This window comes from Arachis ipaensis, chromosome B1 (assembly GCF_059453495.1).
Source record: "Arachis ipaensis isolate K30076 ecotype BB chromosome B1, ASM5945349v1, whole genome shotgun sequence".
NCBI classification, from domain to species: domain Eukaryota; kingdom Viridiplantae; phylum Streptophyta; class Magnoliopsida; order Fabales; family Fabaceae; genus Arachis; species Arachis ipaensis.
In genome coordinates this window covers 42,629,308-42,701,396 of record NC_142436.1, presented here as the reverse complement: position 1 = coordinate 42,701,396, position 72,089 = coordinate 42,629,308, and the positions used below count along the sequence as shown (strand labels likewise).

At 35.5% G+C, this 72,089-nt stretch overlaps 1 protein-coding gene across 16 annotated transcripts; it reads right to left on the bottom strand.

Moving 5' to 3' along the window:
* Positions 1–28,810: 28,810 nt before the first annotated feature.
* Positions 28,811–40,134, bottom strand: LOC107629310 (Tetratricopeptide repeat (TPR)-like superfamily protein). Of its 16 annotated transcripts, XM_088501387.1 has the most exons (10): positions 39,643–40,132; positions 38,654–38,761; positions 38,446–38,541; positions 35,336–38,360; positions 34,901–35,099; positions 34,707–34,793; positions 33,899–33,960; positions 31,854–31,936; positions 29,399–29,715; positions 28,811–29,319 (listed from the first exon to the last, which is right to left on the bottom strand). In XM_088501387.1, the coding sequence occupies exons 4-5, from the start codon at positions 38,255–38,257 to the stop codon at positions 35,058–35,060; spliced, it is 2,964 nt and encodes a 987-aa protein (XP_088357513.1). In that variant the 5' UTR covers positions 38,258–38,360; positions 38,446–38,541; positions 38,654–38,761; positions 39,643–40,132; the 3' UTR covers positions 28,811–29,319; positions 29,399–29,715; positions 31,854–31,936; positions 33,899–33,960; positions 34,707–34,793; positions 34,901–35,057. The 16 variants fall into 16 exon arrangements, with proteins under 16 accessions (XP_088357513.1, XP_088357502.1, XP_088357504.1 ...); XM_088501376.1 differs by lacking the exons at positions 28,811–29,319; positions 29,399–29,715 and adding exons at positions 29,834–30,149; positions 30,498–30,560 and having other exon boundaries at positions 31,854–33,960; positions 39,643–40,134; XM_088501378.1 differs by lacking the exons at positions 28,811–29,319; positions 29,399–29,715 and adding exons at positions 29,834–30,149; positions 30,498–30,556 and having other exon boundaries at positions 31,854–33,960; positions 39,643–40,134.
* Positions 40,135–72,089: the final 31,955 nt, after the last annotated feature.

Sequence of the window (72,089 nt, the reverse complement as noted above, 5' to 3'; positions counted from 1 at the left end):
TGAAAAGATTTTAGAAAGAAAGACTCAAAGGAGCAACTATTCACAAGAACATAGACACATTCAACAAATGCAAGGATAAACAAAGAAAAACTATTTTTTTATGACACAAACACAAAGAACACCAAACTTAAAATATGAAACTAAACTCAAACAGAAGACTCAATCATGAAGTTATTGGTTTAAAAAACTTTTGAAACTAATTTAGAAAAATAAAATAAGGATTTTAAAATTTTAACCAAAAACAATAATAGAAGACTCTAAACCAAAAAGAAAATTTTTTCCTAATCTAAGCAACAAAATAAACCGTCAGTTGTCCAAACTCGAACAATCCCTGGCAACGGCGCCAAAAACTTGGTGCACGAATTGTGAATCACACTTTTCACAACTCGTACCACTAACCAGCAAGTGCATTGGGTCATCCAAGTAATACCTTACGTGAGTAAGGGTCGATCCCACGGAGATTGTCGGCTTGAAGCAAGCTATGGTTATTTTGTAATTCTTAGTCAGGAAATCAATGATAAGAGTGATTATATTTATGAAGAGTAAAAAGCATAAATTAAATAGTACTTGTTATGCAGTAATGGAGAACAGATTGAGATTTTGGAGATGCTCTGTCTTCTGAATCTCTGCTTTCCTACTGTCTTCTTCTTCATGCACGCAGGTCTCCTTCCATGGCAAGTTGTATGTAGGTGGATCACCGTTGTCAATGGCTACCATCCGTCCTCTTAGTGAAAATGGTCTAAATGCGCTGTCACCGCACGGCTAATCATCTGTCGGTTCTCACTCATGTTGGAATAGAATCCATTGATTCTTTTGCGTCTGTCACTACTTCCAACACTCGTGAGATTGAAGCTCGTCACAGTCATCCCTTCCCGGATCCTACTTGGAATACCACAGACAAGGTTTAGACTTTCTGGATCTCAGGAATGGCCGCCAATAATTCTAGCCTATACTACGAAGACTCTGATCATGAACCAGAAGGCTAAGAGATACACTCTCAATCTAAGGTAGAACGGAAGTGGTTGTCAGACATGCGTTCATAGGTTGAGAATGGTGATGAGTGTCACGGATCATCACATTCATCACGGTTAAGTACGAGCGGGTATCTTAGAACAGAAACAAGCGTGATTGAATAGAAAACAGAAGTAATTGCATTAATTCATCGAGACACAGCAGAGCTCCTCACCCCCAATCATGGAGTTTAGAGACTCATGCCGTAAAGATACAATATAAAATGTGAAAATGTCATGAGGTTCCAAAATAAAGCTCTAAAAGTTGTTTAAATACTAAACTAGTAACCTAGGTTTACAGAAAATGAGTAAACTATGATAGATAGTGTAGAAATCCACTTCCGGGGCCCACTTGGTGTGTGCTGGGGCTGAGACTTGAGCTTTACACGTGTCTAGGCTGTTTCTGGAGTTAAACGCCAAGTTGTAACCTGTTTTGGGCGTTTAACTCCAACTTGTAACCTGTTTCTGGCGTTTAACGCTAGAATAGGGCAGAAAACTGGCGTTCAACGCCAGTTTGTGTCATCTAAACCCAGACAAAGTATGGACTATTATATATTTCTGGAAAGCTCTGGATGTCTACTTTCCAACGCAATTGAGATCGTGCCAATTGGGCTTTTGTAGCTCCAGAAAATCCATTTCAAGTGCAGGGAGGTCAGAATCCAACAGCATCTGCAGTCTTTTTTCAACCTCTGAATCAGATTTTTGCTCAGGTCCCTCAATTTCAGTCAGAAATTACCTGAAATCATAGAAAAACACACAAACTCATAGTAAAGTCCAGAAATATGATTTTTATTTAAAAACTAATAAAAATATAATAAAAAGTGACTAAAACATGTTAAAAACTACCTAAAAACAATGCCAAAAAGCGTATAAATTATCCGCTCATCAACTCCCTATAGTTTTGAACGTTTCCGTAGACCAATCATGCAACGGAACTCCAAAACATTCTAGCCACACTCTTCTAGTTTCACTTCGCTTCGAGTCTTTCCATCTTCATACGTTATGGAAAACTTGTAGAAGACTATTCATCTTAAAAGTGTACGCCTCTTCAGTGCTGAGCACACTATCAAATGTTAGTAAGGCTTTGTATGCTCCTAGTTCTCGTATTTGAGTGACTTGGGGCAAATTTTTTGCAATATGTTCTTTCAAGGAATTGAAATTTATAGCAGTTGTTGTCCCTCCCACTAGGCTTCTCTGCAACCATTCCATATTTTCTTTTGCCACAGATACTTCTACCTTCTTTTTCCATCCATTTCCATGTGGACCGAGGCTTTTCTCCTCTTTTCTCGCTTCTTTGGTATTCGCCCTGGCCATTACCTTCTGATGTTGCGCCATGAGAGTAGCCGTGGTTTGGTCAATGTTTGTTCCCGTGGTTTTCTTGACTCCGTTTGTATCCGACTTCCTTCTGTATTTAGCTTCCCCTACAAAAATAACCTTACCCCTCAATCTCATGCGGTTCATTTCCCTTATATCCTTCAAAGCTCCTCCCTTCGTAGTGTACCGTATGAACGCAAATATATATATATATATATATATATATATATATATATATATATATATATATATATATATATATATATATATATTATCACTTCTTTATTTTCGTGATAAATATATATCGTTTATGCGTTCCGTCCAGTTAAACAATTAAAACAGCTCTCTCTTCATTCGGAAGGTTATCCACAAATATTGAGAAAGACTCGCTCTCAAGTCTCTGATGCTCTTCTCGGTTCCACACTCTTAGATCTTTGTCATGTTCCCTAAGTCTATCCCTCCCTGTGTTTCCCACCCACACTCTCTCACTCACTCTCTCTCTCTCTCTCATCACTCTCTCTCTCTCTCTCTCCGTCTCTCAAGTCTCCAATTATTTTGCTTTAGTTATTTTATATGTATCATTGCTCCTTTTATTTATATATTTTTTCTTAAGCAAAGAATTGTATAATTTACTTCCTAATGAATTTGGCATGCTTTAAAATTTGAATTAATTTTGGTGATTAAGGGTCATAATTTACTTTGACATAATACAGAGTTATTTATTCCGTGTCTATTTCAATTTCATGAAATAAGTTGGAATTATTTTGAAGCTGGAAACTTGCAGTTATTTTTTGTGCATCTAAGTGTTTTGTCGATTTTTAGCAAATCGATAGTGGTTCGATATCTAATGGTTTGTGAGCGAAACCTACTCCTCTTTACAGGTGTCAGTTTTCTAAAAGTGCATCAAAGCGTCTTCGATTAGACAGGTAATAGGATAAAAGATAAATTAAAACTTGTAAAGCTATAAAAGAAACAAATGAATAAAGTTTTCAAAAAGAAAATGTACTGAAATCGGAAAAGACTGCGTTGAAGTTAAAAGAAAATAGTAAAATGCCTTCAACTGGGTCAAAAGGCTTTGACATGAAAATTAAAAGTGTAGAAATATAAATTAGACATTGAAAGTAAAGAATACTTGAAAGATAAACTTGCTTGAAAAATAAAGTTTACAATAAGATAAATTGAAAAAGTAAAGACATGGAAGGAACCCTATAGAAAAGTAACTCGATTGCAGACTCAGCAATTCTCTGGGGATATGAGTGTGCTTGAGTGTTTTCTGAGTTAAAGTTCCAACCTTGATTTCCTAAGGCTTCCTAGTATTTATCGTCTACCTTTAGTAACTAGAAATTAATTATAATTAATTACAGTTAATTACAAATTTGAACTTTTCAAATACTTTCCCCTTGGTAACTGCTCCCGCCATTTGATTGGAGACATTTCCCATGATTTCTTCATGTGATAAAAGCCTTTAACTGTTCCACTACCGTGACTGTTCGACCTTCCATTCGAATGCTCAATTCGATTTCCCCTCTCGAGAAGGTCTAATCGAATAACAAGTCATTCGAAATCCAACTAGCGCTCATTATTCTCGATCCCTGCTTACGCATGCATCTTCTTCGAGAAACTGTCTCTGACTCATTTCGAATCGACTTGCTCTCATCGAATAATATATATATTTTTCGATCAACACTAAGTTTTTTATTTTTTTAAATGCATAAGCATTTGATAGTTAAATATAAAAGGTTTTAGCATATGAGCTTATCATCTTTAAAACATATTGCACTTAGAAGTCACGTAGATGTGAGGAAAAGGTTTTTCGAAATGAATATCATAATTTGTGATTGCATTCTTTGTGTATGCAAGTTCTAGAAATTTGTGCATTGTATCTAACTTCATTTTAATTTCATGAAAATTGTTTTTGAATACTAAATTAGTTTTGATGTAGATTTAATTAAATATTTATCCTTGTTTTGATTGAAATGAGTATTTTATTAGGAAGGAATGGAACATTCGAAAATTGTAAAATGATATGTTCATTTTGGGAAAGTTTCGGGCCAACAATTTTTTAAAAAGTTGGCCAGTATTTAACCATCAAAAGAAAATTGAATGATCCCACACCATTGGATTTAATCTCACACCATTAAAAATACTATTGATGACCAATTGATGGTTACAAAATACAAAAGTTGCTGGTCCCCTAGCACTCCTCATTGATTTTTATCAAATAATGAGATTAAGGCTTGATAATTTGATGTTGTTCTTTGTTCTTGTATTATTTACGTACTTTAGGAATAGAAGTATTGAGCAATTATCTTTAGGCACGAAAAGATGAATAGTAGAATTTGACGTGATATATTACAACGTATCGTTGGCGAGGGTGATAGGAATTGTATTTAGGAGTTAAGAATGAACACAAATACCTTTGTTAATTTATGCGAGTTGCTTTAAGTCCAAGAAGGACTTCGAGAAGATAGTAAAGTAAGTTTGTTTGAGCAAATTGCAACTTTTTTAATTATCATAGTACATCACAAGAAAAATTATAGTCTACAAGTTAGATTTTGTAGGTCTGAAAAATAGTTAGTAAGTATTTCAATAAGGTTTTAAAGAACGTTATACATAGCCAAAGCTTGTTATTCGCCAAAACCTCACCAGTTGAAGAGGATTGTATAGACCTAACATGGAGAAAGTTTAAGATAAACCTAAATGGATTATTTGTATAATTTGTTTTTTGGCTAGAAGGATTGTCTATCTTAAAGTCATAATTTTCTCTGGATTATAAGGTTGCTTGGAAATATTAGATGGCATTTATATAGAAGTGACAGTTCCCGATAAGTTAATATATCGAACAAGAAAGAGTAAAATCTGTAGTTTTGGATGCGTTGCAACAATGCATGGATAAGTTGCAACTTTGGCTGAGTGCGTTGCAATGGAGACTGGAAGTGTTGCAACATTGGCTAAAATTTTAAGTCAATAAAACTTTTAAGTTTTTGACAGTCCCCGAGTCTAATAATCAATAAATCCTTTTTGCTTGAGAATTAGCAAAGTTTTAAAGTTTGGTGTATTGATGCTTAGGCATCTTTAGTCGTTTTTAGATATCTTTTTCATTAGTTTTCTGAGATATAATTCAAAGTTCTTATGTTTCTAGTGAAGTTTTTATAACTAATGATATGCTTATAGTTATTTTAGAATGATTATGTTTTCTATAACACTCTACCATACTTAATCTTATGCTTAAGTCATGCAGAACAACGCAATACAAGCTCAATCGGATAGAATTAGAAAGGTGGATAAGATCAAACGAGAAAGATAATATATATATATATATATATATATATATATATATATATATATATATATATATATATATATATATATATAAGATCAGAGTTCCAAGTATGCAATTAACAAGCTCTAGACTCGGCCTGTGAAGCAAATACCGACCAGAGTATACATATACATATACATATATATACACCTCAAAGTAACTCAAAACAAAAAAACTGACAACCTGTTTCTCCGAGTTAACCTCTAAGAGGGACAAGATCAGAGTTCCAAGTATGCAATTAACAAGCTCTAGACTCGGCCTGTGAAGCAAATACCGACCAGAGTATACATATACATATACATATATATACACCTCAAAGTAACTCAAAACAAAAAAACTGACAACCTGTTTCTCCGAGTTAACCTCTAAGAGGGACAAACATAAAATATAAGGTGGAGAATTTATATACATATATAAATATAAACAAAATACAACCCTGAGTCCCAAGAGTTCTTCGCTTCCTTAGAGTCTCCAGAATACACAGTGTGGTGCTTCTCAACCTGCATCTGAAAAATAACAACACGTATGGAATGAGAACTGAAGGTTCTCAGTATGGTAGTGGTGCCTACATACATAATATATAAAGTCCCAAGAAAGCTAGAGGCAATCCTAGAACTCTGACACTCAGTGTTCAAAACTAAGATTTAAAATAGTAGCCATAAGTGGGGTATCTCTCTAATGTTCTTAATCTTAACTAAAGTTTAAGTTGAACCCACAACTATTCACCTTCCTCCACCATCCTCCAAAATCCCGGTAGAACCACACAGACAAACAAAACAGACAATGACAAACAGAAATAGGATACAGTTACAGCAGGTAGTGAATATAACAGGTAAGCATGATAATCACATAGGCAAGCCCAATTAAATGTACAATCAAATAAAACACGCATATGCACATGATGTATGCCTGTCCTATGGCTGATGATATCATCTGTCGGTTATATAACCAACCCGACAAGTTTTGGTAGCTAACCATGGACAGACACACCCATCGCAGAGCAAGTGGGTTTGAGCTACAATACCCTTGCTGCTACTCGCTTAACCCAGAGCGAGTGGAAGAACCACTACTACCGTTACTAGTCAGGCTGGTGTTTAAAAGCTCAACCTGGAGCAAGTGGAATAATCCACTACTGTTGCTACTACCCAGGCGTCGATCACTAACCTGAAGCAAGCGGGACAAACCACAATCCTTCCTACTGGCCAGGTATCTCAAACATACATTCATTCAATTAATAATCAATCATCATTATTATCAAATCTCAAACATTGACCCGGAGCAAGCGGGACGAACCACAATTCTTGCTACTGCCCAGGTTTTTTATTCAAAAATTCATTATAATATCAATTCTTTCATAATCATTCGAAATTCTATAATTAAACTCAGTTTTCATAATTCTCCTTCCTCATCTCATATCCGGAGCAAGTGAACGCGCCACTACCTACTATCCGGGAGTCACATATCACATTCACTTACTACTCATCCTTTTTTTTACTTTCTCAATCACAATTCATTACTCTAAACCTTTCTTCCATTTTAAGTTAACTCCCTTTCAAGGTTTAACACCCTCTCTATGTCTAAAACTAAGTTTTAGGGTCTTAGAAAGTAAAAATAGAAGTTTAGAGGTTTAAAATCATATTTAAAATCACAAAATACAATGTTGCTGAAAAACAGAGTCCCAGCCAAACCACTCAATCATCCACAAATACATACATATATATATTTAACAAATCTCCACAACCTATCCTCATCATCATTTACTATCAATATTATTTATCACATTCATTATTCATTTCAAAGCTCAACATTATAATTCAATATCATTTATCAGTCATCAATCATTCTCATCATCATTACTCACAATCATTAATAATCAATCATCATACATTTTAACCATCCACTCAATAATTTCCAACGAGTCACTAAACCTCAACCTTTCATATCATACAACTTATCATATGGTCATCTAGCCTATGTTTTCACAAAACATTATATATTATCTATGAGAAACCAAAACCATACCTTGGCTGATTCCTCGTTAAACCCAGAACACCTCAAGCATTTGCCATCAACAAAAATCCACAGCCCCAAAGTTCAAGCTCAAACTCCCAACTTTGCCAATTTGCCTCAAATATCACCAAATTGTTTCCAAGTACATAATTCAATCTAAATTTTCATACAACAACACTAGAATTACCTTAGGGTTCACAAATTCAGTAATTTGACAAGAGTTAGGATTTTTTTACTATTACCCACGAGTCAATTGGGCAAAGCCCAACACTATCCACGAGCTAATTCAACCTTAGAACATCAAAACCACATAATCTCTCAAAATTAAAACCTTAAATTTTGAAATTAGGGAAGAGTGGCTGAGTAAGAAATTGATAGATTCTTACCAAATTTATCTATGGGTTTTGTAGAGAATTCTGAGATAAACGCGTGGTCGTTAACGGCTCGTCAATCAAAGCCCCGGATCAAAAATTATGTGAGAGTGAAATCTAGCCAAGGATTTTGTGATTTTCTTTGTTCCTCCCCCCTTTCTGAAATTTCCAGCGTGTTTCCCTCAAGGTTTGAGGAAGGAAGAGCTAAAATCTTTATTAATATGAGGTTTGAATTGGGCCTTGGGCCCATTATGGATCCGGTTCTCTCAATTTGGCCCGTTTGGTCCAATCTTGAGCCAAATTTTATAACATTATTGTCAAAATTCTTATTTTAATTATCTCTATCTCATTAAACTATAAAATTCAATTTCTTAATTTCTTTTATTAATAATTAATTTATTAGCTAATTATCTACTAATTTTGTGAATTTTACATTTTCAGGATATAATTAAGCAAATAAGGATAAAATGAATAAAAAAACACAAGGCTAGTGGCGCCAAGTTTCAAAAGGCCAAGCCCAGCGCCCAAAATCCAAGCTAGGCGCCCAACCTCAAAGCCCAGCTCCAAGGAAGTGGCATCTAGTGCCCTTACTCCAATTCCAGTGCCCAATTTGGCATCCAACTCCACCATCATCAAGCCTAGCGCCTTCGTTCCTAGGAGGAGGCAAAGTGGGCTGGCGCCCAACTCCAAGTAGTGGCGCCACCAATTTCTCAAGTATAGGGCTCCCGGCGCCCAAATCCCAAGTCCAGCACCAAGTTCTTCCACCCCAGCACCCAACTAAAGATCCCAGTGCCAAGTACCAAATCAACTCTCATGAAGCTCTAAATTCAATTCAAAATTCAAGATTTAAATGATTAGTTAACACCAAACTCCTTCTAGAAAGATAAAATTTGGTTGTTAGGATTTAGATTAGATTAGATCATATTTGAATAGAATAAGTTGAAATATTTCTCTTTAGAAGATAAGATGAGTTTTTGAATTTGAATTAGTTAGAAAGTTAGGATATAAATAAGTTAACAAGGTTCATAAATTGGGGGATGGAATCATACAGGAGCCATCAAGAACCTCATTAGTCTTAGATTGGTTTCTTTTCTACCAACAGTAACTAAACCTCTTCTGTTAAAAATTAGGAACTCTATTTTATTTTTATAGATTAGTATGCAAGTGTTTTCTTTACTTTGATTCATGCTTTTCTACTTTTTCAAGATTGATGTTTCGTTCTTCATCTTTAATGGTTAGAAGTATTGGAAAATATTCTAATTCAGTTTTGGATTCTGCTATTACTTTAGAAAATTTAATATCAAAACTAGCTTGAAACTCATCTCGTAATCTTCAATTGTCTAGAACTAGTTTTTGAATATATGAAATTTAATTCAGCTAAGAATAGTTTTTGAATGTTATGTGACTTTAAATCAAAACCGTTGTTAGCCTCTTCTCCTAATTAGTTGACCAAGAAATTGGTGATTAATTAATTTAAGAGAAATTAGATTGTCAAAGAATTGGAATTTAATTATAAATGATTTGTTGTGAAAAAAATTTTCCATGAGTCAAAATACAAGTATTGCTTTTTCTAAGAATTTAACATCTTCGAAACCTTAAACATCCCTATTCTTGATTACTTCCTAATTCTCTAAGCCTTTTCTCGCCCAAAATCAATTCTCTCTTCACTGTTTTTACTTTTTTTTTCACGGTTCAAATTTCTCTTGCCAAGGTTTGATTGATCTACTTAGAGATTACTTTAGACATTGCTTACCTGAATCCATTAATACTCGTAGGAACGACATCCACTCACCTTGGTATTACTTGGAGCGATTTGGTACACTTGCCAATATACAAGCATATCAATTTTGCCTCATCAAGTTTTTTGCGCCATTGTTAAGGATTAATTGAGATTGACAACATACATCCGGTTGAATCATTAACTTAGATCTTTTTTTCTTTTCTTTTCTTTATTCAGTTTAATTCTTCTTTTCTTCTTTATTCGGCACAGTGCGTTTGATTTCCTTTCTTAATTTGTGTGTGCAAGGAACAATAGAATCAAATTTCATGGATACAATCTTAGCACTCAACAAACTCCTCTTTCAACAAATATCCTCATTCACAACACAAATAGAATAGCTACAAACTTCACAAATTACGTGTGATTTGTGTGGAGGAGCACATAAGAAAGAATGGTATAAATTATTCCATCCTACCACTGAACAAGTCAACTGGTGCGGAATTTATAACCACAAACTAACCGACAAGTGCACCGAGTCGTACCAAGTAATACCTCAGGTGAGTGAGGGTCGATCCCACGAGGATTGATGGATCAAGCAACAGTGGTTGAGTGATTGCTTAGTCAGACAAGCAGAAAATAGTGTTGAGAGTTCAAAAGCATTAAACAGTAAATTCAGAATATCGGAAGACAGGCAAGTAAATAAGGTGGGAATAAAATATGGAGAAGGCAGTTAAGGCTTCAGAGTTATCTATTTTCTGGATTGACTTTTCTTATTAATTTATTTTAATCATGCAAGATTTAATTCATGGCCAACTATATGTGACTAGACCCTAATTCCTTAGACCTTTCTATTCTCCAATAACTTTCATCAACCGCCAATTCCTTGGTCAATTAATTACAATTAGGGGGTGAAGTTTAATTCTAGTTATTATGCCACAAAAATCCTAATTATCCAAATATAAGAGGATTATATGTCACATATCCCGTTAAGTCCAGATAATTAGAATTTAGGAGAAATTATTTTCATGCTGTTGTTCAAGTAAAGAGTTTTTCCAAGTTATACAGGAACTCAATTAGAAAGAGGGTCATACTTCCGTTCCACCCAATTTCATAAAATAAAGAACGAAAACAATTCTTGAATTATAAATCAGTACATGAATTAAAATAGAAAAACAATAGAATCAATCCATACAATAGATAGAGCTCCTAACCTTAACATTGGAGGTTTAGTTACTCATGGTTCAGAGAGAAAACTAGGATTCAGGTAAAAACTGTAAATTGTGGAATGAATGGAATAAATCCTAGAAGATAAGTTTCTTTTCTCTTTTATATCTAATCCTAATTAATTTAAAATATAATTTCTAAAACTAAAATAATATCTTTTCCTATTTTAAAAATAAAATAAAGTTTAAATCAGAATTAATTATAGCAATCAGCAAGTCTTCAATTGATGGATGGGGACCACTTGCTTCGTAGGATCCATGCCTAACTTGGGAAATAACGAGAAGTGTTCCCCTGATTCCTCCATTCTGCAGCCTCTAATCTATTTTTTCTGGGCCGAAAACTCGGTCAAAAATAGCCCAGAAATCGCCCCCAGCGTTTTCTGCGTTTTCTGCGCGTGGCGCATATCACGCGTACGCGTAGATGGTCTTCTTCGTGTGTCACACATGTGCGTATCGATGGTCTTCTTCGCATGTCACGCGTACGCGTCAGGTACGCGCACGTGTCACCGTGCAATTCTCTAAATCACGCGCACGCGTCAGGTGCGCGTACACGTCGCTCTTCACTGGTTATCTCCTCTTCTGCAGAAACTCCATCAAATCCAGCTGAATGCTACCTAAAATAAACAGAGTTGCACAAGACTCAAAGTAGCATCCATAGTGGCTAAAAGATAATTAATTCTTGATTAAACTCAACAAATTAAATGCAAATTCACTAGGAAAAGATAGGAAAGATGCTCATGCATCACAACACCAAACTTGAATTATTGTTTGTCCTCAAGCAACCAAAACTAATATAGACTTAGGATGTGAATTTGCATGAGAATGAGAGTTTGATTAAGCTCATGTCTCTTCTTACAGTGGGGTTTACAACTGCAATCCTGAATAGTTTTGGCATCTCACTCGCCTTTGAATCAGAAGAATGTCAATGTCATGCGGAATTAGAATCCGGATCATATTATGAGTTCTATGATCTTTATACCTCAGTTAAATCCTTGAACACAGCAGATATCCCTTAATTCTCAATTAACCGGTGCTTTGCACCTTGAGCCTAGTCGTGACTTTAAATGTTCTGTCTCAAGGGTTAATTGACACAAGAACACCACAAGCACTTAACTGGGGAACTCTTTTGAAGTTCTGATTTTCCTTTTAGCTACTCCCAAACAGTGGTGCTCAAAGCCTTTGGCAACTCTACTAATTGTAGTTAATCTCGACTCTAAATGTTCTGTCTCAAGGATTACTTGACACAAGAACACCACAAGCATATGACTAAGGAAACAATTATTTGAGCTTTTAATCATGTTTGACCTCCCTAGTCATTGATGCTCAGAGCTTTGGACCTTGCTTTTATATCCTCTTTTTTTTTGTTTCTTTTGCTTCAAGGATTAACTGTCACAAATTTTCAAAAAATTCACAATACTTCTCTAAATTTCTTTTCCTTATACGTCAACATTCCTTGATTCAAATGCAAACATGCACGGTTTATGTCATGCATTCAGAATCAAAGAGAACACCACCACATTTGATTAAAAGAGACTACTCTTAAAAAAAATAAGCTCAATTTCTCATGCATTACATCCCCTTTTTCTTCTTTCTTTTTGATTTCAATCTCAGTGGGCAATACATGAGGCACATTTCAATATTAAAGCTAATAACAGAAAATTTCAAAATAGTAGAACTAAACTAGAACCTAGGAATTTATCTAATAAAGGATCATGCAATAAACGAGACAAAATAGCAGAAAACCGGAACATAACATAGTACGAGCGGGAAGGATTATAGAATGAAAGGAATTCGCCTCCCTTTGGTATCATAAAATTAAACAGAAAAACCATCAGCAAAGCGACAACACCAAACTTAAAGGTTTGCTTGTCTTCAAGCAAAGAAGAACTGAAAACAAAAATAAATAGTATGATGAAAGAAGAATAAAAGGATAAAAGAAAAAGAGAGAATTAGGATTTGGGAGGGAGAGAGAATGAAATCAAAACTGAGCGGCGCACTAGTGGAGTTGTGCGGAGCATGCGACGCGTACGCGTACAGCACGCGTACGCGTGGGTCACCTGATTTTGAAAGTGACGCGTAAGTGTCTGGCACGGGTACGCGTGCCCTTGGTTTGTGCGAATCGCATGAAGGCGGCCGCGTGCACGCATAACTCTCTGTTCGCATGGCATGGGAACCAAAATTCTCATATGACGCGTGCGCGTCATGAACGCGCACGCGTGGATGCCCATTTATGCAAAGTACGCGCACGCATCGGGGACGCGTACTCGTGATCAAGTTTGTGCCTCTAGCACAGTTCCAGCCCCAAGCCAGCACAACTCTCTGCCTAAACACTCATTGACGTCGATTTTCAGGGACACGCGTACGCGTCAGGTACGCGCATGCGTGGGTGGCTAAAAGCGCAAACGACGCGCACACGTGAGCTTGTTTGTGCTCAAAACATAGTTCCAGCGCCACCCTGCCCAAGTCTCGGGTCAATTCCTTTGTGGTGCAAACTCACACATGACGTGCACGCGTCAGAGACGCTTGCGCGTCGAACACCCCTTTTTTTGGCATAATCCTTCTCGAAGTGTTTGGTTCCTGTTCTAAAATAGCTGCATGATCAGAACACACGTAAAACGAAAGAAAAACAGTAAAAACTTGATAAAAATCAAATAAATAAGAAAATCACTACTACGAAAAATAACTAAGGATACGAAATTATCGGGTTGCCTCCTGACAAGCGCATCTTTATCGTCGCTAGCTTGACGGTCAGCTCCTCTAAGGAGGAGGATCATAGGGGCTCAGCTCTTCACCCCTTACTTTGAACTTCTTTCCTATGTCTCCATAAATTAGCTTAATATGCTCCAGAGAAAGGATTCTTTTTATTGTATAAATCCACACTGGATTTTTAGTCAACACCACCTTCATTCCTAGGGAAAAACCTTCAGTGGGGATCTTTTTGTTTCTCTATCCCCTGGGTACTTTCTTCTTTTTGAGGACCTCCTCCTTGGTGGATGATGCATTCCCGACACCAAACTTAGGTTTGATGTCAGGAGGAATGTTATTGGTTGTCACTAAAGGAGGTTTGAGCTGCAATTTGTGATGTGCATCATCAGGGGGTTCTTGAAGGTTTGGATCAATAAGCTCAGTATGCATGCACCTCTCTTCTTCACATGCTGAATGTGTATCTTTGAAGACGTGAAAGATTAATTGCTCATCATGTACTCTAAGCACTAATTCACCCACTTCTACATCAATTAGAGCTCTCCCAGTGGCTAGGAATGGTCTTCCTAAAATTATAGAGGCATTCTCATCCTCCCCCGCGTCAAGAATCACAAAATCTGCTGGGAAGAAGAGCTTACCCACTTTGACTAAGATATTCTCCACTAATCCGTATGCAAGCTTCATAGATTTGTCTGTCATCTGTAATGCTATCCTTGTGGGTTGTGCCTCTTGGATTTGCAGCTTCTTCATCACAGACAAGGGCATTAAATTGATTCTTGCTCCCAGATTACATAATGCTTTCTCCAAGGTTGTGCTCCCAATGGTGCATGGAATTTGAAAGCTCCCTGGATCTGGCATCTTCCTTGGCAAGTTACTCTGAATGATGGCACTACATTCCTTAGTCAGGACCACGGTCTCATCTCCGTTTAAAGGCTTCTTCTTTGACAACAATTCCTTCATGAATTTGACATAGAGAGACATTTGCTCTAAAACCTCAGCAAAATGAATATTGATTTGCAACTTTCTGAAGACTTCCAAGAACTTTGAAAACTGCTTGTCCTTGGTCTCCTTTTAAAGTCTCTGAGGATATGGCATTTTAGGCTTGTACTCAGGAGCCTTTGGCAATGTAGGATAAGTGTCAAGAGAGTCTGGGAATGGGTTGTCCGCACGCTTTGGAGGGACGTGCTCTACTTCTTCCTTCTTCTCCTCTGGAGCTTCTTTTTCAACTGGCTTCTCATTAACTTGTGCTTCTATACTTGCCACTTGTCCACTTATCAAGGTGATAGCCTTGCATTCCTCTCTTGGATTTGGATTTGTGTTACCAGGAAGGCTATTAATGGTCCTCTTATCAATTTCATTAACTTTTCTGGCTAATTGACCCATCTGAATCTCCAAGTTTTGAATTGTATTTGCAGACCTCTCAGGTATTTGCTTGCTCAGTTGGCCCATTTGCACCTCCAAATTTCTAATGGAGGCTCTGGTTTCCTGCATAAAACTCCTCATCATCTCCCAATTAGAATCTTGTTGGGATTGAGAGTTTGTCTGCTGAGGTGGTTGCTATTGATGAGACTGAAATTGGCGATTATTATGATTGTTCTATTGGAAATCGCCCTGAGAATTATTGTTAAAATTTTGAGATCTCTGAGGTTGGTCCATCCACCCAAGATTGTATGTCTTAGAGTATGAATCATTATTGGGGTTTCTAGGACCACTCCCCATGTAATTTACCTGTTCAGAAAAAAGATTGAGTATAATCATAATTCTCATTTTGTACAAAATTACCTGTCATGTCATAAGAGACCTCTTGAGGTGGATTTTGGGTGTTGATAGCTGAGACTTGCATGCCACCCATCTGCTGAGTAAGTAAATTTATTTGCTTTGACATAAGCTTGTTCTGAGCAAGAATAGCATTAACAGCTTCTATTTCCAACACACCTCTCTTCTGAGAAGTCTCTGAGTTCACAGTATTCCTATTAGATGAGTATAAATATTGGTTGCTAGCAACCAACTCAATAAGCTCAATAGTCTCCTCCGGTGTCTTCTTCTTGTGCAGTGAACCACCTGCAGAATTATCTAAGCACATCTTGGACATTTCATCCCAATCTTCATAAAAGATATCTAGTTGGGTCCATTTGGAGAACATGTTCGGAGGGCATTGCCTAGTCAGTAGCTTGTACCTCTCCCAAGCTTCATAAAGAGTTTTACCATCCTTCTACCTGAAGGTCTGAACCTCCACCCTAAGCTTAGTCAGCTTCTTTGGTGGGAAAAATTTAGTAAGAAACTCAGTAACAACCTTGTCCCAAGTATCCAAACTCTCCTTGGGTTGGGAATCTAGCCATAGCTTTGCTCCATCCCTCAGAGCAAACGGGAAGAGCATGAGTTTGTTCACCTCTAGGTTCACTCTATTTGTCTTCACAATATCACAAATCTGCAGAAAGTTAGAAATAAATTGATTTGGGTCTTCTTGGGGAAGACCATGATACTGGCAGTTTTGTTGCAGCAGGGTGACCAATTGTGGCTTCAACTCAAAGTTGTTTACAGCTATAGGAGGCACCACAATGCTTTTCCCATAAAGATCTGCAGTAGGAGCAGAGTAAGAGCCAAGCACTCTCCTTTGTTGCTCATTCCCATTCGGATTTGTCACATTGGCATTAGCAGCATCATTAGGATCCATAGTAAATTCTGCAGCCTTGTAAAGTCTTGTTTGTTGCAAACGTCGCCTGAAAGTTCTTTCAGGTTCAGGATCAAAGTCTAAGAGATGTTCTTCATCTCTGTTCCTGCACATAAACAAATAGAAGACAAGAAAAGATGGAACTCTCTACGTCAGAGTGCAGAGAATTTCCAGTGAGGAAACCTGTGTAAACAATTAAAATAAAAATACCAAATAGAATAAATAAATAAATTTCGAAATTTGTAGGCAAAATTAGGACAGAAAAATTCGAAATTCACAAGAAAAATAAATAGGAAAAATTGAAATAAAAATAACTAGGGGACACCAAACTTAATTTCAGAAATTAAGAAAAAATATTAGTGCTATTTATTTATATTTTTTTCGAAAATACTAAAGCAAAATTTAAATAAAATTAAAACTAAAATGCCTAATCTAAGCAATCAAACAACGAATAGCTGTTAATCACTATCAATCCCCGGCAACGGCGCCAAAAACTTGGTGCGAAATTTACAACCACAAACTAATCGGCAAGTGCACTGGGTCGTACCAAGTAATACCTCAGGTGAGTGAAGGTCGATCCCACGAGGATTGATGGATCAAGCCACAATGGTTGAGTGATTGGCTTAGTCAGACAAGCAGAAAATAGTGTTGAGAGTTCAAAAGCATTAAACAGTAAATTCAGAATATCAGAAGACAGGCAAGTAGATAAGTTAGGAATAAAATATGGAGAAGACAGTTAAGGCTTCAGAGTTGTCTATTTTCCGAATTGACTTTTCTTATTAATTTATTTTAATCATGCAAGATTTAATTCATGGCCAACTATATGTGAGTAGACCCTAATTCCTTAGACCTTTCTAGTCTTCTCTAACTTTCATCAACCGCCAATTCCTTGGTCAATTAATTCCAATTAGGGGGTGAAGTTTAATTCTAGTTATTATGCCACAAAAATCCTAATTATCCAAATATAAGAGGATTATATGTCACGTATCCCGTTAAGTCCAGATAATTAGAATTTAGGAGAAATTGTTTCCAAGCTGTTGTTCAAGTAAAGAGTTTTTCCAAGTTATACAGTAACTCAATTAGAAAGAGGGTCATACTTCCGTTCCACCCAATTTCATAAAATAAAGGACGAAAATAATTCTTGAATTATAAATCAGTACATGAATTAAAATAGAAAAATAATAGAATCAATCCATACAATAAACAGAGCTCCTAACCTTAACAGTGGAGGTTTAGTTGCTCATGGTTCAGAGAGAAAACTAGGATTCAGGTAAAAACTGTAAATTGTGGAATGAATGGAATAAATCCTAGAAGAGAAGTTTCTTTTCTCTTTTATATCTAATCCTAATTAATTTAAAATCTAATTTCTAAAATTAAAATAATATCATTCCTATTTTAAAAATAAAAATAATGTTTAAATCAGAATTAATTATAGCAATCAGCAAGTCTTCAATTGATGGATGGGGACCACTTGCTTCGTAGGATCCATGCCTAACTTGGGAAATAACGAGAAGTGGTCCCCTGATTCCTCCATTCTGCAGCCTCTAATCTGTATTTTCTGGGCCAAAAACTGGGTCAAAAACAACCCAGAAATTGCCCCCAACATTTTTTGCGTTTTCTGCACGTGGCGCATGTCACGCATACGCGTTAGTCACGCGTACGCGTCGATGGTCTTCTTCGCGTGTCACGCGTACGCGTCAGGGATGCGCACGCGCCGCCGTGCAATTCTCCAAATCACACGCACGCGTCAGGTGCGCGTACGCGTCGCTCTTCGCTGGTTATCTCCTCTTCTGCAGAAACTCCATCAAATCCAGCCGAATGCTACCTAAAATAAACAGAGTTGCACAAGACTCAAAGTAGCATCCATAGTGGCTAAAAGATAATTAATTCTTGATTAAACTCAACAAATTAAATGCAAATTCACTAGGAAAAGATAGGAAAGATGCTCATGCATCATCAACTACATGGAATATTTCTCAAGGCTAGGGAATAATCTATACTTTCCTAGACAGAGAAACTATCCTAATGTTAGTTGGGACAGTCAAGGACAAGGTTACTCCAACATCTCATGCCAATAGCAAGCCAATTTGATATAATTCCAAAATCCTCTTGAGCTTGCTATGGAGTGATTGTCCTAATTCACTATTGAATTTGTTCAGCAAACTCAAAATTTTATGGAAGAGACAAGAATAAATTTCAAAAACCATGAAAGTTCCATCAAGAATTTAGAGGTGCAAGTGGAGCACATTGCCAAGCATTTGGCAGAAAAGCAAAAACACTCCCTCCTAAGTAAAACAATGTCAAATCTTACGGAGAAATACGAGACAATGAATATAAGGAATTCATATCTCAATGAGGTAGAAGGAAGCATGAAAAGTGACTTGATTGATTTATTAAGTCAAGAAGTTCTTAGTAAAGAGACCCTAAAGAATGCTCCACAACACTCCAACGGTTAAAAGGAAGAAAAGCTAACCGACACTTGTCCAACGAAGAAAAAAAATCTAAAATGACACCAAGGAGAAAAAGGGACCACCAAGACTATAATTAAAACCTTTACCAACCACGTTCAAATACGCATTCTTCGATGACAAGGAGACCTATCCGGTAATTATAAACGCCTCATTGAATAAAGAAGAAGAAGATAGATTGCTGCAAGTATTAAGAAAACATAAGACTGTTATTGGGTGGACAATTAGCGATCTGAAGAGAATAAACCCCACCATGTGCATGCACAAGATTTTACTTGAAGAAAATTTCAAACCGATGGTGCATGCACAAAGAAGACTCAATCAAACAATGAAGAAGGTTGTTCACAAAAAAGTAATAAAGCTGTGGGATGCGAGAATCATATACCCCATCTCCGATAGCCATTGGGTAAGTCCGGTATAAGTGATGCCAAAGAAGGGAGGGATCACGGTAATCTTTAATAAAAAAAAATGAATTGATCCCTACAAGAACAGTCACCGACTGGAGAATGTGCATTGACTGTCGGAGGCTCAACTTGGCAATAAGGAAGGACCACTTTTCTCTGCCATTCATTGATCAAATGTTAGAGAGACTTGCTGACCATGCATTCTTGATGGATATTCTGGGTACAACCAAATTACGGTTGACCCCATTCATCAAGAAAAGACCGCATTCACATGCCCTTATGGAATTTTTGCTTATCAGAGAATGCCCATCGGGATGTGTAATGCACCCGCCACTTTTTAAAGGTGTATGCTTTTCATTTTTCTAGTATAGTAGAAAATTTTTTAGAAATGTTTATGGATGATTTTTCTGTATTTGATGACACATTTAATACTTGTTTATACCACTTGTCATTAGTTTTGAAAAGGTGCCAAGAAACAAACCGAGTTTTGAACTGGAAAAAGTGTCATTTTATGGTCACAAAAGAAATTGTTCTTGGACACCGGATCAAAATTAAGGGCATAAAGGTTGATAAGGCTAAAAGTGAAGATAATTGAAAAATTACCACCATCAGTGAATGTAAAGGCAATTCGAAGTTTCTTGGGACATGTAAATTTTTATACGAGATTTATAAAAGATTTTTCAAGAATTACGAAACCACTGAGTAGTTTATTAATCAAAGAAGCTCCATTTATTTTTAGTAGAGAATGCCTACATGATTTTGAAACTTTGAAAGCTAAGCTTATACGTGCACCAATAATTCCCCCCCCCCCAACTTAATTGGTCCGCGCCATTTGAATTAATGTGTGATGTTAGTGATTATGCTCTAGGCGCAGTTTTAGTGGAAAAAAAAAGACAAGTTGTTACATGTCATTTATTATGCAAGTCGTGTTTCAAAACGATGTGCAAAAAATTACACAACAACTGAGAAAGAGTTGTTATTCGTAGTATTTGCTTTTTGATAAATTTAGATATTATTTAATTAGTTCAAAACTAATTGTCTATACTGATTGTAAGATCCCGAATTTTTTAAAAATTAAATAATAAGTTATTTACGATTTATTATATTTAATCAAGATTATATTTTTAGATATTTCACATATAAATTTGGTATTTTCCCAATTATAATTTGAAATTCTAGTAATTGAAAAAAATAAATAAATAATGAGAATTTTATGTACTATATTTTGAATATTTAGATGTTGAATCTTATTTTATAAATAAAGATAAATAAATTTAATTATTTCTTATTTTATTTAATTAGTAGTTATTTGAATATAATTCATATATTGATGAACAAATAATACTTTCTTTGAAGATGATTTTATTGGATTAAACTTAATTTTTAATACCATTTTAAACCTTAATTGTATTATTAATTGTCCCCAAAATGAAACCCTAATTTGCTAAGTATTTCCCAAAACCCTAACTCTAATTTTCCTATTCCCTTCAGCCGCCAAACCCCTGTCCTTTTCTTCCAAAATCAAACACACAAACACAACACATAGCAGCAACAAAAATCTAAAGAAAGAAAGAAAGAAAAGAGAGGAGAGGGTGTGAATCAAGAAAAGAGAGGAGAAAGAGGGAGAGTGCACCGGTAGGAGTCGCTTGGCTCGCCGCCGCCGTCGCGTCCTTACCGAGCCTTGGAGGGAGACCCCGCTGTTAAGCTGCGCCACCGCCAAACTCGTCCAACCGCGTCACCGCCATTCGTTTTCATCACTACTAGCTGTGCCGTCGCGGAAGAGAAACAACGCGTGAGAGGGAGCTCGTCGCCGCCAGCTTCGTCAGATCTCCGGCACCAAACTCGTCTCTGCCGCCGCCGTCAAATTGCGAACCGAGGACCGCCGTCAGATCTGTCATCACCGCCATGCACGCCGTTGCTGGGAGATGACCAGAACGCGATGGAAAGGATGGAAGCCGTGCCGTCGTTGTTGTTGGGTTCACCGTTACCGTTGTTGTGTTCTGTCACTGTTGCTGCTGAGATGCCCACTGCCGCCATAGCCCCGCCGTTGGAAAACCGCGGCTGCAGCCGCCAGAGGACGCCCCTGCAGATGCCAAACCCATCCCACTCCAATTTGGGTTCCAGCTCTAGTTCGTTTATACCGGGTTTTGTTCTTCTAAGTGTCGAAGCTGCTGTCGTGGCTTCATCTCTATGTTTCTCCTTTGTTACAGTAAGTATATCTTTTCCGAAACTTTCATTGTTAGTGTATATGTGCTATGTTATGAGTTTGATAAGGATTATGAGATGTTGGTAACATAGGGTCGCGTTTCGGTTAGTGCATGTTTTTATAAGTCGATAAGAGTATGAATTCGAGGTAGGGCATTTTCTTAAATTCATTTTACTTTCAAGAGTTGTTATAAGTCGATAAGAGTATGAAAAATGTTTTTTTATAATTACGGGAGTCTTATGAATTGAATTGAACTATTTGAATGGTTGTGATTATTTATTTGATTTATTTATTGAATTATTGAGGAAGCTGGTTATTCTGATTTGCTGTTTTGGTTTGTTAAGTTGGTCATTGTTGAATTGATTTTTCTTGAATTACTAGAAGAGGTTTAATGTTGGAATTTAGTTTAATTTTGGAAATGTTTGATTTTAGAAAAGATTCAAAACCAAAAATTTGTTTGATTTTGGAAAGGATTGATAATTGAAGTTAGTTGGAAACGGGTTGGAAAATGTGACTTTGATGGGACCCGTAAAGGTGGCATAATCCGAATTTTAGAGGAGATGTTGCCTAAATTTTTATAAAAATGGAAGATTTCATTTGAAATGGTTATTTAAAAAGATTTAGATTTTTTAAAGATTTTATAAGTTGATTTTTGCTGTTGTTAAGAAAAGGGTTACATTTTGGAGTTTGATTTATTTAGAAACGAATGAGTTATATTTTGAATCTGAATTATTAAAGAAAGTAATTAGTGGTATGATGAGAATGAGTATGAGAATGAAGATTGAGTTTTGAGTATGATTTTTGAATAATTGAATGACAATGAGAATGAATGTGAAAATGAGATTTGTATTTGATTGAGATACCTGGGTAGTAGCAAGGATGGTGGTTCGTTCCGCTTGCTCCAGGTCTATGTTTGAGATTTGATAATAATGATGATTGACTTAAACTGAATGAATGTATGTTTGAAATCCTGGGCAGTAGCAAGGATTGTGGCTCGTCCCACTTGCTCCAGGTCAGAGATTGTGACGCCTGGGTAGTAGCGGCAGTAGTGGTTATTCCACTCGCTCCAGGTTAAGCTTTTAAATACCCGCCTGGGTAGTAGCCACAGTAGTGGTTATTCCACTGGCTCTGGGTTGAGCGGATAGTAGCAAGGGGGTTGTAGCTCAAACCCACTTGCTCCGCGATGGGTGTTTCAGTCCATGGTTAGCTACCAGGACATGTCGGGTTGGCTATATAACTGACGGATGATATCATCAGCCATAGGATAGGCATTCATCATATGCATTTGTATGCTTTGTTTGGTTTTGAATTTGTTTTGGTTTGCCTAACTGCTTAATTGTCTTTAACTGCTATCTGAGCTACTTGCTGTAACTGCTATCTATACCTGTGTTTTTCTTCTCTGTTTTTCCTGTGTTTGTTCTAGTGTGGTACTTTGAGATTAAGCTTTGGTATTGAATTGATGATACTATTGGTTGATGGCATGATTGGCTTCTGATTGAGATTTATTAAAGTATGAAAAATCAAACTGGTTCAGCATAGATTTATAGAAAACTTTTGAAGATTTTTCTTATACGAAAAGAAAGGTTTTGGAATTTCTGGATACTTAATCTCTGAGTTTGAAAAACAGATTTTCTATTAAATATCTTCTTATAATAAACTCTGAAAATCCGTGGTGAGACCATGTGTTTAGGTTCTCACCCCCTACAGACTTCTCTTTTCAGGAAACGGACGAAGAAGCTTATGAAGAGTTATTAAGTTTAACTTATACGATATGTATGTATTAGTTTATTTACTATTATTCTTCCCTCGCCATTAACATTATTTGTAAAAGGGTTTAGGAGTTGTATGAGTTATATGCTTATAGTATATATAAGTTATTTGAGTAATAAGTTATGTATATTGGTATATGCTTGTTTGTTTTCAAGATAAACTAGTTTTTTTCTTGGTTTTCAAAGAAAATCAGCAGTACGATTTCGAGTCAAAGACTCCTATTATATTATTAAGTATACGAAGTCGTCGTAATACTTCTTGCTATCAGAGTAGCGCAGCCGGAAGCGTGGCATTCTGATAGTAAGGGTGTTACATTGATCACTCTATTCTTAAGTATCTTTTGTCTAAATAGGATGTCAAACTAAGATTGATAAAATGGTTATTGTTTCTTTAAGAATTTGATGTTGAAATCCGAGATAAGAAGGGCACAGAAAATTCTGTGACAAACCACCTATCTAGGATTCATACTGAAGAAGCTCAAACACTACAAATATCCCTCAAAAAAGATTTTTCAGATGACCAACTTTAGCCATTAGTGATGGAGGAACCCACTTCTGTAACAAACAACATGAAACTCTTCTTCAAAAATATGGGGTGAGACACAAGGTGGCAATGCCATATTATCCACAAACCAGCGGACAAGTGTAGGTGTCCAACCGAGAGTTGAAAAGAATTTTGAAAAAGATGGTCAACGCCTCTAGAAAGGACTGGTCCAAAAAAATTAGAGATTCCCTCTAGGCTTACTGGACAGCTTTCAAAGCTCCAATCGGAATGTCACCTTACCAATTGGTTTACGACAACAAAGCATGCCATTTGCCGATTGAGATAGAGCATCTAGTGTTCTGGGAAATCAAGTTATTGAACTTTGATGCCAAAGTAGTGGGTGAGAAGAGACTTTTTCAACTCAACAAGTTTGATGAATTTCGAAATAAAGCCTATGATAATGCTCAGTTATACAAAGAAAGAACAAAGAGGTGGCATGACAAGAAAATCCTCTAAAAAAACTTTGAACTGGTCAAAAGGTCTTGTTATTCAACTAACGACTAAACTTATTTTCTAGAAAATTGAAAACAATGTGGTCTTGACGATTTACAATAAGTAAATTGTCTCCCTATGAACATATTAAAGTAATCGAAATAAATATTGGAAGAAGATTTGTAGTTAACAGACAAAAATTGAAGCCATATTCTGGAGAAGAAGTGGATCAATGAAAATTAACTCAACTCCTATCTTAAGAAACATCAATTGTCAAAATAGTGACGTTAAAAGAGTGCTTGTTGGGAGCCAACCCAACCCATTAGTATACTCTACCTATTTCTTAATCTTTGTTTCTATTTTTGTTTTTCTTTAGTTCATCATAAAATCAATAAAGAAAACAGAGAGATAGCTCCCAGAGGAGCTGGTGCCAGTGCCAAGTGGGAGAGCCCAATGCCCAAGCAGGGCAACTCCCATGGAAAGTTGGCGCCTATTGCCACTTTGTGAAGCTTGGCGCCTTCGTGGCACCAAAAGGCTGGTGCGCAACGTCTGTTGTGGGCGCCCAACGTTCCTATGTAAGGCTTTTCTAGAGCCTGGCGCCGAAATTGCAAGCCAGGCGCCTTTGTGGCATTCTCCCTCACTTAAGTTAATTGCTAAATATCTTCATTCATAATTTCACTTCATGAAATTTTAAATTCAAAAATCGATTTTCAAAATTTTCTTGCTTTAACCACCATTCTTAAATAGCCCCTTTCCCAATGATCTACTCATCATAACCCCTCTTCATAAACACATATCTCCCTATTTATAAAGTTTTGACAAATCTCTAAGTTTAGTGTTGGTAGGAGAACGAAATAGCTCTGAGAGACAGAGATAGAGGATGAGGAAGGTGATCATGATGAATGATAAACTTGGTAACTTCAATTTTATTTTGATGGTTAGTTTTTTTTTTGTTTTTTGTTTCTTTTATTTTGTCTTTGTTTTCTTTTTCTTTCTTTTTTGTTGTTTTGAATCATGTTTCTTTTATTTTTCTTACTTTTCTCTTTGTGCTTACTACTTGTACTTGTCCTCTGTGAACTCCACTAGTGTGAAGGAACTCTTAATAAAAAGGAATTGAATATTAACAAAGAAACTCCTATTGAAATGTGGTGGTCATTAGTAATATTATTATATTCCATGTACCTAAAGTATTTGAACGAATCTTGAAGAAAAGGAAGACAGAATCTCCATAAGCAAACGTTTAGAGACATATTATAAGACTTCGAACATCGAAGACCCTGAGGCAGTTATGAAAAAAAAAAAGGTATAGAAAGATCAAAAAATCAAAATCAATAAAGCTCTGAGTACCAATGACTAGAGCCCAGTTATGTGCCTGTGATGTTTATGTTTCAAGGAGAGAATTGGGTAAGTAAATTTGAAGGTGCCTCATCACCCGATAATTTGGGCCAACTTGCTCGTGATTATCGATTGAAAGCCCACATTAAAGAGTTGATATGAAACAAAATATTTAGAGTCCAAAGGGGCTCTGGGCATCGATGTCTAGATGAACAAATTCCTAGTTATGCGCTTGTGATGTGATTGTTTCAAGGAGAGACTTGAGCAATTAGATCCGAGAAATGCTTTATTACCCAATAACTTGGACCAACTGACTCGGGATTATCAATTGAAAATCCACTAAGAACTGCCTTAAAACAAAATATTTAGAGTAAAGAACTTCAAACATCTTTTTTCCAGTTGAATTGTAAAGAAAAACTGCTTCAAGAATCATACAAGTATAAGAGGATTCTCATAATACAATCCAATTTTGAGTTTTTGGATATTCTTGATTCTTAAGTGTGCAAGATTCATTAAGATAAGAGAAATTCGTTTATAATCATAGAATATTTGCAAACCCACTTTTATTTGGACTTAAATTTACAAATTCTTCAATTCTTTTCATTAAGATAAACTCTGTTTACTTTTCTTTTTGTTTGAGGACAAGTAAGTTTTAAATTTGGTGTTGTGATACCCAGGTATTTTAATGATTTTTAGATATCTTTTCCATTAGTTTTTTTAGATTTAATTCAAAGTTCATATGTTTCTAGTAAAATCTTTTTAATTAATCATATGTTTGGAATTATTTTAGAATGGTTGTGTTTTCATGACATAATTAAGCAAATCATGATGAAACCAATAAGAAAACACAAGGCTAGCGGCGCTAGACTTCAAGAGGCCAAGACCAACGCCCAAACTCCAAGTTGGGCGTCAAAGTCCAACTCCAAGAAAGTGGCACCCAGCACCCTTACCCCAGACCCAGTGCCCAATTTGGGCGCCCAACTCCACCATCATGAAGCCCAGCGCCTTCGTGCCTAAGAGGAGGCAAAGTGGACTCCGCCCAATGCCACCAATTTCTCAAGTACTGGGCGCCCAGTGCCCAACGAAGAAGCCAAGCGCCAAGTATCAATTCAACTATCAGGAAGCTCTAAATTCAATTCAAGATTCAATATTTAAATGATTAGTTAGCAACAAACTCTTTTTAAAAAGATAAGATTTAATTGTTAGGATTTAGATTAGATTTGAATTAGAATAAGTTGTTATCTTTCTCTTTGGAAGATAAGATTTTTTTTTTTAATTTGAATTAGCTAGGAAGTTAGGATATAAATAAGTGAACATGGTTCACAAATTTGGGAATGGAACCTCATTAATCTTAGATTATTTTCTTTTCTATCCTAAGTAACTAAATCTCCTCTGTTAAAGGTTAAGAGTTCTGTTTTATTTTTATGGATTAGTAATGTAAGTATTTTTGCTTATTTTGATTCATGCTTTTCTACTTTTTTAAGATTGATGTTTCGTTCTTCATCTTTAATGATTAGAAGTATTGGAAAGTATTCTAATTCTGTTTTGAAAATTTAATATCAGAATAAGCTTAAAACTCATCTCGCAATCTTGAATTGTCTAGAACTAATTTTTGAATATATAACATTTAATTCAGCTAGGAATAGTTTTTGAATATTATGTGACTATAAATCGAAATCATTCTTAACTTCTTCTCTTAATTAGTTGACCAAAGAATTGACAATTAATTAAATTAAGAGAAATTAGATTGCCAAAGAATTGAAATTTAATTATAAATGATTTACTGTGAAAAAATTTTTCGTGAGTTAAAATAAGAAAACACAATGGATTTTTTTAAGAATTTAACGTCTCTGAAGCCTTTAACATCCTTATTCTTGATTGCTTCCTAATTCTCTAAGCCTTTTCTAGCCCAAAATCAATTCTCTCTTCACTGCTCTTGCCTCTACTTCACAATCCAAATTTCTCTTGCCAAGGTTTGATTAATCTAATTAGAGATTCAATTAGACGTTGCTCGTCTCAATAAACAAGCGTATCAATTTTGCCTCATCACGTATAGAAGCACTTGTTATCATGTTAGAGAGTGAGCTCAAGGAGAACGTGCATCTCGCAACTACCAGGAGTATTTTGATGGGGAGCATTATTCTGCTTGGAATGTGATAGAGCAATACTTTGGATTACTTAAGAGATGGTCAATTTTAAAAAGTCCTAATTTTTATCCTCTAAAAACACAAAGTCAGATCATAATTGTTTGTTTCTATTGCAAAATTGTTTTCGGAAGAATATGGATATAGATTCAGAAGAGCAAACAAGCCTTTTAGATGAATTTCTACCTATCAAAAAGGAAGCACCAGATGAGTTAATTAATGTGGTTGAAAATACAAATAAGTGGACACAATGGCGTGACAACATTGTAATTGAGATGTTGAAAGAGTGGCAAACTAGTTGTACGGAATAGGAATAACTTGTAGGCCCGGCTTGAATATCCTTATTTAATTTGGCATGACACTTGTGATGTAATAACTTAACTCATAGTTGTTAGAACCGGACTGGTGATCAAACCGATCAGGTTACTGGGTCACTTGGTCAGTAGTTCAACTGACGGGTTACTGGTTGAACCTGTTGACCCAATCTTATGTAAATAAAAAATAGAAATAGTAAAAGTTTAAAATTAAAATTTAAAATACATATTTTCACTAATATTTTAAGAATATCTAACTATTCTAAAACAATATAGAACAAAAATAATAAGTATTTTATTAATTTTACTCTATCATAAATATTTTTATTTTGTTTTTATATTAAAATAACTATTATTTTTAAATTTTAATAATTTATTAATCAGTTTATATCTATTATACTATTATATACTACAAGTATTTATTAAAAAATAATATTAATAGATATTATATAATTATGAAAAAATAAATTTATAATTATAGTTAAATAAAAATATAATTAATTTAAGAATAAGTGAATTTATAACTAAAATTAAAATAAATTAAATAAAAGTAAATTATTTGATAAAAGATATCTCTATATATTATAATTTAGATATATATTAACAAGCAAAATGATAGCCTGGTTGTTGTGAATGGCATCTATTTTATTGAGGAGAGGGATTCAAACCCTACTTCAAGCATTTTGAGAAAATTTTAAATTCCAAGCGATTCGGTCTAAAGTCATTGTCATTGAAATTTATAAATGATTATTGTAAGAGTTTTTTATAAGACTTTCTAAAATATTAATGACTTACTATTTTGTTGTTTGATGTTATTTGTTTGTCTTCTATTGTAAGAGGTGATGTTTGATATTATTGGATTATACAACTTATTCATGTTACACTTAGCTGAGAATGGACAAACACATGTGGACTAATAAAGAAACTAAAGCATTTCTTAGTTTCATGGAGGAGTATGTTGTTGATAATCTGAAAGCTAATTGTGGACAATTCAAACAAGAAATAGCATTAGCAAGTATTTGGACATACTTTTTCTCGACAGCAATCGAAAACTGCACCTGTTCAACTATCCTCTCTGGAATATTATTTTACTTCTGCTTCCATCTCAAATGCCTTTCACTAATTGCACCAGCATAGAGTATGAAACTGCTCCTTGTCCTCATCAAAACTCGGATTTGCTGACATTCCAAAACCATCCACATCTAGATTATGATTTTCTTCCTCCTCATAAACTTGCTCCTGTGCATCAAAACAATCGACTGCACCTACACCTGTGACTCATCCTTTCTGGATATACCCTCCAGTCGTGTGGAACAAAGAGAATGGCTGACCAGGAGTATAGAATTTGGTCGAGTGTGTCTGCCATAAAACTTACAAAAGTTAATATACATATTCTGAAGTGACAAATCAATTAATTTTAAGTAATTTTGTTAACAACCTTTATACACGCATCAAGAACATCTCTATCGTCAACATCTACACACTGTTTATCAGAATTTCATCCAAATCCATTGCAAGCCATCCTCAGAGACATATTGATACTTCTCCTTGAGTCGCTTATGCTTATTCTTGCAATGCTTAACTGTTAGCGTATAAGTTGGGAAGGCCTCCAACATCGTTAAGGCTAATTTTTCAAAAGTCCATAGTCTGAATTGTCCACAATCAACTTTCAAACCGTCAACAACACACTCCTCCATGAAACCAACAAATGCTTTAGTTTCTTCATCAGTCCACATGAGTTTTGTCCATTCTCACCTAAGACGTGTAACATGAATAAGTTGTACAATCCAATAAAATCAAACATCACCTCAAATAACATCAAACAACGAATAGTAAGTCATATTAATACTTTAGAAAGTCTTACAAACAACTCTTACGATAACCATTTATAAATTTCAATAACAATGAGTTTAACCGTACAATGGATAGTCTTACAAATACAAATTAAGCTATTACATCACAAGTGTCATGCCAAATTAAACAAGGAGATTCAAACCGGGCCTATAAGTTATTCCTATTCCGTACGACTTGTTTGCCACTCTTCGTACATCTCAATTGCAATGTTGTCATGTCATTGCGTCCACTCATTTGTATTTTCAACCACATCAATCATCTTGTCCGGTGCTTCCTATCCGATAGGCGAAAATTCATCCAAGGCTAGTTTGCTCTTCCGGATTCATATCCATGTTCTTCCGAATAAAATTTTGCAATAGATAACAAGCAATTATGATGACTGTGTCTTTAGAGAATAAAAACTAGAACTTCTTAAAATTGACCATCTCTTCTTAAATAAACCAAAGCATCGTTCTATGACATTCCTAGTAGAAGAATGCTTCCTATTAAAATACTCCTAGTAGTTGCGAGGTACACTGCTCCTTAAGCCCATTCTCTAACATGATAGCGAGTGCTTTTATACGTCCCAATGCATCACGTCTATTCTACTATTTATCCTTCTGCCTAAGGACAGTTGCCCACTAATTCTATTCTTAAAGTACACAAATAATGTAAGAACAAAGAACAACATCAAATTATTATACCTCAATCTCATCATTTGATAAAAATCAACATTGTTTTACAATTTCCGAACGCTCCGTTCCTTCCTAACAAAATAATCATTTCAATCAAAAAAGCATAAATATTCAATTTAATCTACATCAAAACTAATTTAATATTCAGGAGCAGGTTATGTAGATGTAGTGCACAAATTTCTACAGCTTGCATACACAGAATGCACTTACAAATTGTGATACTCATTTCGTAAAACCTCTCCCTCACATCTATGTGACTACTAAGTGCAGTATTTTCCAAACATGATATGCTCATATGCTACAACCTTTCATATTCAACTATCAAATGTTTGTGTATTTAAAAGAAAATAAAAAACTTATATGCGCAAAGAATAACTGTAATTTTCCAACTTCAAAATAATTCCAACTGATTTCATGAAATTGAAATGAAATTAACGTGCAAGGCATGGAATAAATAACTCTGTATTGACATTATGTCCCTTGCTCACCAAAATTAATTCAAATTTCAAAGCATGCCAAAATTCATTAGGAAATAAATTATACAATTCTTTGCTTAAAAAATAAATAATAAAGAAAAGGAGCAATGATACATATAAAATAACTAAAACAAAATAAATTAAAAAGCATATAGTAAGTCATATCTCTGGAGCATGTGTCTTAGAGTGTTTAAATGATATTTTTTATTTAAAAATGGGAAAAGAATAAGCTCCCTATTTGTCTTTCCTGGAAATTTCATTCCACAATCTAATCTATCTCCCTAACCCCACTCTATATGCTTATATTAAGGAAATGACAAAGACCTTGATATTTCTTTTTATATTTTTAGCCAAAAGACCTTGGACTTTTTGAGTCTTTGTCATTATTCATTAACTATTGTCTCCAAGTGATCCTTTAGGGAAAAGATTCGTTGGAGACAAAAAAAAAAGGATAACAAGCAAGATAAAATATTTGTTTAGGAAGTCCCTCTAAATTCAAGTCTAAACAGAAAATAAATAAATAAATAAGCAAACTTCCTCTCATTCATGCTTGTAACAATTAGCAATTATAAATTCGGTCTCAGGCACAGATTAAATTAGTGCAAGCAGGGATGGTCTCAAAGATTCAATTCATACAATACAAAAAGAATTCAATTCACAAATTTCTACAGCTACATTAGTACAAGCAGAGATGGTCTCAGTAACACAAAATTGCAATATAACCTTCATCTCGAAGTTATTAAACTCGAAAAAATTTGGACAAAATTTCAGGAATTCAGTTCATACATTAATATTTAACACTACTTATCTATGAAAAACTAAAAGTTCAATGAACAAATCAGTCATATATTATGCAATCAGGACACAAATTAAGATCAGGGCAACTAACCTAGGTCACGGTGGCAAGCTAACGATGACGAGGAGGTGGTTGTCTTGGCGGCGGTGAGACGGCAGAGTCCTGGCGGGCTGGTCCTGCGATTGCAAAAAACGAGATGAGAACACAGTGGAAAAGAACATATACAACGGCGACTCACCCAGCTCACGGTGGCTACGACGGCGAAATTTATGTTGTGTTCCTCGCGGCGACAACAAGACAGAGGCTCCAAGTGGAGGCAGTTGATGCTCGTCTTGCGTCGAATACGAACTTCTAATTGTGACGACGACTCACCTAACTACGCTGGCTGCGATGGTGACGTGAAGGAGGAGGTGATCCTGACGACGGCGATGTGGCAGAAGCTCAACCTAGGAATCTTCGATGCTTGGAAGCTTCTGGTGTGAGAAGATGATATATGTGCCCGAATTTTATTTTGCAAAATGGGTAAACTTGGAATTAACAATTTGGACTAAGGGTATTTTAAGCTGAAATTGTTATTTAAATTTCAGTCTCTGTCCCCAAAAATTTCAGTCCATGTGTCCTCACTTTTTGAAAATATTGAAGGGACCGAAATTGAGTCCCGGAACTGAAATTTTAGTTGCAATCTCAACCCAACAAACATGATAGTGTCTGACCTTGTGAGAATTTTGTAAGTACTTATTAAACCTGAGAATTGTACACTATACTAATTTGTCCAAAATATCAACATTAACGAGCCTTCTTTAAATACATATTTATACAAGATTTGAATGTCGTAGGGCTTCCCAAAGAACTCTCCCCTTGCAATTCACATGTCAACCGCTATCCTAAAACTTAGAGAAGTGCTTGCATCTCAAAAGGTGCAAAGCAAGGGATAGATAGGCTTGAGACTAAGCTTTTTAGGTTCTCTTCCTTCTAATTGGCATGGCATGCTTCATTGCTGTCTTTTGCTATGTTATTTAGAATGGCCTACCGTTTTAGGAGGCATTGCAATAGTAGCAACCTTGAAGGCTCATGATCACCTTGATCATCATCATCATGCTCTTCTTCGTTTGAAATTATTCTTTTTCTTTGTCAATGAGAAAGAAGATTACATGCCAAAGTAAGAAAAGGAAAAAGGAAAAGTGCTTTCTTGTAAAATGGCAGTGCATGAAGATAGAACATTGGAGGGCTCTAGTGTTAGTGTGCATGTTGGAAACAATACCATCATTACCACTAGTAACAATTAAAGCATGCACAACCTAAATCTATGTTCGTGAAAACCCAAATATTTCAAAGTGCGTAAATGTTTGTTGTGAAGTTTGGAGAAAGATCTCTAAAATGAAGAAATTGATAAAGTGGGAAGAAGGAAATTTGATCACTATTGAATTTATAACTTCCATTGTCTGTAAACCCCACTATATTGATTCAGGAGTCATTAGACAATCACTTTCTCATTTTACAACCTCCACACTTTATAAGAGCTTGATTGTGAAGTTTATAACTGCAATTTGGGAGAGTTTATTGAAGATCAACTTAGAAGATGAATACAGCATAGAAAGAACTGCAACTTGGGAGACTTTATTGCATGACTAAGTAAGAAGATGAATACAGCAAAGAATAATTGGTTAAGACAGATGCTTTGATTTCTTAATCAAGTGTTTTGGGTTGTCTTAATAGCAATCTTTTTTTTTTTGGTGGATGGTAAATATAATGATTCATGTAGCCGACCCCACCTAGTGGGACAAGGCTTTATTGTTGTTGTTGTTGGATGGTAAATATAATAGCAATTTTAATCTTTTTATATAACTACAACCAGTTTTTGGTGGATTTAAAACCCAAATTTCAACAAAGTAGGGTTATGTACTCATGTCTAAATATAATATAAATATAAATTACCCTGAATTACATGAAAAGTCTAAAATCAACCAGAACTGCAGCTGGAATTATGAACTCAAAGCATCCAATAAATTCAATAAACTTAATTATGGCTAGAAAGCACTCCTAACGCCATCATTGTTTCAAATTATGTAAGATAATAAATTGAAGTAAACAAATTTTGATATAGGCTGCCACCAGAAGCACAAATTTGATATTCATACCTCTTAGATGAATCTCATCAATAAATTGTTTTCAAACTCATTAAGCTGATAAACTAATAAACCTGCATAAATCAAGTGAGAAACAGGGTGAGAAATCTACTTAAAAAAATAAAGTGATTTAGTTTGCCAACTATCACTCAGTTGCAAATGTTGGAACTTATAGCTAAAAACAGATGCACACAACACAAATATAGATTCTGACCAAGAATAAAGTAAGCTCACGGTTTGAAACTATAACTAAACCAGCTGCTTCTCATAAATCATGAAGCAAAAGTAAATAGCCAATTCATATAAGAATACTGCTGGGTTCATCACATAAAAAGGAAGTGAACCTGGCAAACATTTGTTTTCAGAGTTGCCGTTATTCTGGGAACCATGAGCACAAGACCATGCAAAAAATTACAGATGAACCAATATAGTAACTGTTAATATTACATGAGCACAAGACCATGCAAAAAATTACATGAGCACAAGACCATCATTTGTTGCAATCACCACCAACAAACCCATACTTGGAAAGATGGAGCACATAAAGATAAACAAAACTCAGTAAGTACTTATCATAGGATAACACAGGCATGGACACCACCTCAAAAAATTAAAGATTATTATAGGCAAACACCCTCTAATATGTTAAGCCTTATGCAAAACTAGTAGCAAGAGCCATGGCAAAAGAATAAAGGGAAAACTGTGGAGCATCCACAGAAAGAATAAAGAAATAAAGCTGAATCAATGCCGAGCAATATATGCATGGGGTTAATGATTCTTCAAAACTTGTGTTCTAATATCTCCTTTCAAGATATCGAACCTTGCAGATTAATTGGCACTGAAGAGAATCTTAATATTACTCCGAGACCTGATTTTGCTTGCATAATTGCTGCTGATATTGCATCAACTGCAAAAATAACATCTGTAAATTAAGACCAATAATGAATGAAAGGCCTCACAAACGATTAGAGATTAAGAGAGTGATCGCTTGCATGAAATACAGGAAAGAAATACCATTCCAGCAATATTTCTGAAGGAGTTGCAAATGGATCTGCGGGTTCCCCAATCAATTATGGTTCTAAAGCTGCTAAACCTGCACCAGCTTGACCATTCTTTATCCTCCTTCTGTTCACTCACTTTCTTCTATTACATTCAATTTGTGCATCATCATTTAATTTACACTGGTTCCCTCTTCATGGACCCAATAGATATCCTGCAATGATAAAATGCCAAAACTTATCAGAACAAATCTGCCAAAACAATGAATCAAATGACATATTCACAGCAGATTTTGCTATACATAGTTTTGAAGCATATCTCTGTTACTGAATGGACAGAGAAGTGCTTAATGTTAACAGATTTTTTCAATAACTCACAAAAATGCTGTGGAAAAAGGATTCTAATATTGTTTTGTAATTCAAGAAGCCGGAGAGAGCTAGTGTCACAAACCATTTGGCATATGCTGTCTGATAATTGTAGTGCTTCTTGCCACTTATCAACCCGAGTAAGGCCTTTGATGAGGTCGACTAATGTGCTAAGCTCTGGAACAACATTCTTACTTATCATGCTCGCGTACAGCTCGAAGGCTTTATCAACCTTACTTGCTTGTGAAAGACTCTCAATTAAAGAAGTATACAAATACTTGCAGGCCATTGCAATGCTTGGAGATGACGAAATCTCTTCAAGCAGATTCACTGCAACTTCCAATCTTCCAGCCTTGATGTAGTTATGAATCAAAATTTTATACAAAGAATCAACAGGGATTGATTCATCCTCAACCAGCTCATTTAAAAGCCCTATTGAGGCTATGAACTCTCGGTTAATACCTTCAATAATTTTACGATGGCTTGATATATGCCTAGGCCAATATGTTTGTTTCATTTCATCTAATAGTCTGTGTGCCTCATCAAAGAGGCCAGTGGAACAACAATGATTAATCAATACTCTATAGGTAATAAAGTTTGGAGCACAACCCTTTGAGCACATATCTCTCAATAGCTCAAAGCACTGTTCAATTTTTCCTAATTTCCCAAAGCCATCAATCATTGCAGTGTAAGTAACAACATTGGGATTACAACCCTTTTCTTCCATCTTAAGCATTAGCTTGTGGGCTTCATCAGCCTTTCCAACTTTACAGAGCCCATCAATCATCTCTGTGTAAATAACTACATTAGGAGCAATCGAATTCTCTAGCATCCTGGACAAAACTTTCAAAACAAGATCCAATCGTTTGTCTTTAAACAGACAATCAATTAAAGAGCTGTAGGTGTATAGACTGGGACTGTATCCACGCTCCAACATTTTTGCAAACACCTCCTGCGCATCCTCAAGCTTTCCTGCCTTGCAGAACCCATCTATAAGAGCATCATAGACTGTCTGGTTCGGTTCACACCCATGTGCCCACATAGTATCCAACAATTCACGGGCTTGTTTAACCCTGCTTGTTTTGCATAAACCATCCACCAAAGCCCCATATGTAATAACATTTGGTTCTTCAGTGTTGTTATCATCATCCAACTTGAAATACATGTCCATATCAGAGATTTCTATGTCACCTTGCATTCTGGCAAAAATCTGGCAAGCTTTTTCAATCTGCCCAGCTTTACAATGACCATCTATCAAAGCTGTATATGTAACAATATTTGGCTTGCAACCTTCAAGTACCATCACCTCGAATAGTTTATTTGCATCGAACAACTTTCTTGCCTTCAGGTATGCATGAATAAGTGCAGTATACGTCACCACATTAGGCTTGCAACCATCCCTTAACATTTCATCATACCATTTGCGAGCTTGTTGGATGAGACCAGCTTTGCAAAAGCTATCAATCAAAATAGTATAGGTGTAAACACTGGGAACAATGCCATTCCTTTTCATTTCTTCAAACAAAAGAAAAGCCTTCTCTACCTTGGAGGCATTACATAGAAAATGAATCACTTTAGAATATGTACTATCATCTGGAACAAAACCCTTGCTCATCATTTCACATATTATCTTAAAGGCTTTATCAAACTTTCCAGCCCCACAAAGACACCGAGCAAAGTTGCCTACATTGACCTTATTCAATACAACCCCTGAATCAAGCATCTCATCATAAGCTTTCTCAGCTATTTCCAGCACATCCGAGATAGGCAGCTCCACATTGCCACATATACTACCAATCAATATATTATAAAGTAGATACCCTGGCTGGCACCCACATTTTACCATTTTCTTAAACAACTTGTAGGCATAAAAGTAATCCCCTGATTTACAATAAGCATGTACAAGAAAATTAAATATCTCACGATTTGGATAACATCCTTCAGTAATCATCATACTAAGAATTCTCTTACACCTCCCCAGCTGCCCTTTCCTCAAGCAACCAGAAAGCAAGATCCTATAGGTCACAACATTCGGAATACAAGAACTAGAACGCATTCGGTTTAAGATATCCATAGCTTCTTCAAAAAGTGAAGCTTCACACAAACCAGAAACCATCCTATTGTAAAATACCGTATCGGGCACATAACCTACCTTTGCAATCAAATTGAGAGCATCCCTATACCTCCCTGCTCTGCAGAGAGAATACGCAAAACAGCTGAGAGTGTACCCATCCATACCATACCCATAACTCTCCATCTCCTTGTGAACCAAATAAGCACTGTCCAATTTACCAGCACCAAGGAAAACCTGAATCAAAGCACTGTAAGTGGTTGGAGAAGGCTTGTACCCAAAATCCTTAAGCCTGCCGAGCTCCTCCAACGCTGCATTGTACAGCCCGTTCCGGCAACACTTCCGAATAAAAAAATTGAGCAGCTTTTGAAGCAGCTCCTTATCATCATCCCTTATTTCCCGCAAAAACTTCTCGGGCACTCTACCACTGCCATTGCAGCCCAACACATCGAGGAGCGCATCATATACCGCAGGGGTGTGGGTGTACCCTATTTGTCTCCCCGCCCACAAGAAAAACTTGACACACAATTCAGGGTGTCTCACATTGCACATCATCTGCACCACCAAAGCCTCAGTTAATCTCCCCCTGAATTGCCTGAAAAGTTTCTGCGTTTGGGCACCAAAGCTGTCATTAGTGTTCCTGATGGCATCGGACATCAAAATAGCATCGTGGGAAGGGTCGTCAGAATGCACAGTAGTGGTTGAATTGAGGAGAGTGGTGCGGAGGAATGCGTAGTCAGGTGACAAATCGGGGGCTGGGGGCGAAGTGTGGTGTAAGAAGGGGTCGTCGGGATGGACCAAACCTTCAAGGGTGTTGTCTGAAGAGGTAGAGAAGGATTGCGGTAAAGAGAAAGAGAGAATGATTTTGGACTTGAGATGGAGTAGAGAGCGTGAGAGAGAGAAGAGAGTGTTGAAGTCTCTCTTGCTCACAATCATATCTAATATCTAAGATCTTAATAATAGGACATCAATTGGATTAATGCTTGACACATGTTGTCTGCCTACCAAGTACCACAGTTGAAGTAATGAGAAGCAGAACCTGTGATACAATATAAAAAAGTAATATAAATATAAATACACTTGCTTGCAAAATATCAATGGCAAAAACAGAAATTGGATTATACTTGATAGACATAGTGTCAGTGCTAGACCAAGAGGTAGAGTGTCAGCTATCACTTGATTGCATCAAATTCAAATTTGGAAACAATGAAGGTCCCTGCCTACACAGCATAGCATATATAAATGGTAAAGAAAATATACGTTGAGATAAAGAAAATATTTTTAAAAAAAATAGAAGCAGTAGTGAAACACGTGTATGACAGAAAGGGCTACCCTATCATAGTTGTCAAAACTGAACCGATGATTGAACCAATCAATCTATTGGGTCACTGGATCACTGGTTCAACCGGTGGGTTACGAGTTGAACTGACTGACCTGGTCCTACTTAAATAAAAATATAAAACAGTCAAAAACTTAAAATTAAATTTTGATATATATATCTTCACCAACAATTTAACAACAATCAAGTCTCAATTTCTAAAATAACTAATACGAAAATAGACATATTATTAGTCAATACTACAATAATATCTTAATTTGATACAATAATAATGAAAATCAATTAGGCAATTAGCAATCAATTGCAATTAAGCAATTAACAATCACACTGGAGCCTATTAACAATTAACCAATTAGGCAATTAACAATCAATTCTAACATCTATTAGCAATTAACAATCAATTCTAATAGAGTCTATTATCTAATTCTAATCACACTATCACATTGACAGTCAATTAGGCAATTAACAATCACATTGTAACAATGGAGCCTGTTAACAATTAACAATGAATTAGAGGCAATCAACAATCAATCTAACAATGGTAATTTCAGGGCCCTCAAAATTAAAATTGAAAATAAGGTGCATCCCTATTATTTTTATTAGCAGAATCATAATATCATAACCGCAAAGTAAAACTAAATAACTAAATACCAATCTCCAAACATTTTCTTTCCAAATTCAAAATTAGCAAACCAACAGAAATTCAGCAGCCAGAAGGATAACTAAATTAGTAATTAGCAAACTTCCGATTCAACAAATTAACAAATTCAAGTCTCGTCATAAATTCATAACCAAGAAATTAGTCAAGTACATTACATACATTGCGTCATAAGATATCAGCACAAACACACACAAAATTAACTAATTGTTTCTAATTAAATCATTTTGAACACATTAAAAACTAAATTAACCAAATCACATTTTTTTTTATGAACAACAGATTAAAAACAAAAAAAAAAAGTAAGCAAGAAAAATAAGTAACCTTCGGTGGTCTTCCAACGAGCAGAGACGCTCGGCAGAATCAATGACGCACGGCAGCGTGCAGGCAGCAACAACCACAGACAACGAGGGACGAGCCGCAACAACCACCCACAGAGAAGGAGGATAGGCGGAGGGAGGCGCGGCAAGGAGGAAGCACAACTCTAGCAGAGACGCGACGAGGGAGAGAGGCGCGGCGAGACGCGAGAAGCCGAGAAGAGACGGAGGAGAGAGGCGGGACGGTGGGTGCAGTGATGGCGAGGACACGAGCTGACGTGCAAGAAGCAGTGAAGCACAGCTCGACCAGACGCAGAGGCGAGAGACGCGCGAGAAGCCAAGCTCAGACGGAGGAAAGAGGCGCGGCGACGGCGGAGACGCCGGGAATCTTGCGGTGGCGGTGATGTCGAGGTGAGCTCCCAGCGGCCAACGGCCAGCTCTCTGGTGTGTGTGTGTGCCGTTAGGAATAGAGAGAAGTGAGATAGCTGGGGTGGGGTGGGGTTTAGACTAGGGTTTTCTTTTTTATTATTATTAAAACGTCAAACAAGGTCGTTTTGGGTGGGGCCGTGGGGGTTTTAAGAAAAATTAAAATACCGAACTGGTCCGAGTTTCTCAAACTTACCGGTTCACTGGCTTTTACCAAACCCGTCCGGTCAAATTGGTTCTTGCCGGTTTTATTCCTTACACAGTCCAATACTCCAATGCCACCTTCGGACCGACCAAGGGATCGGGTCATCAGTTTTTCGGTTTGATTGTTCGAGTTGGTCCAATTTTTACAACTATACACTCTACGGGTCTACACAATAATAAATTAAATGGATTAATTACTAATTTGATATCGAAAAACTCAACTGCTGACAAAAAAATATTTGAAAGATGTTATCAACAAAATAACTTTTGAATTATTTGAAAAGAGAGAAAGAACTAATAAATATTAAATTATTTTAAGCAACAAAAAAATTTTTATATTGAACAAACGGCTTATCCATTAAATCTAAATTTTTGAGTCAATATTTAAATAAATATTTAGAAGGAAAAAAATTTTGGAATAAAATTTAATTTTTAGATTTTTTATTTTTCAAAAAATATAGTCAATTACAATAAAAAAAATTTAAAATTTACTTGACAAAAATTACTAAATTTCAAGAATAAAAAAATATTTTTTAATAATTTAAATTATAAAAATTTGCATCAAAATTTAATCTATAAAGCTATTTTTTGGGTAAATCACATAAACAAATTAAATAAGAATCAATATTACACAAATGTCCAAAAACGAATTAGCTTATATGCATGTCTCAAAGTAACTTTACGTAAATCGAATAAACTAAATTCGATTTATGTTTTTTCAATATAAACCGAATCAACTGGATTCGATTTACTATATATGTTATATCAATAATAAGTCAAATCAACTACATTCGATTTACTATATATGCTATTTCAATAGAAATCGAATCTAGTTAGTTTGATTTACTCCTGAGCACATATATAGTAAATCTAGTTAGTTTGATTTACTATATATGTTCAGTAGTAAATCGAATCTAATTGATTCGATTTACATTGAAAAAGTGTAATACCATGGTGAGTGTATATTGTTCCCACGAGCATTAAAGGACTGAATACGCAAATATCGAATTAAATTATTAATTAGATCAATAGAACCTCGAATATAGAATTGTTGTGACTTGTTGGAAACTTGAAAGGCTTGAAATTAGAGTTGCTTGAGTGCTAAATGTTTCGGATAGTGCTTGTTGAATTTGGAGAAATCAATGGTAGTGAATGTCTAGGGCTTCGAAGATATTCATGTCCTTAGGAAAATTAACTTTGTTAACTTAGTTTTAAAGTTTGTAGATCTCTGTTCATAACGAATCTAAAGTAACTAATTTTCGATGTCTTAACTCCTCAGTTTCTCTTTAATTAACCAACTACCAATGTCTTGGTCAATTGATTAATCAAAGAGGCTAAGTTCATAAAATCCGATTCAATTTCTCAAAGAGAAAAACACAATTTTCAAGAATTGTCCTAATCCAAATTATATGTCACGTATCCAAAACAAGGATAATCAAAAATCATGTATTACTGCACACTTACAAAATTTCCTATGTCTAGTTGATTTAAAAAGCTATGTAAAAGAGTTTCAAGAATGATTTGAAAAATTATTCTGTCAAATCAATTAACAAATCCAAAACGGGATTAGCACACCTATCGATGTTGCTAATCCTTTATTGATGAAGAACGAAATATTCAATCACAAAAAAATTAATGCAAAGCTTTCAAATAAATGTAAATTTAGATTAATAAATCATCGAAACATGAATAGAGCTCCTCACCCTTTGACAAAGGTTTAGTTACTCATGAAAAATTGAAAAATAAAACAAAGAAAGGAAGAAGGAGAGAGACAGTATCCGAAGATCCTCCCCCTACGACTTGCTTCTCTCTATGAGCTATCTCACTTATTTAAATCCTAGGTTTCCTAATAATTCAAATTCAAATTCAAAACTAAATATTATCTTAATCAGAAGTAATTAAGATAATTTCCTAATTCAAATAGAAACAGAATCAAAACGGAATCAAAACAAATTCAAATTTAGTCAAGTACAAATCTTCTCCAATCTTCAAAATAGGATCAGATCTTTGAGCTTTGTAATTTTCACTAACATGTAATGGACTTCCTTGGGCGTGGAATTTTGCTAAGTAATGACTATAGGGCGTGGCACGCTTTATTGCTGAAAATGGACTTATGCGTACGCATACCCTGAAATTGTTCCATAGAGCATGGCACGCCTCCTTAATAGCTTGGCAAGTCTTGATTTTTGGTTGTCCTAGGGCGTGGCACGTCACATTCAAATTTGGGTACTTGTGCGTATGCACAAAACGTGTGCGTACGCATCCAATGCGAATCAGGAGACTTGTGCATACGCACCTGTGTGTGCGTACACATGTATTGAGAATCACTCCTAGATTAGTGCGTGCACACGCCTTCTACTTCTTCAAGGACTCTCCTTTGTTGTTCCTTAGATTGTAAGAACCGAAGTTTTCACGAATAAAATAATTTAAAAACCCAAATTAGGTTCCGAAAAATTAGAATGAGAATTTGGGGATTTAAATATGATTTTTGGGCTCAGTAGGTCTTTTCGAGTCAGAAAATGTGTTTTCTGCGAAAAACTGTGAAAAACCGCAAACTGGCAGTTGAGCCGGTCAAACCGGTTTAAGTCTATCCGGTACTGTGCGAGAAAAAGTGAGAACAGTCGAAAACCTTAGAAAAATATTAGAAATGGAAAACCGGGCGTTAGTGTTAAAGGTTTGGCCCAAAGTTGGGTCGAACGGGCTAAAAATGCTAACGGGTTGGACCGGGTCCAAGTTGGGCCCAAGCCCAACATATAAAAGCACCTTTTAATGAGCCTTAAGCTCATTTTCAGCAACCCAAAAAGAGAGGGGCGCTGGTTATGAAAGAAGAGAGGAAGAAGGAAGTGGCACTATTCATCCTCCATATCCAAGAGCCATATTTTGAGCTACGGAGCTCTGATTGACGAGCTGTTTGCGGCCACACGAAGCTCTTGACGAGCTCTTCCTTTATATTTAAATAAATCTGGTAAGATCTCTCTCTTCACGCTCCAGTTTCTAGCCCTAAGTTCCTGCGCATTTTTGGGTTGGTTTTTAAACAAGTTTTGTAGTTTTGCTTGTTTAGGTGATCTCTAGTAGCGGGTAATTGTTGGAAATTACCGCAACCTTCTTTGGACAAGGTAAGTTGCTCATAAACCCTTGTGGTATTGTATGTGGTGGTTTCTAAGTTTTTATTTTGATATATATATGATATTAGTTGAGCTTTAGTGGCTTGTTGGTGAGTCTTGGAGGCTTGTTTGGACTCAAGTGGTAGTTTGAGCATATTGGGAATCGGCCAAGGCATGATTTCAGTTTCCTTTGTGTAATATGTAATGTTTATGGACACTTAGGCTAGTTGGCCCTAAGATAGGATTGAATGTTGTTGGTGTATGAATAATTATATGTGAATTGATGTTAATTGTTGTTAGTATTGGATTATTGTGGTTGATGATGATTATTGGGAATTGTTAGTGTTAATGAGTATTGATAATTGGTGTTGTTGATGAGGGTTGATAAATGAAGTGGTGGTGTTGTGTGGAATGAATCCAAATACTAATAATAATGATTATATGATTTGATGAGGTTGTTGGTATTTAATGATTATGAAGGTTGATGAGGAATGCGTGATTTATTATTGTTAATGAGGATTTGTTGAGGTGGTTGATGATTGATGATAAATATTGATATTGTTGGTAATTGAAGGTGAGTGTTGGGATTGTTGATAAATGATGTGAGTTACGAAGTTAGGATAAAGTATGATAATTGATGAATTGGAATGATTGATAAATGGCTATATTGATGTTGATAGTATGATGTTAGAGATTGATGTTGAAATTGATGTTGATGATGGTTAGTAAGGGTATTATTAGGTATTTGATAGTGATAATTGATGATTATATATGGTGGAGTGGTAAATTGGAGTATGGCAAATGGTAAAATCTGATATGGGATAGAATTAATGTGGTTTTGGTTGGGTTGGGTTATGAAAGTTGGTAAATTGAGATTCTTGTGAGTTTTGGTAAAATTTGATTTTTGGTGAACATTGTCTGATCATAACGTATGCCTCGGTTATCGAAATTTGTTGAAATGTGATTTAAATTAAAGTTCATTGAAAACTATTCAAATTGATATAAGGTTTGTAAAATTTGGATTTTTGTAGAGGGAGTTATGATCATTCAAAGATTGGTGTCAAAATCTGAAAATTCTACAGAGTTGTAGAATTTTGTGATTTCTGGTATGTGTGCACGCACAGCCTTGTGCGCACGCACACACCAATGGAGTTTTACAACCTGTGCGTACGCACAGCCCTGTGCGCACGCACAAGTTGGGAAGGCTCGTCTGCTGGGGGCGCTAGCACAGGTTTTGCGAGTGAACAGACATTGTGAATTTTGGCACCTGTGCGTACGCACACCCCTATGCGTATGCACACGTTTTGATACTTCTCATGGGCGTGCGCACGCACACCCCTGTGCGTACGCACACCCCTGTGCGTACGCACACCCCTGTGCGTACGCACACCCCTGTGCGTACGCACACCCCTGTGCATACGCACACACCCTGTTTTTCAAATTTAAAACTTGTTTTCAATTATTTCACCTTTCCAACAAGATTGTAAGCTTCTATAATACCATTTTAAGACTCTTGGACATAATTTTTAGGTATGAGAATATGGGAGAGAACTTAAGGGATTTAGTGATGTTATTTTGAAAAGTTAGAGAATGGAGGTTTAGGTTTCTGGTGTACTGAGGCTGGATTTGGTGGAGTGCGAAAGAAGAATGGTATATGAATTGAGAAAGTGACGAACTAGTGAGTTCGGAATAGAAAGTTGTGAATTGAGAATGGTTGTGACGAGTATGAGTGGAAGGGTGCTATGAGCAGTGGCATCTGAGATTGAATATGTGATTACGATATGCATTGTCCTCCGTCGTAGGGGCTGTGGCAGTCTCCCGCCTACGTTGGGATATGAGAGTTGAAGCTGGGCTTCTCACTCATATTTCTCGCAACCAGAGGAAGGTGGTAAGGCACACTCCCTCGGAATGTTTCCCTCTGAAAGGAGAAGGTGGTAAGGCACTCATCCCTCGGAATTATTCCTCATGAAAATGCGATTTCTCTCTAATTGCAAGGTGGTAGGGCAATAACACACGGAATCATGCGGCAACCAGAGGAAGGTGGTAGGGCACGCTCCCTCGGAATGTTTCCCTCTGAAAGGAGAAGGTGGTAGGGCACTCATACCTCGAAATTATTCCTCCTTATGCAGAATAGAGAGACTAATACGGGAGTTGTCGACTGGATTTTGTGTCGGGTTTGGCACTAACTGTCATGTGATATCACAGCTAATAGGACAGACATTCATCATATGCATCTTCTATATGCTTGCTTGCTTTGTTTACTTGAGCTTGCCTAATTGTATAATATGTCTACTTGCTTCTTGAATTACTTGTTATCTATATGAATACTATCTGTACTTTCTTTGCTTGTATTATCTGTGGTTGCTCGGTGTTGAGGAGGTTAGATAGGCGACGGCGATAAGATCGCACGGAGGGTAGATTGGTGAAGGCTGTGGGACAACGGTGATTAGTATTAGTTAGAATTCCCCTAAGTTTAGATAACCCGGTTTATGGTTCAAGTTCTTTATTTACTTATTTTATATTTGTTCTAAGCTTGAATATCGGTTTGGTGTGAAGTTCTAGGATTGCCTTCTGCTTCTTGGAGCCTTACATCTTACATATTGGGCACTGTTACCATACTGAGAACCTCCGGTTCTCATTCCATACTTTGTTGTTGTTTTTCAGATGTAGGTCGTAATTCACTTCGGTGAGATTGCGGATATGGTGACAGAGTGGAGTATGGTTCCTCCTTGGTTTATTTCCGTTTTGCTTTGTTATAGTTACTCTCACATCTTTTTGTATATTTATCTTTATGGCCTTAGAGGCTTACTTGAGAGATAAGTTGTATAAGTTGTTTTAACTCCAAAACTCTATATTTTACTATTTGTAACTGGTCGGCTTAAACTCCGCAAGCTGCGGCTAGTTCCCTATGATTATATACTCTTATATATCTATATATGTTATTTTCTCTTGCATCTATACCTTGTGTCTTAGGCGTTAGCTTCGTGTGAACGTTTCGCACTTTTGTAATTCTGTCTTTGAGCTTAATCCTTCATCGGGATTCTAGAATATATTATTTCTTTCCATATAAATATGTATAAGCCTTAGAATTATCGTAACCTCTAATTAACCTTTGCTTTACGGCTAGAGGTAAAGCTTAGGGTAATTGGGGTGTTACATTTAGTGGTATCAGAACTGTTTGTCCTCGTGAGACTGAGGGATGGTCCGATTGTGCTTCATTGCATACTCTGTGTGTCTTTTCTTTAATGCTATTAGGTTATCTACTTGATATTGTATAGCATGCTTGTTTGGGATAATGGAAGAACTAGGCTTTTGATATTGAGACTGATTACCTTGATATCGATTGTTTGGTGTAGACAGGAACCCTAATGGCTACTCACGAATGAGGTCGTACCTGTTCACGAAGAGAGAGTAGAAACGAGCAACCGGCCGATAACCATGCCGAGTTCATGCGTGGCAATGGCGAATCTTGCGAACACCATGGAAGCGAATGCTGCTGCGACTCTGCAAGCTGCGTAGAGGTTAGGCCAACCGACGGGGAATGGAGACGAAAATGGTGATGACTTGGGAGGTGCTCCGATGACCCTAGCTACGTTTCTAAAAGTTCACCTACCGACTTTCAGAGGATCGACCAATCCCACGGAAGCGGATAACTGGTTCCAAGCTATGGAGTGCGCACTGCAAGCACAGCATGTCCCGAATAACCAATACGTGGAGTTTGCTACTTATCAGCTTCTGGAAGAGGCCCATCATTGGTGGCAGGCAGAATGCTGCTTGCTCCAACTTCAGAACGTCGATGTTCCTTGGGATGTAGTCCAGACGGCCTTCTACAAGAAGTACTTTCCTGAGTCTGCAAGGGAAGCGAAAGAGATGGAACTTATGCAGCTGAAGCAAGGTTACTTATCTGTGGCGGACTATACCAGCCGATTTCAGAAACTCTGTAGGTTCTCTAGTGCGTGTCAGGGTGCCCCGGAGACCTATGAAAGTTGGAAGTGTGTCAAGTATCAAATGGGGCTTGAAGGACGACATCATGACTGTTGTGGCTCCTATGGAGATTCAGATTTTCTCCAATCTGGTAAACAAGGCAAGAGTGGTTGAAGAATACGCAAAGACGGTAGCCTCGTCAAGGGACACTCATGAAGGCAACACTAGTAGGGAACGCGACGATTACCTTGGGCCAAGGGGACAAGACTTCAAGAGATATGGTGAAGGGAAGCGGTCAAGAGCTTACTCTCCTAATATGAAATGTCAGGAGTGTGGGAGTTCCATTCGAATAGGCCATGCCAGTTGGGTAAGAAACTATGTTACAAGTGGGGCGCACCGGGACATTTGGTTAGAGATTGTCCACACCGAGGAACACGTGGGGCGGATAGATCACAACAACAGGGTTGAGGTAATTATGAAGCCGATGACCAAACCTCAACTTATCTTCGTAGTATAGACTATCGTCGTTCGTGTTGAAAAAGTTTTAAAGCTTAGGTTGATTTTTAAACTTGGTTTTGAAACTAGGACTGGAACTTTTGGTCAAATGATATGATTTAAAAAGGGAAAGTGAGTCCTAAGGTTTTGTTAACTTCTGATTTTGGTTTGCAAAATTGATTTATAAAAAGAGGATTCAAATTGAAAGGTTCCGATTTTAGGATTCTAATGAATTTAGGAAAAATCGTATTTTAAAGTGATTGATTTACAGATGAAAGGTTTTTTACTTTTGATAAGGTTTTAACAATGGACTCATTTAGATTGCACTTGTTTTAAAGGTTTTGAAAAATATTACAAAATCGGTATTTGAATTAAGGAAAATTTTCGGATTCCAAGTGACAATAATCAGAGTGACGCATCAGAAGGCGTTTTGAGAGAGAACATCAACACGGTGGGATGATGGTGAACGAGATGCTTTAGCAATTTGTTGGGTTGGTAACATTGAAAGTAGGATGCTTCGTGGAGAATATATATATATATATATACTTCGAGGGCGAAAATTTTTTTAAGGAGGGGAAGATGTAAGAACCAGAGTTTTCACGAATAAAATAATTTAAATGCCCAAATTAGGTTTCGGAAAGTTAGAATGAGAATTTATGGATTTAAATATGATTTTTGGGCTCAGTAGGTCTTTCCGAGTCAGAAAATATGTTTTCTGTAAAAAACCGCAAAAAATCGCGAACCGACAGTTGAACCGGTTTAAATCTGCTCGGTACTGTGCGAGAAAAAGTGAGAACAGTCGAAAACCTTAGAAAAATATTAGAAATAAAAAACCGGGCGTTAGTGTTAAAGGTTTGGCCCAAAGTTGGGTTGAACGGGCTAAAAACGCTAACGAGTTGGACCGAGTCCAAGTTGGGTCCAAGCCCAACATATAAAAGCACCTTTTAATGAGCCTTAAGCTCATTTTCAGCAACCCACAAAGGGAGGGGCGCTGGTTATGAAAGAAGAGAGGAAGAAGGAAGTGGCACTATTCATCCTCCACTTCTGGGAGCCATATCTTGAGCTACGGAGCTCTGATTGACGAGCCATTTGCGCCCACGCGAAGCTCTCAACGAGCTCTTCCTTTCTATCTAAAGAAATCTAGTAAGATCTCTCTCTTCACACTCTAGTTTCTAGCCCTAAGTTCCTGCGCGTCTTTGGGTTGGTTTTTGAGCAAGTTTTGTGGTTTTGCTTGTTTAGGTGATCTCTAGTAGCGGGTAATTGTTGGAAATTATCGCAACCTTCTTTGGACAAGGTAAGTTGCTCATAAACTCTTGTGGTGTTGTATGTAGTGGTTTCTAGGTTTTGATTTTGATATATATATATATATATATATATACACACACGATGTTAGTTGAGCTTTGGTGGCTTGTTGGTGAGTCTTGGAGGCTTATTTGGACTCAAGTGGTGGTTTGAGCATATTGAGAATCGACCAAGGTATGGTTTCAGTTTCCTTTATGTAATACTAGCAGCTCAACAGGCACTAACGTGCCTGTTCAGCCGCTTTTTTATTATTTTTAAGAAATTAATTTTATTTTTTTGTTAATATATTATTTACTTTTTAAATTTATTAGATAAGTATTTTTTTTATTTTAATATTGACATGATCTTATTTATATCATATTTTTTGAAATTAAAATTACTATAAAACACTTTAAAATGTTAAATTATAAAATCACACAATAAAGAAGTAATATATAAGGTGAAATATTCGATAGAGTAAATTTTTATTCTCAACTATGCTAAAATATACAAAAAATATTTTCAGAATGATAATGCTTCTATTGTATTTCTTTAAAAGTTTTGAATGTCGTCTATTAATTTATAATATTTTTAATTTAATTTTTTTAAATTTATTATGACAAAATAACGTATGATGAGAATCTTGTCCACTAACATTGCAAAAATATTTTTAAAAATTAGTTTATTCATTGTATTTTATTTTGTTTTTTTTTTTGTTTTTGGGTGTTTATGTTATATTTCATACATTATTAAATTTTAATTTGATAAGTTTTTTTATCATCAAGGACTTATTATCTAGTTACTGTAATTTAATTAAGATATATTTTTCATCACTAAATGATGTTATGTGTATTACGGTTATTGTCATTAAATAATATTTTTAGTAGCATTTTTTTAGTTTGTACTTAAATTAATTATTCAATAAAAATTTGTCCGGTAACTCATAAAAATATATACAATGTTATCTATGTTTTTAATTTGAGAATTTTTAATTTAGTTACCTATTGACTTGTAATATTTAATATAGTATTTAGATATTTTTTAAGAAATTAGAACATATTTTGCCATGACCAAATTTTACTATCTATTAAATTTTTAATTGGATAAAGATTCTATAATAAAAAGGATCCATATAATTTGTACAATACATTAATAAATACATGAGATAAAATAAGACATATTTTTGTACTATTTTTCAATAGTTGTTGTTTTATGTTTAAGGTAAATCTTTTCTAATTTTACTATTTAATTTTAAAAGATATATGTTGTTACCAAAATTTTATTACAAATTATTGTTATTATTAGTCTTATGAATGTATTGCCTATTTAAAATTTATAGTATTTGTTAATTATTTGTTTTATTTTTTTTATTATAGAATTCATAATTTTGTTTGACAATAGGCATTTTATATAGTAGTATACAATATCAAACCTCTTAATTTATTCAATACAAAAAATATTTTAAATGAATATTATGTAATGAAGATAAAATATTAAAAATATAAGTAGAGTAAGTGAGTACTAACTATTCATATTTGCATGGCTTTTAGCATTGTTTGTAATTGGTTCATTATAAGAGATTGATTGAGGCATTGAATTAGTAGCAGTGGTCTCTCGACCTACACTTATACAAAAAAAATACAAACTTAATATGTTGTAGATTATCTTAAAAGAATTAAAAATTAGTTCTCAGAAATCAAATCAAATCGTGTAAATTAAGTTAATTAATTTTGTTAATCTTCTATATTAAGATTTAATGTATAGGCAAAATGACTTAAAACGACGTGATTACATGTTTTAAATATATAGGATACTAATCAGTTAGGACATCACCACATCTTTTACTTGAACAGCTTCATTATAATGTGATTACAGACCTATATTTTTAAAGAGCAATATAGATAATAAGCATAATTTGAATTCATAAGAGTAAAATTAGTTATCATGATTAAAGTTAACTTTTATGTCGCGTATAAAGGTGATTTTAATTATTTTAAATTTGTTTAATTTTATTCTGAAACAGAGAATATTTTAAAAATAATATGCTTCTATTATATTTTTTTCTATTGATTTTTTTTAAAGTTTGAATATCGTCCATTAATTTGTGACGTTTTTAAATTTATTTTTTTAATTTATTATGATAAATTAACAATATGATGAGTATTTTGTCCGTTAAGATTGCAGAAATATTTTTTAAAAAATAGTTTATTTATTATACTCTAATTTATCTTTATTTTTTGTGTTTATATGTTAACATTTCACATTAGAAATTTATTACATATTTAATATTATTAAATTAATATATTTTTAATAATAAATAATGTTACGTGTTTCATGATTATTATCATTAGCTGATATAGTAGCATTTTTTTATAATTGATATTTAAGATAGTTATTCAATAAAAATTGATTCAGTAACTCATATAAATATGTAAAGCGTTATCTATGTTTTTAATTTTAGAATTTGAAAATTATTTATCCAATCACTGTTTATAATATTTAATATAGTATTTAGATTTTTTATAAAATTATGACCCATTTTACCATGATCAAATTTTGGCATTTGTTAAATTTTTAAATGGACAATAATTTTATAGTAAGAAGGATTAATTTTTATTTATGCCATGTATTTTAAATACATGAGATGAAATATCAATATTCTTGTATTCTTCTTCTATCATTATGTTTGTATTTAAGTCAAATTTCTCCTGGTTTTATTTTAAAATTATAAAAAATATATATTATTACCAAAATTTTAAAATATGAAAATATAAATTAAAATAAAAACTAAAAAAATAAATTAAAGTATATTAAAAATAATTATGTTACATTAATTTAACACAATATATAAATACTATTTTGATAATAAAATTATTATGTTTGACAAATTTTTGTAATTATCTTATAACGTAGTATTTTTGTATATAAAATGACTTCATTTATTTTTTAATAGAAGAATACAAATGCATATTTTTTTATTTTTAATATTTTATCCCAAGCATCTACGTTAATTTGAAACATAAATATATATTTTTTGTAATAAATTTATAATAAAAGTTTTAGTTAAAGAGTATTCAATATTTCTTTTTATAATTTAGAGCAATAACTTTATTTTCATTTAATAGTTATTACTTTGTAAAATATATTTAATCACTCATATTTAAAAATATACATAGCAAAAAATAAGCAATATGTTAATATTTTTTCTTTTTATTCTATTTGTTATTATTAGTTTTATGAATACATTATTTATTTTAATTTTTTAATTATTTATATATTATATGATAAAGATGGAATATTAAAAAAAATTATTATTTTGTCCACTAAATTTATTTTATAAAATAGATTATGTAAAGATATACAAAGTCTACAAAAAATTGGACACCAAATTGTAGTAACTTTTTGTATTTTTTTATTAAGGAGTGCTCTGTTATATGTAATTTTTTTTAAGTTAAATAATAAGCATCAGAAATATATAAATAGTGTATATTAATTTAATTAATTTTGTTATAGAATACCAACCAATTATGTTACTATGACGTCTGTTATTTGGATGCGCTTTCAATCCTAGATTTTTCAAAGAGTAGAATACAAATATTAAGCAAAAATTAAATTTATAGCCCAAAAAAATTAAATTATCATAATACATGTTAATTATGTTACCTGAAACAAAATGATGATGATGATGATGATGGGTGGCTCTGGCCATTTGTCTAATTGTAGTTAATCCTAATTATAGTAGTTGATATAATGTGATTGCTGATTCGTTGAATTTCAATTATAGGTAGCAAGACGCAAAAAAGAAAAACGATTGCAAGAGCACGATTGAAAGTGAAACAGATATTTAACTCTCTTACGTAAAGTACGATTAAAGGCGCAGAAGTTTTTTTATTGAAAGTGAATCGGTATTTAAATTGAGTACGTATTAATAAGTTTTTTATTGAAAGTGTTTCAGTTTTAAACTCTGTCGTGGGTTGAAAGTGAATCAGTTTTAAATCTGTCGTGGGGTAAAGCCAGTTTTTGAAAAAATAAAATAAAAAAAAAAGAATTGAGTATGTAGTAGCAGTTTCTTTATTGAAATCAGTTTTTAAATTCTGTCTGTGGGATAAAGCCAGTTTTTAATAAAAAGAAAACAGGGGTAAAATAGGAAGAAAGAATTGGATACCAAACTTCTGTATCCCCATTATATATTGGTATAGATGTAATGTTTATTGGCACTTAGGCTAGTTGGCCCTAAGATAGGATTGAATGTTGTTGGTGTATGAATAATTATATGTGAATTGATGTTAATTGTTGTTAGTATTGGATTATTGTGGTTGATGATGATTATTGGGAATTGTTGGTGTTAATGAGTATTGATAATTAGTGTTGTTGATGAAAGTTGATAAATGAAGTGGTGGTGTTGTGTAGAATAAATTCAAATACTAATAATAATGATTATATGATTTGATGAGGTTGTTGGTATTTAATAATTATGAAGGTTGATGAGGAATGTGTGATTTATTGTTGTTAATGAGGATTTGTTGAGGTGGTTGATGATTGATGATAAATGTTGATATTGTTGGTAATTGAAGGTGAGTGTTGGGATTGTTGATAAATGATGTGAGTTATGAAGTTAGGATAAAGTATGATAATTGATGAATTGGAATGATTGATAAATGGCTATATTGATGTTAAAATTGATGATGATGATGGTTAGTAAAGGTATTATTAGGTATTTGATAGTGAGAATTGATGATTATATATGGTGGAGTGGTAAATTAGAGTATGGCAAATGGTAAAATCTGATATGGGATAGAATTAATGTGGTTTTGGTTGGGTTGGGTTATGAAAGTTGGTAAATTGAGATTATTGTGAGTTTTGGTAAAAGTTGATTTTTGGTGAACTTTGTTTGATCATAACGTATGATCATTCAAAGATTGGTGTCGAAATCTGAAAATTCTAGAGTTGCAGAATTTGTGATTTCTGGTATGTGCGCACGCACACACCAATGGAGTTTCACAACCTGTGCATACGCACAGCCCTGTGCGCACGCACAAGTTGGGAAGGGTCATCTGCTGGGAGCGCTAGCACAGGTTGTGCGAGTGAACAGACATTGTGAATTTTGGCACCTGTGCGTACGCACAACCCTGTGCGTACGCACACGTTTTGAAACTTCTCATGGGCGTGCGCACGCACACCCCTGTGCGTACACACACCCTGTTTCTCAAATTTAAAACTTGTTTTCAATTGTTTCACCTTCCCAACAAGATTATAAGCTTCTATAACACCATTTTAAGACTCTTGGATAGAATTTTTGAGTATGAGAATATGGGAGAGAACTTAAAGGATTTAGTGATGTTATTTTAAAAAGTTAGAGAATGGAGGTTTAGGTTTCTGGTGTATTGAGGCTAGATTTGGTGGAGTGCGAAAGAAGAATGGTATATGAATTGAGAAAGTGACGAACTAGTGAGTTCGGAATAGAAAGTTGTGAATTGAGAATGGTTGTGACGAGTATGAGTGGAAGGGTTCTATGAAGAGTGGCCTCTGAGATTGAATATGGGATTATGATATGCATTGTCCTCCGTCGTAGGGGCTGTGGCAGTCTCTCGCCTACGTTCGGATGTGAGAGTTGAAGATGGGCTTCTCACTCATATTTCTCACAACCAGAGGAAGGTGGTAGGGCACGCTCCCTCGGAATGTTTCCCCCAAAAAGGAGAAGGTGGTACGGCACTCATCCCTCGGAATTATTCCTCCTGAAAATGCGATTTCTTTTTTATTGCAAGGTGGTAGGGCACTAACCCACGGAATCATGCGGCAACCAGAGGAAGGTGGTAGGGCACGCTCCCTCGGAATGTTTCCCTCTGAAAGGAGAAGATGGTAAGGCACTCATCCCTCAAAATTATTCCTCCTTATGCGCAATAGAGAGACTAATCCGAGAGTTGTCGACCGGATTTTATGTCAGGTTTGGCACTAACCGTCATGTGATATCACAGCCAATAGGACAGACATTTATCATATGTATCTTCTGCTTGCTTGCTTTGTTTACTTGAGCTTGCCTAATTGTATAATATGTCTACTTGCTTCTTGAATTACTTGTTATCTATATGAATACTATCTGTGCTTTCCTTGCTTGCATTATCTGTGGTTGCTCGGTGTTGAGGAGGTTAGGTAGGCAGCAGCGATGAGATCGCACGGAGGGTAGATTAGTGAAGGCTGTGGGATTACGGTGATTAGTATTAGTTAGAATTCCCCTAAGTTTAGATAACCCGGTTTATGGTTCAAGTTCTTTATTTACTTATTTTATATTTGTTCTAAGCTTGAATATCGGTTTGGTGTGAAGTTCTAGGATTGCCTTCGGCATCCCGGAGCCTTACATCTTACATATTGGGCACTGTTACCATACTGAGAACCTCCGGTTCTCATTCCATACTTTGTTGTTGTTTTTCAGATACAGGTCATAATTCACTTCGGTGAGATTGCGGATATGGTGACAGAGCGGAGTATGGTTCCTCCTTGGTTTATTTCCATTTTGCTTTGTTATAGTTACTCCCACATCTCTTTGTATATTTATCTTTATAGCCTTAGAGGCTTACTTGAGAGATAAGTTGTATAAGCTGTTTTAACTCCAAAACTCTGTATTTTACTATTTGTAACTGATCGGCTTAAACTTCGCAAGATGTGGCTAGTTCCCTATGATTATATACTCTTATATATCTATATATGTTATTTTCTCTTGCATCTATACCTTGTGTCTTGGGCGTTAGCTTCGTGTGAACGTTTCGCGCTTTTGTTATTCTGTCTTTGAGCTTAATCCTTCATCGGGCTTCTAGAATATATTATTTCTTTCTATATAAATATGTATAAGCCTTAGAACTGTCGTAACCTCTGATTAACCTTTGCTTTACAAGTAAAGGTAAAGCTTAGGGTAATTGGGGTGTTACATATATCATCCTTCCTTTTTTACTTGATTTTTTCATCTTTAAACACTGTATTTTTTTAAAAAACACTTTGAAATTATTTAGTAGCAAAGGATATTGAAATTAATGAGATTTGAGAGAAGATTATGCATTTAAACTTAAAAAAACATAAGAAAAATATATGAAAAACATAATAAAAACTTCTAAAGATGCAGATGCGTCACTGGTCTATTAACAGAACTAGACTTTTAAATCAGCCTAGGCCTAAAACTATTTTATGATAGGTCAGGCCAGACCAAGTCGAATGCAGACAAGATTACAAGCCACAGGTCAATTTGCGCAAAGAAGATTACAAGGGCTTGGTTATTCTGTAAATAAGGATTAGGGTTTGGAGATCATGTGTAAGAACCGGCTTAACCGCTTTAGTAAAATAATAATTTTTAAGTGCCCAGAGTAGATTCAAAATTGAGAAGTTTTAATTTGAAAATTTAAAGGTGAAATTTGATTTCAATGAATTTTTTCTGAGTTGGAAAATGTATCTTTTCTAAAAAGTTTTTGTAAAAATGCGTACTAGTGCTTAAGCCTGCAGTACCAACTCTAGTCTGTCCAGTACCACGTATTTTGGAAAATAAGATTTTGAAAATTGATTTATTGTTTTGAAAGGATAAAAATAATTTAGAATAGAAAATCAGACGCTAATCTTAAAAGTCTTGGCCCAAAGTGGGTCAAACGAGCTAAAAGTGCTAACGGGTTGGACCGGGCTCAAACTGAGCCCAAGGTCCAACATACATATATGTGTTTAATGAGCTTTAAGCTCATTTTGAAGGGAAGAGAGAGAGAGAGAGAGAGAGAGCTCGGATAGGTGATGGTGGGGGGTGAAACCCGATTGTCACTATTCATCATCACCTTCTGAGAGCCATAACTTGAACTACAAAACTCTGATTGGTGAGCCGTTTACGGTCACGCGAAGCTCGTATCGAGCTCTTCTATTCTAGCTAGGCGTTGTTGGTAATATCTCTCAACTTGCACTCTAGTTTCCATCCCTAGATTTTTGCATTTTTGGGTTATAGTTTTTGAGTAAAATTTGTGGTTTTAGTTGTTTAGGTGATCTCTAGAAGCGGATAATTGTCGGACTTTGCCCTAATCACCGTTGGATAAGGTAAAAAACCTCTATATCCTTGTGGTTTAGTGTAGTGTGAGCTTTAGTTAATAATGCATGGTTATGTTGTATGTATGAAGCTTGTTTTTAGAGTTGGTGGTGGCTTTTGGTTTGGCGTTGGTGGTTTGGAGTTTGGTGGAAGCTTATTGGAATCAAGTTTGGTGTTTGAGAATTTTGGGAATCGGCCAAGGTATGGTTTCGGTTTCTTTTATATAATATGTAATGTTTCTTGACACTTAGGCCAGTGGCCCTAAGATAGGTTGAAATTGAATGTATTGGCTTGTTAAATGTGTGTATGTGTATTATGTGTGGTGGAATTGCTTTGAAGGTTGGACTATGAGTTGGTAATGATAAATGAGAAAATCAATGAATGTGATGGTCTAGAATGGTGAGAATGTGATAAAATTGGTGTATGGATTGATAATTATTGAGTTTGTTGTGGATGATGTTGGTTGACGTTGATGAGCATTTATGAGGATTGTGAAAAAGTGAATACTGATAATGATTGCTAATGTTGAGTTTAATTAAAGAGAAGTATGAATATTGATGTTAATGAGGATTTGTATTAGATGTTGATGTTAATAAAGGTTGGGCATGGTGAAGTGTAGGTATTGGATTATTAATTATTGAGATTTGAGTCTTATAAGTGGATTTTGGTGGTTGAAATTGATGAAAATATATGTTGTAGGTTTTGAAATGAATAGGAAGATAAATGGATGTGATTTAGATACATTAGGATTGATTTGGATATAGAACAATTGGTTATGAATTGGGAGTTTTAGTAAAGTTGAGTTTTTAGTGTTTTTGGTAAAAATGGGTTTTAGGCTAACTTTGGCAGATCATATCTTGAGCTACCGTTTTTGAAATTTATTGATTTTTGTATCAAATTAAAGATAATTCAAAGAGCTTTTAAAGGGTATAGATTTTGTGGAAATCGGAATTTTGTGGTGAAAGATATGATCGTCGGAAGTTAGTATCAGAAATCTGAAATTCTGTGATATTGCAGAATTTGAGATTTCTGGTTTTTATGTGCGCACGCAAACTCTAGTGCGCACGCTCACCTTGCAAAATTTGCAAGCTATGCGTACGCACAAACTCGTGCGCGCGCACAGGCTGGGATTGGTAGTTTGTTCAGGGCAATCACTCGTATCTGTGCGTGTGCTTAAAAGGAAAACCTTTACCTTCTGTGCATGCACACACATCTATGCTTACGCACACTTCTTGAAAATCCTTTTGTGCGTGCATACGCATAACCCTATGCGTACGCACACTACCCTGTTTTTCAATAAAAATCTTGTTTTTAACTGTTTCACCTTTCCGGCAAGCTTGCAAACTTCCGTAACACTTGTTTAAAATCTTTTCGCTAGTTTTAGGATCTTGAATCAAGGGAGTAAATAATAAAGGAATAAAAAGGGTATTTTTAGTTATGAGTTAAGAGCCGGTGACATAGGTATGGAAGGTTTGTGTATTTTTCTAGCTTGAATTGGTGAATGTTGAGTTGTGAAGTTTATGGTTGAAGAGATTATTCAGAAAAGAGAATGCTTATGATGAATTTGAAAACTGGAAACCAGTGATGGGATGGTTATGATGAATTGAGAACTTGGAAAGGAATGATAAAATTATTAGATTATATGGGAGTGTGCGGAGCCTATATCTCCGGCGTAGCAGATTTTTCTGCTGCATGACTAGTTATTGTTGAGAGTGTGCGGAGCCTATATCTCCGACGTGGCAAATTTTTCTACTACATGACTAGTTGTTATTGAGAGTGTGTGGGGCCTATATCCCTGGCGTGGCAGATTTTTCTGCTGCATGAGTAGTTGTGGTTGTTTCCTTCTCTGCTGCATGAAGTGTGCGGGGCCTATATCCCTGGTGTAGTAGACTCCTGATGAGCGGATAATTTATACCCTTTTTGGCATTATTTTTACATAGTTTTTAGTATGTTTTAGTTACTTTTTATTATATTTTTATTAAGTTTTTATGCAAAAATCATATTTCTGGACTTTACTATGAGTTTGTGTGTTTTTCTATAATTTCAGGTATTTTCTGGCTGAAATTGAGGGACCTGAGCAAAAATCCGATTCAGAGACTGAGAAAGGACTGCAGATGTTGTTGGATTCTGACCCTCCTGCACTCGAAGTGGATTTTCTGGAGCTACAGAAGCCCAATTGGTGCGCTCTTAATTGCTTTGGAAAGTAGACATCTTGGGCTTTCCAGCAATCCATAATAGTCCATACTTTGCCCGAGATTTGATGGCCCAAACTGGCGTTAAACGCCCATTTTGGCACCCAGGGTGGCGTTTAACTCCAACTTGAGGCATATGCACGTGAAAGCTTGAAAGCTCAGTCCAAACACTCACCAAGAGGGTCCCGAAAGTGGATTTCTGCACTATCTGCACTTATTTACTCATTTTTTGTAAACCTAAGTTACTAGTCTAGTATAAAAACTACTTTTAGAGATTCATTTGGCAACTCATGACATTTTACATTTAACATTGTATCTTCTACAGCATGAGTCTCTAAACCCCATAGGCGGGGGTGAGGAGCTCTGCTGTGTCTCAATGGATTAATGCAATTACTATTGTTTTCTATTCAATCACGCTTGATTCTGTTCTAAGATATTCACTCGAACCTCAATCTGGAGAAGATGATGATCCGTGACACTCATCATTATTCTCACATCTATGAACGCATGCCTGACAACCACTCCCGTTCTACTTGAGCCCAACGTAGTCATTGGGCGACAGCTTGAGTGCGTATCTCTTGGGTCTCTGATTCACGGACCGAGTCCGTGAAATCAGAACCTTTGTGGTATAGGCTAGAACCAATTGGCAACATTCCTGGGATCCGAAAAGTCTAAACATTATCTGTGGTATTCCGAGTAGGATATGGGAAGGGATGACAGTGATGAGCTTCAAACTCACGAATGTTGGGCGCAGTGACAGTGTGCAAAAGGATATAGAGATCCTATTCCGACACTAGTGAGAACCGACAGATGATTAGCCGTGCGGTAGCTGTGCCTGGTATTTTTCATCCGAGACGAGAAATCAGACAGTTGATTAGCCGTGCAAAGACCGTACTTAGACCATTTTCACTGAGAGGATCATACAGCCTGCCATGGAAGGAAGCCATGCGTGTTTGGAGAAGAAGACAGTAGGAAAGTAGAGATTTAGACGACAGAGCATCTCCTGAACCTCAACCTGTTCCTCATTACTGAATCACAAGTATTATTTATTTTATGTTATTTACTTTTCATAAACAAAAATCATCTTTATCATAATCTCCTGACTAAGATTTACAAGATAACCATAGCTTGCTTCAAGCCGACAATCTCCGTGGGATCGACCCTTACTCACGTAAGGTATTACTTGGACGACCCAGTGCACTTGCTGGTTAGTTGTGCAGAGTTGTGAAAAGTGTTATCACAATTTCGTACACCAAGTTTTTGGCGCCGTTGCCGGGGATTGTTCGAGTTTGGACAACTGACGGTTTATTTTGTTGCTTGGATTGGGAAAAATTTATCTTTTTGATTTAAAGTCACTAAATTTGAGTCTTTTATCTTCTTTTCAAAAATCTTATTTTTCTTTACTAATCTTTAATTTTTCTTTGAGTCTTTTGTTTGAGTTTAGTTTCATGTTTTAAGTTTGGTGTCAATTGCGTGTTTTTATTTTCCTTCAATTTTTCGAATTATATGTTCTTAGTTCTTTCTTGATCTTCAAGTTGTTCTTGTTTATTTTCCTTGTTTGATCTTTAGTCTTTCTTGTTTTGTGCCTTTCCTTGTTTTTCTTGTGCATTTTCGAATTAATAGTGTCCAAAATATAAAATTTTTTAAGTTTGGTGTCCTTTGTGTTTTTATTTTCCTAAAGATTTCCCAAAATTTGTTCTTGGTGTTCATTTTGATCTTCAAAGTGTTCTTGGTGTTCATCTTGACATTCAAAGTTTTCTTGTTTGTTTTCTTTGTTTTGATCTAAAAATTTTAAGTTTGGTGTCTTTTTGGTGTTTATCTTCAAATTTTCGAAACTTACTCTTCCTAAATCTAAAAATTTTTAAGTTTTGTGTCTTTTACTTGTTTTTCTCTTTCCTCATTAAATTCAAACAAAATAAAAAAAATATATTTTCCTTTATTCACTCATTATTTCCGAATTCCTTAGGTTGACTTAGTCAAAGTTTTTAAAAAATTGGTAGTTTCTTGTTAGTCAAGTTAAAATTTCAATTTTGATAATTTATCTTTTTGAATCTTTTTCAAAACAAATTCTTTTTCAATTTTCTTTTTTTTTTTTCGAAAATCTTTTATAAAATTTTTCAAAATCTTTTTCCTTTTAATTATAATTTTTGAATTACTTGTCCTATTTTATTATCTTGATTGAAAAATTTTAAGTTTGGTATTTTCTTGTTAACAAAGTTTCAATCTTTAAAATTTTAAAATCATATCTTTTTCAAATCTTTTTTTTATTTATTCTCTTACAAGTATCTTTAATTTTAAGACATATCTCTTTCAAAACTTCCTAACCACTTTCTCTCTCTTCATTTTTCGAAAATCATATCCAAAATTTTTCAAATCTTTTTAATTAATTAATCATTTTAGTATTCGAATTATATTATCTTTTCCTTTTAGTTTTCGAAACTTATATTTTATTTTTCAATTATTTTATTTTATTCTCTTTTAAATTCGGTTTATCCTTAGTTAAATAAAATAAAATTTCTATCTACAATCCACATCATCTCCCTTTCTCCATCATGGATCTAAGTGAAAATGAATAGTCCAAAAGGACTCTGGGGTCATATGCTAACCCCACTACTGCTTCATATGTGAGTAGTATCTGTATACCTCCCATCAGAGCCAGCAGTTTTGAGCTAAACCCTCAGCTCATTATCATGGTGCAGCAAAATTGCCAGTATTCTGGTCTTCCACAGGAAGAACCTACTGAGTTTCTGGCACAGTTCTTATAAATTACTGACACATTACGTGATAAGGAAGTAGATCAAGATGTCTACAGATTGTTACTGTTTCTATTTGTTGTAAAAGATCAAGCTAAGAGGTGGTTAAATAACAACCCACAGCAAGCATAAGAACATGGAAACAGTTATCAGACAAATTCCTAAATCAATATTTCCCTCCAAAAAGGATGACACAGCTAAGGCTGGACATCCAAGGCTTTAAACAAGAGGATAATGAATCTCTTTATAATGCCTAGGAGAGGTACAGAGGGATGCTAAGGAAATATCCCTCTGAAATGTTTTCAGAATAGGTGCAGCTAGACATCTTCTATTACGAACTTACAGAAAAGGCCTAGATGTCTCTAGACCACTCAGCTGGTGGATCTATACACATGAGAAAGACAATTGAAGAGGCTCAAGAGCTCATTGATACAGTTGCTAGAAATCAACATCTGTACTTAAGTAGTGAGTCCTCCATGAAAGAAGAGGCTAAGGCATTATCCACTGAACTTAGTCCTCCAGAACAAGTGGTTGAACTCAATCAGCAATTGCTTCTTATAACAAAACAGATAGTAGAATTTAAAGAGATGCTCCAAGACACTAAAAATGCTAACAAGAATATGGAAGCACAATTGGATCAGACAAGACAACAGCTATCTCAACAGATAACAGAAGAGTGCCAAGCTGTTCAATTAAGGAGTGGGAAAACACTGAATGTATCAACTCAAGGCAGCAGAAAGCCAAGAAAGGAACAACTAACAGAGATGAAAAAGTGTGAAGCTCTAGAATTCATTCTAGAGCCAAAATTTTTGTCCAAAAGATTAGACATGGCTTAACAGCCAGCCAGGATTCAACATATCCCATGAAACTCTAGAATTCATTCTTAAAAATTTTTGAATGATTTTTTTTCGAAAACACAAATTTTTTTTTCAAAAATAAAAATAAAAAGCTTAAACATAAAATAAAATTACCCAATCTAAGCAACAAGTTTTTGGTGCCGTTGCCGGGGATTGTTCGAGTTTGGACAACTGACGGTTCATTTTGTTGCTTAGATTGGGTAATTTTATTTTATGTTTAAGCTTTTTATTTTTATTTTCGAAAAAAAAATTTGTGTTTTCGAAAAAATAATCATTCAAAAATTTTTAAGAATGAATTCTAGAGCTTCATGGGATATGTTGAAGCTTGGCTGGCTATTAAGCCATGTCTAATCTTTTGGACTGAGGTTTTCACTTTCCATTGTAGAAAGGACATGCTTGTATGTGTTATGTTAAAGCTTGGCTGGCCATTTGGCCATGTCTAATTCTTCTGGACCGGAGCTTTAGAATAACATTCCATGAGCCTTTGGATTCTCATTTATAATTCTGTGCTAAAGCTTGGCTAGCCATTTGGCCATGTCTAATTCTTTTGGACCGAAGCTTTAGAATAACATTGCATGAATCCTGAAATTCTTATTAAAAATTTTGAATTTCTTTATTTTCTATTTCCAAGAATTTTTCAAAAAATATACAAAAAAATTAATAAAATAAAAAAAACCAAAAAATTTTTGTCTTTCTTGTTTGAGTCTTGTGTCAAATTTTAAGTTTGGTGTCAATTGCATTTTTTTAATTTCTCTTAAATTTTTGAAAATTCATCAGGTGTTTTTCATGATCTTCAAGTTGTTCTTGATGATTTTCTTTGTTTGATCTTTACATTTTCTTGTTTTGTGTCTTTTCTTATTTTTCATATGCATTTTCGAATTATTAGTATCTAAAGTTTAAAAATTTTTAAGTTTGGTGTCTTGCATGTGTTTCTTTCCTTAAAAATTTTCAAAAAATATGTTCTTGATGTTCATCATGATCTTCAAAGTATTCTTGGTGTTCATCTTGACATTCAAAGTGTTCTTGCATGCATTATTTGTTTTGATCTAAATTTTTATGTCTTGTGTCTTTTTGTTGTTTTTCTCTTCCTTCATTAATTCAAAAAAATAAAAAATAATATCTTTCCTTTATTTTATTCATAAATTTCGAAATTTTGGTTTGACCTAGTCAAAAAATTTTAAAATTTAGTTGTTTCCTATTAATCAAGTCAAAATTTCAATTTAAAAAAACTCTATCTTTTCAAATCTTTTTCAAAAATTAAATATTTTTCATTTTTCTTCTTAAGTATTTTCAAAAATTTTAAAAGTGATTTTCAAAATCTTTTCTTAATTTTATTTCATAATTTTCGAAATATTTGCTAACAATTAATATTTTGATTCAAAAATTTCAAGTTTGTTACTTTCCTATTAAGAAAAGTTCAATCTTTAAATTCTAGAATCATATCTTTTAGTTTCTTGTGTGCCAAGTCATCAACTTTAATTTCAAAAATTAAATCTTTTTAGTTTCCTTTTCAAATCTTTTTCAAATTAAATTTCAAATCATATCTTTTTCAAAATTTTAATTTCAAAAGCTTTTTTTTAACTTCTTATCTTTTCAAAATTTTCAAATCTTTTTCAATTAACTACTTGACTTTTTGTTTGATTTTAAAAAGTTTACTATTTCTTATCTTTTTCAAAACCACCTAACCACTTTTCTCTCTCTAATTTTCGAATACTAACCAATAATTAAAATAAAAACAAAAATATTTTTCTTTTCTTTTAATTAAAATTCGAATATCCTCTCTCTCATCTCTTTCTATTTATTTTATTTAGTTACTAACACTTCTCTTCTACTCATAATTCGAACCCTCTCCCTCTATCTATGTTCGAATTCTTCTTATTCTCTCTCTACCTCATTCTTCTATTCTTCTACTCACATCAAGGAATCTCTATACTGTGACATAGAGGATTTCTCTTCTTTTTTGTTCTCTTCTTTTTCATATGAGCAGGAATAAGGATAAGAACATTCTTGTTGAAGCTGATCCTGAACCTGAAAGGACTCTGAAGAGGAAGCTAAGAGAAGCTAAAGCACAACACTCTGGAGAGGACCTTACAGAAATTTTTGAAAAAGAAGAAGACATGGCAGCCGAACACAATAACAATGGTGGATATGAAAGGAAGATGCTTGGTGACTTTACTACCCCATCTTCTGACTGCCATGGAAGGAAGCCATGCGTGTTTGGAGAAGAAAACAGTAGGAAGACAGAGATTTAGATAATAGAGCATTTCCTGAACCTCAACCTGTTCCTCATTACTGAATCACAAGTATTATTTATTTTATGTTATTTACTTTTCATAAACAAAAATCATCTTTATCATTAATCTCCTGACTAAGATTTACAAGATAACCATAGCTTGCTTCAAGCTGACAATCTCCGTGGGATCGACCCTTACTCACGTAAGGAATTACTTGGACGACCCAGTGCACTTGCTGGTTAGTTGTGCGGAGTTGTGAAAAGTGTTATCACAATTTCGTGCACCAAGTTTTTGGCGCCGTTGCCGGGGATTGTACGAGTTCGAACAACTGACGGTTCATCTTGTTGCTTAGATTGGGTAATTTTATTTTGCAATCACACTTTTGCAACTCCGCACAACTAACCAGCAAGTGCACTGGGTCATCCAAGTAATACCTTACGTGAGTAAAGGTTGATCCCATGGAGATTGTCGGCTTGAAGCAAGCTATGGTCATCCTGTAAATCTTAGTCATGCGGATTCAAATGGTTATGAAGTTTTGATAATTAAAAGATAAATAAAACATAAAATAAAATAAAGATACTTATGTAATTCATTGGTGGGAATTTCAGATAGGTGTTGGAGATGCTTTGTTGCTTCTGAACCTCTGCTTTCCTATTGTCTTCTTCCAATCATGCGTGCCCCCTTCCATGGAAAGCTGTATGATCCTCTCGGATGAAAATTACCAGGTACGATCTCTGCACAGCTAATCAACTGTCGGATTTCTCGTCTCGGATGAAAAATACCAGGTACAGCTACCGCACGGCTAATCATCTGTCGGTTCTCACTAGCGTCGGAATAGGATCTCTCTATCCTTTTGCACACTATCACTGCGCCCAACATTCGCAAGTTTGAAGCTCTTCACAGTCATCCCTTTCCAGATCCTACTCAGAATACCACAGACAAGGTTTAGACTTTTCGGATCTCAGGAATACTGGCAATGGTTTTAGCCTATACCACGAAGATACTAATCTCATAGACTCGGTCCGTGTATTAGATACCCAATAGAATATACTCCGGCTGTCGTCCAATGACTACGTTGAATATCATGTAAACTGCTTGTGGTTGTCAGGCACGCGGATCTTGGCTAAGCGAGTAACGAAGATAGTGGGTGATTGTCACGGGTCACCCCTTCATTCTGACTTAACTGAATTAAGTACGAGAGTATATCTTGGAGAAGAAGTAGGCGTGAATTGAAAGAAAAATAATAGTACTTGCATTAATTCATGAAGAACAGCAGAGCTCCACACCTTAATCTATGAGGTGTAGAAACTCCACCGTAGAAAATACATAAGTGAAAAAGGTCTAGGCATGGCCGTGAGGCCAGCCTCCAAACGTCCAAAGTGTGATTCAAAAAGATGATCAAAAACTCTCTAATACAATAGTAAAAAGTGCTATTTATACTAAACTAGTTACTAGGGTTTACAGAAAATAAGTAACTAAGTGCAGATAGTGCAGAAATCCACTTCCGGGGCCTACTTGGTGTGTGCTTGGGCTGAGCATTGAAGCTTTCACATGCATAGGACATTCTAGGAGTTAAACGCCAGCTTGGGTGCCAGTTTGGGCGTTTAACTCCAGTTCTGGTGCCAGTTCTGGCGTTTTACGCCAAAAAAGGGGTCTCTAGATGGCGTTTAGACGCTAGTTTGGGCCATAAAATCTCGAGTAAAGTATAAACTATTATATATTGCTGGAAAGCCCAAGATGTCTACTTTCCAACGCAATTGAGAGTGCGCTAATTGGGCTTCTGTAGCTCCATAAAATTCACTTCGAGTGCAGGAGGGTCAGAATCCAACAGCATCTGCAGTCCTTTCTCAGCCTCTGAATCAGATTTTTGCTCAGGTCCTTCAATTTCAGCCAGAAAATACCTGAAATTATAGAATAACACACAAACTCATAGTAAAGTCCAGAAATGTGATTTTTGAATAAAAACTAAAATAAATATACTAAAAAGTAACTAAAACATACTAAAAACTATGTAAAAACAATGCCAAAAAGGGTATAAATTATCCGCTCAACACAACACCAAACTTAAATTGTTACTTATACCCAAGCAACCAAAAACAAAATAGGATAAAAAGAAGAGAATATACAATAAGTTTCAAAAATATCAATGAAGATTAGTTTCAATTAGATGAGCGGGACTAGTAGCTTTTTGCATCTAAACGATTTTGGCATCTCACTTTATCCTTTGAAGTTCAGAATGATTGGCATCCATAGGAACTCAGAATTCAGATAGTGTTATTGATTCTCCTAGTTCAGTATGTTAATTCTTGAACACAGCTACTTTTTGAGTCTTGGCTGTGACCCTAAGCATTTTGTTTTCTAGTATTACCACCGGATACATAAATACCACAGACACATAACTGGGTGAACCTTTTTAGATTGTGACTCAGCTTTGCTAGAGTCCCCAGTTAGAGGTGCCCAGAGCTCTTAAGCACACTCTTTTTTTTTGGACCATGACTTTAACCGATTAGTCTCAAGCTTTTCACTTGACACCTTCACGCCACAAGCACATGGTTAGGGACAGCTTGATTTAGCCGCTTAGGCCAGGATTTATTCCTTTGGGCCCTCTGGTGCGGTATTTTATAACCACACTTACTAACCGGCAAGTGCACCGGGTCGTACCAAGTAATACCTTACGTGAGTAAGGGTCGATCCCACGAGGATTGATGGATTAAGCAACAATAGTGTTAGTTAGACAAACAGAAAAGAGTATTTGAATATTCAATCGTGCAGAAATTAAAATAGTAAAGTAAATAAATTGGGAAGAAAATATGGAGAAAATAGTTAAGGTTTCAGAGATATCTATTTTTCCGGATTAACTTTTCTTACTAACTAATTTAATTATGCAGGATTTAATTTATGGCAAACTGTATGTGACTAGACCCTAATTCCTTAGACCTTCCTAGTCTCCTCTAAAATTCATTAACTGCCAATTCCTTGGTCAATTAATTCCAATTAGAGGGTGATAATCAATTTCTAGTTTATATGCCACAAAAACTCTAATTACCCAAAACTAAAAGGATTATATGTCACGTATCCCGTTAAATCCAGATAATTAAAATTTAGGAAAAATTGTTTTCAAGCTGTTGTTCAAATAAAGAGCTTTTCCAAGTTTTACAAGTACTCAAATAGAAATAGGGTCATACTTCTGTTCCACCCAAATTCATAAAATAAAGAGCGAAAACAATTCTTAAATATAAATTCATACATAAATTAAAATAGAAAAAGCAATAAAATCAATTCATACAAATAGACAGAGCTCCTAACCTTAACAATGAAGGATTAGTTGCTCATGGTAGAATGTTATGAAATACGGAATGTAAATTTGGAATAGGATGGGATCCTCCCCAGGACCTCTACAAAGGAAGGAAAGCTTCCTCCTTTTATAACTAATCCTAATAAATTTAAAAATCTAATATCTAAAACTAAAAATTAAAATAATATCTTTTCCTAATTTAAGATTTGAATTTAAATTTGAATTAATTAACAGATCTTCAGTTGATGGGTGGGGACCACTTGTTCTGTCCATTCTGCAGCTTCTAATCTGTGTTTTCTGGGCTGAAAATTGAGTTAAAACAGCCCAGAAATCGCCCCCAGCGTTTTTTTGTCAATTCTGCAAATCGCTCATGTGACGCGTCCGCGTCGTCCACGCATTCGCGTCATTTGTGCAGATTCCAGTCCACGCGATCGCGTTAGGCACGCGATCGCGTCATTGCGATTTTCTCCATTCCGCGCGGTCGCGTGAGCCATGCGTCCGCGTCGGTATTCGCTGGTCATCTCCTTGGCTTCTTCTCTTTCTCTGCAGAAACTTCATCAAATCCATCCGAATGCTACCTAAAATAAATAAAATTGCACAAAACTCAAAATAGCATCCATAGTGGCTAAAATATAATTAATTCTTAATTAAACTCAACAAATTAGATGCAAATTCACTAGGAAAAGATAGACAAGATACTCACGCATCACAACACCAAACTTAAACTGTTGCTTGTCCTCAAGCAACCAAAAACTAATATAAGCTTAGGATGTGAATTTGCATGAGAATTAGAGTTCGATTAAGCTCATGTCTCTTCTTATAGTGGGGTTTACAACTGCAATCATGAACAGTTTTGGCATCTCATTTTATCCTTTGAAGTTCAGAATAATTGGCATCCATAGGAACTCAGAATTCAGATAGTGTTATTGATTCTCCTAGTTTAGTATGTTGATTCTTGAACACAGCTACTTTATGAGTCTTGGCTATGACCCTAAGCATTTTGTTTTCCAGTATTACCACCGGATACATAAATGCCACAGACACATAACTGGGTGAACCTTTTCAGATTGTGACTCAGCTTTGCTGGAGTCCCCAGTTAGAGGTGCCCAGAGTTCTTAAGCACACTCTTTTTGCTTTGGATCACGACTTTAACCGCTCAATCTCAAGCTTTTCACTTGACACCTTCACGCCACAAGCACATGGTTAGGGACAGCTTGATTTAGCCACTTAGGCAAGGATTTTATTCCTTTGGGCCCTCCTATCCATTAATGCTCAAAGTCTTGGATCCTTTTTACCCTTTGCCTTTTAGTTTAAAGGGTTATTGGCTTTTTCTGCTTGCTTTTTTTTTTTTGCAAGCTTTGTGTTTTTCACTGCTTTTTCTTACTTCAAGAATCAAGTTTATGATTTTTCAGATTATCAATAACATTTCTCTTTTTCATCATTCTTTCAAGAGCCAACAATTTTAACATTCATAAACTTCATTATCAAAAATATGCACTGTTCAAGCATTCATTCAGAATCACAGAAAATACCACTACATTTAAGTAAATGAGACTACTCTAAAAATTAAACTCAAATTCTCATGCACTACATTTGTTCTTCTTTCTTTTTGATTTCAAGTTTAGTGGGCAATACATGAGACATCTTTCAGAATTAAAGCATTTAACAGAAAAATTAACTAGAATCTATGAATCTACTAATAAAGGATCATGCAATAAACAAAACAAAGTAGCAGGAAATCGGAACATACATAATGAAAGCGGGAGGGAATAAAAAATGAAAGGAACTCAACCACCTGGGTTATCTTAGCGGTCGTTTTATTCTTCAGGTTGTGCTCCTTTGTGAAGATGATTCGCCTCCCTTTGGTGCCATAAGAATAAACAGAAAACCCTTAAGTGAAGCGTTAACACCAAACATAAAGGTTTACTTGTCCTCAAGCAAAAAAGAACTGAAAATAGAAGAGACAAATATTAAGATGAAAGAAAAATAAAAGGATAAGAGAATAAGAGAGAATTAGGATTGGGAGAGAGAGAAAGAAAACCGGGCGGCGCAAGCGACGCGTTCGCGTACACCACGCAATCGCGTCGTTGCGCAGTCTTCATAATGACGCGTTAGCGTCAGGCACGTGATCGCGTGGATGGCCATATGTGTAACTGACGCGAACGCGTCAATCACGCGTCCGCGTGACCAAATTTGTGCGTTTAGCACACTTCTTGCCCCAAGCTGGCACAACTCTCTGCCCAAAACACTCTTTTACGTCGAATTTGCAGGTCACACGATCGCGTCAGTGACGCGACCACGTGAATGACGAAAATCACAAACGACGCGAACGCGTGGGCTACGCGTTCGCGTGGGATTGTTTGTGCGAAAGGCATGAGTCCAGCGCCACTCCCGCGCAACTCTCTGTCAATTTTCATTGTTCTCGCACACATGATTGACGCGTTCACGTCAATGACGCTGGCGCGTCGTGTGCCTTTTTTTTTTCAAATAGCTTGAGGTGTTCGGTTCCTGTGATAAAATAGCTGCATGATCAGAAAATTAGTGAGAACTTAATAAAAACCAACAAGTAAGAAAACTACTACTACGAAAAATAACTTAAGGATATGTAATTATCGGGTTGCCTCCCGACAAGCACTTCTTTATCGTCACTAGCTTGACGGTCAGCTCCTCTAAGGAGGAGGGTCATAGGGGCTCAGCTTTTCACCCCTTACTTTGAACTTCTTTCCTGTGTCTCCATAACGTAGCTCAATATGCTCTAGAGAGAGGATTTTGATTACTGTATAAACCCATGCTGGATTGCTGGTCAACACCACCTTCATTCCTGGGGAGAAACCTTCAGTGGGGATCTTTTTGTTTCTCCATCCTCTGTGTATTTTTTCTTTTTGGGGACCTTCTCCTTGGTGGATGATGCAGTTCCAACACCAAACTTAGGTTTGATGTCAGGCGGAATTTTATCGGTTGTCACCACAGGAGGTTTGAGTTGCAAATTCTGCTGTGCATCATCAGGGGGTTCTTGAAGGTTTGGATCAATAAGCTCAGCCTGCATGCACCTCTCTTCTTCACCTGTTGAATGTACATCTTTGAAGACATGAAAGACTAGTTGCTCATTATGCACTCTAAGCACTAATTCACCCACTTCTACATCAATCAGAGCTCTTCCAGTGGCTAGGAATGGTCTTCCTAGAATTATAGAGGCATTCTCATCCTCCCCTATATCAAGAATTACAAAATCTGCTGGGAGGAAGAACTTACCCACTTTGACCAAGATATTCTCCACTAATCCGTATGCAGGCTTCATAGATTTGTCCGCCATCTGTAATGCTATCTTTGTGGGTTGTGCCTCTTGGATCTTCAGCTTCTTCATCACAGACAAGGGCATTAAATTGATGCTTGCTCCCAGGTCACATAACGCTTTCTCAAAGGTTGTACTCTCGATGGTGCATGGAATTTGAAAGCTCCCTGGATCTGGCATCTTCTTTGGTAAGTTATTCTGAATGATGGCACTGCATTCTTTAGTCAGGACCACTGTCTCATCCCCCTTTAAAGGCTTCTTCTTTGACAACAGCTCCTTCATGAACTTGGCATAGAGAGGCATTTGTTCCAAAACCTCAGCAAAAGAAATATTGATTTGCAACTTTCTAA

Bases quoted from the DNA above. Each gene is read 5' to 3' on its own strand.
- LOC107629310 (XM_088501373.1), bottom strand. From the start codon at position 38,257: ATGATTGTGAGCAAGAGAGACTTCAACACTCTCTTCTCTCTCTCACGC. The intron at 35,100-35,335 runs GTTTGTGACACT...TTATCATTGCAG, and splicing joins CAGACAGCATATGCCAAATG to GATATCTATTGGGTCCATGA.